Raw genomic sequence first — 72,089 nt, forward strand, 5'->3', positions numbered from 1 at the left:
GATTTCGAAACAGTCTCTACTTGTACGGCTTGTTACTTTCCAGCAGTGAGCTTTCTACTGCACTAAAACAAGATAAGCTACCATTATAACATTACTGAACAATTACTGGGGTAATTGAGCATCTACAAACAGCTGATCAACACCTGAGCTCTGTGAGCACCAACTACACACCCAATCATAAAACACAGCGGTGCATTTAAATGCCCATCTCATTCTGTAAATCTTGCTGCTACTGCAATTTGCTGAACTGCGATCTTTACATCCACCATCTACCAGCCCTGCCTGTCTCCATAAATCCCATAAGTGTTGGCGTCTAAGGAGTGTAGTACATGTTTGCCATGTTGCAATAATGAGAAACAGGCTTCACTCTGTTCACCCTAATTCCTCTGTGGTTGTTTGACATCATCTTACTCATCCAGGAATCAGTCTTACACTGAGCCATTACTTCAGAGTCATCTGTATTTTTAAATGATACTCAACACATATGAGAGCGATTTTGAATCAGAATGAAAAAGAATCAATAACTGAGTTAAGAATGTAGGTCTTCATCAAAAGTGTCAAGAGTTTGTTTTTGTTGCCATAAACAGAAGATACCATCTCCATGGCAGTGGGCAAACTGAGGGCATGAGCAACTGTTGCGAAATTCAACATGTTTTCTACAATAACCAAATTCTGACATTTATAAAACGCATGATCTTCAGTATAGTTCTTATACATGACACAAAGAAGTCAATGTCATTTCAATTCAATTTTCTGCTCTTTTCTGCTACTATTGGTTTATCAGCATAGTACAAACAAAACTTTTCTAGAAAATGTATATTCCAAAAAGAGAGGGAGGTACTGCTCACTGACATGTAACACTAAACATGTTTGCTAAAAGACATGTCTCTTCTGGAAAATTCCAGTTTTTCATCTCCTTGAGATTTTTTAGCTGTGTTTTACTGTTCTGTAAGTTAAGACTGACATGAAATTTTTATAAAGCACAACACCACTGTAAGTTGCCAGTTCTGAGTGTTTAAGCAGAGAATGTATCAATGTCAATGTGAAATTTTTTGCAATATACAAACCAAATGAAGCTTATACATACCTTGTCGGTTGAAGAGTCATTTTTCCTGAGTATGTCCAGATGTGAAATGTCCAGATGCCTGGTTACGTTGCTCCAGTGCCCTCCCTTACTCTACTCAGTCTGCGTCTGACTCGCTCTCTTCAAGACAACTATAATTAAACTGATGTCAGCCAAAACGTCATACTTCAGTCTACATACTGTCTGTCTCTCTCTCTCCTGTTTGTCCCCTATCCACCTCTTAGTAAGATTACGCACAGCATGTTTATGTGTTTGTGACCTGGCATAGTTAATGTTTACTTGCTGCATGTTTTATGGCTGAACAAAGATCTCCAGGATTGGAAATGTGTTCAGATATGCATAATCATCCCGCCCATGTTGGAGGTGTTAAAGATTTTGCTGCTGAATGCTCAGTGTTGAAAATTATATTGTAACTTAAATTTTTAAAATTTTTCTTATTTTCTTGTCAGTATGCAGCTACTTGAGCTGGCAGTTGATGTTAAAAACACAAATGCATAAAGACAAGTTTCTTTTTGAACACACAGTAGTTCAAGTGTCAAAAACAAACAAAATCGTCTTGCTGAGGACTGAGGTAGCATTTTGCCCAATGGCAATGTTGGTACACTATTTGCATTATAAAAATAAGGAATATTTCAAAGATTTCTCTGTTACACTGTCACACTTGCATGTGGGGCTGCAGGGAAACAAAGGGTCAACCACACAGGCAGACTGGCAGAAGAATAAAAAGCCAACTCTAATAACTAAAGTTTAATCCAGCAACAAAACAGGGAGGCGGCAAACTGCAGGAGCAGGCAGGGGCAAAAAGAAGAAGCAATCCTAATTACCAAACATTCCAAAAATAGCAAATTAATAAAGCTCGGGCTGGAGACAAATGCAAGACAACTGAAAGAGGTAAAACACAGTGACTAAATACACAAGAGAGGGAGGACTAATGAGAAACAGGTGAAACTAATTAGCAATCACAAGGGGGAAGAGACAAAGACAGGAAATAAAACAAAACACAACACATGGAGAGAAACGCTTTCAACACAAAACAGTGAATAACAAAACCTGAAACCATGACAGTACACCCCTTCAAGGGAGAGCTCCTAGACATCCATTTAAAAACAAGTCCAAAAAAGTCAGGCAACATGAGTGGAAGGGAGTGTGGAAGGAAGGACACAGTGGGCAGAGCCAAAGAGCAGAGCAGGTGTGGAGGTCAGGCTGGAGGACAACCAGATGGATGGAACTACTCTGGAAAACAGACAGGAGGATGACCAGGAGATTCAGATCGCTTTTGAGGACTGGCCTCCAGAGGTTGGGCTGGAGACTGGTGACATAGGCGGGACCCCTCTGGAGGCCGTCAACATGGCTGGAGTGCTGGACCAGAGATGACCTGAACTGGAGGCCAGCAACAGGCCAGCAGGAATGGAGGCTGGCAACAGGGCAGCAGGACTGAAGGCCAATGACAGAAAGACTGTCAGGGAAACCTGTGGAGCCAGAGAAACAGGAAGTTGATGGAACACCACCACAGCAGACTGCTGCAGCTCAACAGGATCAGGAGATAGCTGCAACACTAGCACTGAAGACTGCTGCAGCCCAGGATTGTGGTAACAGCTGCAGTTCTGGCTCAGTGGATCACTGCAGCACATGAGCAGGAGACTGGTGCAGCTCTGGAGCAGATGTTGGCCTGACCGCTGACTGGGAACCAGAAGCAGATGTCAGATGCAGCTCAGACCCAGGAATTGGAGAATCATCAGCCCTCAGCCCAGGAACTCCAAGGCACTGGGCAGCAGTGGAGATGAGCAACTGGGCAGCTGACGTCAGTGGGAGCAACCCTTCCTTCTGGAGGGCTTTTCAAAGATGTCTCCAGGACAGAATCAGACACAGGACTGGCTGCTTTCATGTTAGCTAACTGGTTAACTCACCCAAGGCTAGCAGTCTGGTGGCTGTCTACCTCTATAGCAAGGTCCAGGAGAAAAGAACCTGGAGCTGGATGTCAGGAGCTGAACAACAGACTGGAGACTTCAGGAGCTTTGCTCTCTTGTGGGACAGTTCTGATAGCTGTCTGGGTCCTCCAGAAAGGAGACTCCTGCTAGTTGTTGTGGATTCCGGTAGGAAGCTAACCAACTCAGAAACAGGAACTGGCTGAAGGCTGGCAGGCCAAGCTGACAAGCTGACTCTGCAGCTAGAGCTGGGAGAAGGCTAGCAGGTTGGTGGCTAGCCAACTCAGGAGATAGGGCTGGCAGGAGGTTAGCTGGCCTGAGAGAATCTGGTTGGCTGTTTGCAGTTCCAGTTCCAAAGATTCATTTGTGATCACTGTAGTGGCACTGACTCACACTAATCAGCTTGCTGTGCTTGTCACTACCTGATCTGCAGAGGAATCCCTGTTTGTCCTGCTCATGTGTGAAAATGTGGTTAGGTGTTAGGACCTGACCTACACCCCTGTGTAGTACTGATCAGGCAGGAAGTACGGTGGTGACAGTGCTAACCTCAGCACGTGTTGCTAACAAGAACTTGTGCTTGTGAACTTTATTTCTGCATTTCCTGCATCAGTCTATATATTGTGTAGTCTGAGCCCAGCTGCACAATCGTACCATGACAGTTCTGCGCGAATACACAAACCATTACAGCCCCTGTGTTAAGTGAAGTAGAGAAAAAACAAACATTTGAATAATTCTTGGATACTTTGTGAGAAATAATAATCACAATAACTTCAAATAAATTCCCCATTACGCAAACATCTGACATATGAGCATACAATAGTAATGCTATTCCCTCTGCATTAGAGAACAGTAGATAAGTGCTTGGTCTACGATGAAAGCTATAGGATGCTATAGGAGAGGGATGTTCATGCACTGCTTGCTGTGAATTAGAGTCAAATGTATCAGTTTACTACCCTGCACTGTATTTGTTCGAAGGTTATTATTAACCTGGATAACTGTGCCAGAGTCAGGTCTAAAAGTATGACATTTTAATGGCTTCAAGTGCATTATGATAGGGTAACTGTCACACAGTGAAAGGTTACTGTGGGAAAACCGTGGCTTACCTTCTATCTAATGTGCCTGCAAACATGTTCAGGCAGACAGAAGCACCGCATGAAACACACAACCTAAACTCATTTGGCCATGCACTGCATCAGACAATTAAATTTCTGCAAGCATATGTTCCCTAACAGATCTTTGTAATGTGATTTGTGTGTTTCTACTGTGATCACTACAATGGCCAGTAAAATGACTGTCACTGCATCACAACAGCAATTTGCATGCACTGCTTCCTGGATCATATTTAATTGTGTCAGACACAGTTTTTAAAATTGTTTTTGTGCCTGAGCACGTGGTAAGAGTGGGATCACAGTAAAGAGAAACATTCATGCAAATTTCACCTTTCACATTACTGCTGCTTGTGTGTCCAGTCTGTGATCAACTCTCCTCTCCAAGGCGAAACATTCGGTTACTGCAAGTTACTTGAAAACATGGCCTTCAGGCATGTCCACAGCCTAAGGCCCTTGCCCCACATGTTACAAGTTTGACATAACAATGTTCCTGTTTGTCCTTCATGAGTGTGTTTTTGCTTCCACAGGTTTGACTCACCCTAAATCTCACGACTGGACTGAGCAACACACCCTCTCCCCCTGGTAGGCCTCTTGCGCCTGCTCTTCTCTTGCTCTAGGCAAGGTGTTCATGGATAGCAAGAGTGAAAGTTCTTAACTGTTGCTTGGTCCAAAACAGCAAATCATGCAATCCAACCTTTTGGCGTTGTCATTATCCATTGTTTTTCTCCTGCTGTCATGTATTGTGTGACTTAGACCCTTCCCTCCTGTGCGATGTCAATCTCTACTCTCCAATCTCTTCCTAATCTACCAAACAAAGATTTATGACAGACAAATTATAGATCAGATTTTCTATACTGTGCTCAAACAGACATGTGAGTCTGTGTCTGGAGGCTCAATCATCAGGCCGATGATGATCACCTCTTATGAGGACTGAGAGTTTCATTTATCTGAGAAATGCATTTAGGATGAACAACATGGCAATTTGAAAGACATTAAGATCTCACAGAGCTGTCCTAAATAGGGAGAATGTACTTAAAGCCAAAGGCCATTTTCAAGTTAGCATCGACTGGAACAGACAAAAGGCTTAAAAGCAGTCAATAATGTGTGAAAACAGATCTGGTTTGTCATGTTAATATGATGACTGTGCAGTAAATGCATGAGCATGAATGTGAGCTTCCTCGAAATGAATTCCTGTTTTTGACTTTTCTTTTGGTGCTAAACATGCACAGACATTGAAGGACCCTCTGCAGTGTATGCCTTAGAAGTGTTACTGATGTCACACATGAACCCTATTGGAGGGAAAGGTTGATAATGTGAGTGCAGACCTTGAAGTGACCTCCAGAAGGTTGCTGCTCTGAAGCCAGGCTGAAGCAGACAGCATTCAGTTGTGGACTTCCAGTTGGTGCCGGCTCCATTATCTCACCCACCATTTGTTCCTCGTGACGGGTTGCATGTTGTCTGTCATACAATCTAATAACAGCGAACTAATGAGACTTCCTGGTGCTGAGATATTTCCTCCTTTTCTCATCCACCCTTTCCTTGTTTCTTGAAATGATAACAATCAAATCACGTCTTATTTGATGGATGTTTTTGATTCAATGCTTGATTGTTTAGTCTATTTAACAATGAGAGCTTTGTACAGTACTGACCTCCCACTCATGACACTTTCCCAACACATTTCCTTGGCACCTAATGCATAACAAAGGAAGCTTCATGTCCAAACAATAAGACAAAAGTAGTTATGTAATACGTTAGTTATAAAGAATGGAACTTCTTGGGTTGCCAAGCCAGGGCTGATATCAAAATAAAAGTATTGAGATTCACATCAAGTTATTTTTGTTTTGCATCAGTATTGATTCGGTGACATTCTGTCTTGTTCTGCTGACACAGTCAACTTCACTAGACACTTTGACTTGCAGTACATGTGCTCTCCCTGGTTTCTTCATACTACTTCATACTATTTGAAAGAATGTTTAATCGTCTGCCAACATCCTTCTGGACCTGCATGCCTCTCAGGTCATCTGGTTTGCCAATGTGCTCTGGTTTTCTCACAATTATCTCTCTGAACTTTGTTCTGTTTCTATGTTGTCTTTGTGTGGTGAGGTAAAACATTAAATATATTGTCTTTATACTGGTTTCAATTGAATATGTGTCAAAAAGGAGTAGCAAGTTATCACATTGTGTTTTACACAGCATCCCAACTTTTTGAAATTGGGCCTCGCATTGACTTAAAGACAGCAACACCAAAATGAATTACTTATTTGTGTTTACATATAGGTATACCACCTGAGGTCCACTGTAGTATGTTGTTTTAGGGACATAGATAAATGTTTGATCTGGGCCCCTCATTTCCTATATAAAGAACAATTTATTGACAGTCTATTTCCACATGGAAAGCTGTCTTTGGAAAAAATAAAACAGGTTGAAAATGTTGAAAATATTCCCACAAATAATGGTGACAAATCGGGCATTTTCCTGTTAATTGCTGGTCTTTAAACCAGTTCAAGATATGTCATCTCTCTTCCTAAGAAATCCCTTACAGAATCTGCAGTGTTGGTTCCAAAAACAGTAATAAAACGAAGAAACAACAGTAGCACTGACATTTCACTAGCAATGCTAAAACACCGTCAATGAAAACATTGATTTAAGGAGTTTCACAGTGGTTTATCATCTGAAGTCGTGCATGTTCCTGTTTCCTGCTGCAGTATATTATGGGCTGTTGGAGAACTAAACTTAAATGGTGTAAGTATCTGTAGTCTCTGTATTGTATCACAGACTTTTTTCATTAGAAACTATTTTCTGCTGAACATAAAAAAATACAGCTAAGCGTTTACAGTAAGGTCTGTGGTTTATCCTGGCAAGCGAATACATTGTTTCGGGAACAAGTTGCTGTTAAGTTTATAAAACTGAATTTCCCAATGGCATGGGCACCACAAACACAATTCTATGGTATTGGTTGGCTACAGAAGTCTTCAAGAGGTGGTTATCTCAAAACCTCTCAAAATCTGCAAGGCTAGATGTGGTGAGTACATAAAACATGCTTGTTTTTGTCATTTAAAACACTGTGTCTATGTCCAAACATAATATTTATTAGATTTAAACGCCTTGTCACTTTAACCTTATGTGTGTGATTTAAACCTGTCCCCTGGCCCAGTCCTTCATAAGGTTATACAGACACACTCTATGAATCCTTTACTCTGGGGTGATTTATCATAGCAAACCAAGAGGTCTTTGAGTAATCATAAGAAGAGACTACAGCTCTGTCTGCTGCTGTTAGTTATGTCTCAGTGGTGTGTAATGAGGTATATAAAAAATGTCTGGATGAGGAGGCGGTAAGGGCCCTGCTCCTGTTCCAAAATACTCAGCTCATTTCCTGTCTCCTTCTGCTTGTCTCTTAAGGTTTTTTCCAGGCTGTGAGCTCCATTACTCGGCACTGATCCCGCCCCTGTTGCCTGTTTCGTAACTCCTCATAGATTTGAGACAACAGGGCGCAGCTCCAGTCGTGTAGTTTATATATTGCTTTCACAGCTGTCCAGTAGAATCAGGGCCTTTGAAAGGAGAGTGAGTGAGAGCTCGTAGGAAATGGAATCAAACCAGCCCCGGGCTTTGATGCTGCGAGCGTCCCCAGGTCTCAGCCCTTGTCTGAAACAGCTAATGCAACTTAGACGAGCAGCTGTGGAAGCCTTTTCTTTATAAATCAAAATCAAATTCAACGTCTGCTTTTAATACTGTGTGCTCAAATGTTCCTGCCAGACAACACACAGACCACCTAACATTGCTGTGTTTACTGTTAAAGAGACAGAGACTGCTACACAAGGGTGAGACAGGTTTTGCAAAGTGATCTGCCTCTTCCCTCATATTTTCATCATTTCTATAAAACACAGGCAACAGAAATTGAGCAAATCCAACGCAAGGTAATAAAAATAGGATTCAATTTCACATCCCCTTTTTTTATTAACAAACCAGCCGTCACAAGACATTATGCATTACAGTGAGTCACCTACCAGTGGGTGGCCGCAATCCAAACGTCTGTTGTCTGAAACTTAGTTTTGTTTTCATTCTGTAATTTCAACGTCAGAACAAATTAAAAAAGCATATTTTAGCTACCACAGGAAGCCTGCCATTTATGGTGAACTAAATCTGTTTACGTGCAAGCTGAAAGCTTACGTCTCTGGCTGCGGTTGTTAATAGTGTAGAGAAGAACTGCGCGAGAGGTAAACTATGTGGGAGAAAGCCACTTGATGAATGAATATTTGATTATTCTGCTGCTCAGAGTGGGTAAAGGTGGTTACGACTTCAAATTATTGAACTACGAAACTTCTAAGTGAGCATCCAGAGCAGCTCCAGCGAGTTTCTATATGCTGTAAAACTGTCTCAGCGACCGTCTTGTAAACATGTTCTTAAAAAGCAACTCAGCTTTTTTTTTTTGAGATTTTCAACCATCAAGGAAACGTCTGATGCAAACTAAAATGCAATGTCAGACAAACAGCAGGCATATCTTGTCTTATATGCTTGAATATTGTGTCTCTTTTACTCTGATTCCGACTGACAGACTACATGGCCAATGTCAGCCTCAGAGGGACAAAGGAGATGACTGCAAGGATCACCATACTGTCAAAGCCATTCAGTGAAACAAGCAGGGGATTGCTACTACATATCACTTGCTTGTCTGCTCTCTATCCCTGAAACATCTTCTCTATCTTCTCTATAACCTGATGCAATGAAAAAATCATGCAAAGACATATTTTGTTTAAACTTTCACTCTTTCAGCCTCCACTTAAGCGATTGAGTTATTTCTTATTCATATAAATATTACTTAAAATTGCATGTTGTTTCAAAATATTCCTAAAGGTTGCTGTTTTATATGAACTAACAGAAGCAGGGCCCTTGCATATAATCTATCTCATCCTGTTTCTCCTAGAAGGAGCTACACATCACTGTATGTCAAAGCAGACACAGAGCAGACTCTTTGCACATCACGCTCATGAGAGCAATGTCTCTGCAACAATCCTGCAATATACATAGATCTACTGTACTTACATACACATACAGCAGTTCTTTGTATATAACTTGAGTCACAGCATACTTATGCACTGCACACAGTGGTGGAAAAATTAGATATTTTACTTAAAGTAAAAGCACCGATGCTATGCTATATAAATACTTGTTAATGAATAAAGATCCTGCATCCTAAATCTTTCTTAAGTAAGTCACAAGTATTCTTAGTAAAATGTACTTAAAGTATCAAAAGTAAAAATACTGTTTTAAATTCTGCATTGACTGACATATTATTACACATTATTATACTGTTAATACCGATGCTGATCAGTGTGTAAGCATTTACTGTTGGAGCTGCTTGAGGTGGAGTTACTTTTAACCACTTCATGTACAGGTAGGTAGGTTAGACCAGTGGTTCCGAGCATGAGGGGTCGGGTCCCTCCTCAAATAATTTGACCTCTTTCAGCCTTAAGCAGCCATTTAAATCAAGACATGTGAGAAGTAATAAACTTTTCACATGTTTTTTCCTGTAAAACCTTCCCCTGAAAAGTAACTAGTGAAAGTAAGTAGTGACTTTTGCTGTCACTAGTGTATGTATTACTTATTACACATCTATACAGTATTGAATTCCAGCATTCAGTACATTTTTAATGCTAACTTGGCACGAGTATGAGTATATTTAGAACTGCTGAAAACAGAAGTCACATTCCTTGTATGTATTTTTGTACTTTGCCAGTGAAGTCTATCTTGATTCTGCAGTACAATGTATGTAATGCATGTACTGTATAAGCTCATCGTCTTGGAATACCCTCTGAAATAATTTGATATGGAGCCCCCTACTGGATGAAATACAAAGTGTTCTAAGCCTCAGACATGAAATGGACAAAACAACACAGCTGTGACTTTAGAAGCTGTTTGCTTTTGAAAACACACATGCACATTAGAAAATGTATGAAAGTAATTCATTAATTCACACATTGTGTTCTTGTGTCATCAGGCATAATAATCATCTGAGGGTACTGAAATATTTGGTTTGCAGATTTGATGATTCTGTCAAAAATCTGATCTGCCTGTAAGCGGTGGCGGAATGTAACTAAGTGCTTGTGCTAACTGTACTTGAGTGCAATTTTGATGCACATGTACTTTACTTAGTATTTCCATTATCTACTACATTATACTTAAAGTGCAATATTTCCCTGTGAATAGTGTAGAGTAGAAGTACGCAGTAGCAGGGAATGAAAAAGTACAAATACCTCAAAAATATACTTATGTACAGTACTTGTGTACATTTTATTAGTGACTTTCCATAAATGACAACATAAAATGATTGTAACTTTGACATGACAGCCATTATAAATACTTTAAATTATTTAAGTCTAACTCTATAGCATTATAAATACTAAATACAAATTTTGATGCTTTAAGTACATTTTGATTATAATTTTTTTTTTTTAAGTAACATGTTGAATGCAGGACAATACATATTAGTATTTTTACACTGCAGTAGTACTACTTTAAGTTAAGAAAAGCCCTGAATGCACCACTGAGTGGAAACTCATTAAAGCATGTAAACACTGTCGCAGATCTCTAAAATAAAAGTATGAACCTAAAAAAAAAAATGAGCATAATACGTCACTTTTAAGTCACACAGAGATGGCCTTTAAGGTGTCATGACTCCAAAATAACACTGTAGATATAAGACTTATCAGAAACAGAAAGCCATCTCCCCTGCACACCTGCCAGTGTGTGAACTGGAGATGACAAAGATCAGCATCCATCAATCTCTGTTGTGCTCTGAGAGAACACCTGTCAGACATTCATCACCACACAGAGAAACGAACTGAGGCTTCCACTGTTAATCCTGATCCTTTCCCTGCACATTCTCTCGCATTTTGGCCCTTTTCAATCATCCTGTCATTTTCTGTCAGCCTGTGCATCTGTCTCTCTGTCTCTTTACTGGCCTCGCACCAGCCCCCGGAGTGGTCTCCGCTTTAATTTTGGCCAGCAACCATGTAAGTGAGACTCAACTGTGTCTGCCAGTGGGTGCATCAGACAATCAGACTGATACATGTCAGACTCCATGGTGATAGGCTGTATGTTCTGCATGCATAACCAATCACATGCACTTTAGGGACAGCACTGGTCTGCCAAGGGGATGCGAGTCTTGTTCTCAGGATTGCAGTGCTTTCCGATAAATTTCTGGAAAATGCATTCATGGTCCCTAAAGGATGAATCCTAGTGATCCACTGAGGTGCTGAACAGCCTCACAGAGCTGCTGGCATGTAGACTTATCTTCTTTCTGTATGTGATCAGTGCTCTGAATACTACCAGATGGATACTGCATAGTAAACAGTGCAAATATCTGTGTTAAGTCAGCCTGCCTCATAAAAATTAAGCCTATATTAAAAAGCTTCATATTTTAGAGATTTGGTTCAGGGAATCGGTGGGCAGGGCTGTTTCCATCTTCTTCAAAGGCCAACTTCCTCATCAATTCCCCTCTCTTTCTAAGGATGTTTCCTACATGAGATGACAGGCAGAGACAGATATGTCGTCTGAGAGAGACCCAGCCATCCACTCAACAGCGATACTAAATCAAAAGAACAGGGTTCCTGCCTTCTGGATGACGGGTGATGCTGAGCTCTCATCATGGAGTAACAGCGATGAAGCATTTTCACTGAGGCTGCTGCAGCATCAGGGGGTGGTGGAGCCCCACGGGATTGCATTAAAGACTCTCTGTTCCCTGTCACAATTGGCACACTATTTACTAATGCGATTGGAGGTAGAAAGGAAAGCCTGATGCAGAAACGGATTACATGCAACTTCTACCTGCATCTTGTGTCCTCACACATGATAACTGGCTGAATTAATCGGTGGGAAAGTTTTCAATTCTGACTTTTTATGTTGACGACACACATCAGCAGTTAAGAGCTCTGTGTCAGTTTTTGCAGGATTGTTCATACTGTCACAAGTGATTCGGCTTACAGGGCTTATCATCTTGTTTCATCATACTGATTAGTCAGAGCTGTAGGTGCAGCTCTGTGAGCGCCTCATCAGGGGATATTAGCTGGATGGACAAGCGTCTGTAATGAGCAGCCTCATTAGAGGGTGCGTTTGCATGTGAGAAATAACGGTGGAAACAAGAAAAGCCAAGAAAAGCATAAACTGAGGTCCAGAAATGGCTGCCACAAGCCAAAGGGATGTCCAAATCCATTACAGCCTGCTGTTGCCATGGCAGCAGTCCACCTGAAATCCTTTTCTCACCAGGCTATCTTCCCTGTTATATGTTGTCAATTGATGGCAAATTAGACCCCTTGCAGTTTGCTTACCAAGCTTGTAAAGTTGTGGAGGATTCAAAACTCATCATTCTTGATAGTGTGTATAAGAACGTCAAGAAAACCCAAATCTCATGAGACCTTTATTCGCTGATTTCTCGCAGACTTCAAACACGATGCAGCTGAGCGACTTGCTTCTTATTTTAAATTATCTGATCAGCTCTTGATGTTGCTTTGAAGTCCAGCACTAAGATCTCAAATACAGGCTCACCTCAGGGTTGCATCCTGCGCTACACATGCTGAGGACGTTCAAATTGTCGATGCATATATGTATCTTGTGTCAGTGTTTGAGTCTAAACTCAAGTTCCCAACATAGAATTAATTTAATGAGAAAGCTAAACTCTGTTTGTTTCTGTGATACTATTTATTGTGCGTCATTTTGATCAATCATCCATTGAAAGGCCTCTAACTTTGTCATTTATTTGCTGGTTTAATGGGCTATCTATGAAGGAATAGCCTAAGAATAGTCTGAAAGGTATGAAAGTGAAAGTCTGCTCCAAGATAATTGGAGCCCTGCAAAGAGATTGTGCTCCCATTGGGAGAAACAGGTGGCTAAGAAAGCAAAGAGAATTATCAGCCAATCTGACCGTGTTCTGTCCACTGAGTTCATGGTACTGCCCGCAGGCCAACATCATGATGTGCTGCTGAAGAGAACAAACCACTACTCTAGGGCCTTCAGTCCACTATCAGACCACTACAGTACTCGTTTAAAATGAGCGTTTCATCCGTTTAAACTTAGTTATTTAGGTCATCAAATACTGATCATCACGTACCTCAGCACACCACGAGGTTGGCTTACCTTCAGTGACTGCAATGGACACTGGTCAGAAAGTTAACACTGACTTTTGGTTTGAAACAAGACATGAACCCCAGCCTCCTGGGTGAAGGTCTGCCCAACCGCCGACCACCAACTGCCTCCACATATAGGCTTTTCCCACCCTTTATCCTACATCACCTTGCTCTGAGCAAGTAAAATAACTGCAGATGGAGTAAACCCATCTGAATCTGGTATTTTACGCCCTGGGAATCAGAACGGCCTGTTGTTGCTGCTCATTTCCTGTTGACTCATGTGTGTTGATCTGCTGCCTTTGACATATAACTACCTTGGACTGGGATAGCAGCAAATGAGCTGTCCTTCTTGGGATAAGGAAAGTTGTCTCAATCTGAATTTGATGAGGCATTAACATAATGCCAGTTGTTAAAAATGTCTCTCAGTGTGATGACAGCTGTCAGTTACGATGTCATTGGACCAGAGAATAAAACTCCATCCTGCGCTCAAGCAGTTGCCATCAAAAACAGTGTCAGAGTCAATTACAGATGATGCAAACACAGCGTAATTCATGTCATGCTCTGAAGCCTTGTGCCATATCAGCACCTCTTTTAATCAGACAAATATGTGGTGGAGTGGAGGGAGGCTGATCTGATGAGACCAAGCACACTTTCTTCCTCTAGGAAAGTGACCTCAAGCAGGAAACATTGTGATCAAAAGCCCATTATTAATTCTGATAACAACCTAATCCTATGAGTCAGGAAAACAAATTAACATTATCTGCAGCAGACTCCATTATCCTCCCTCTATTGTGGTCTGCTGCCATGAGCTCATTCACCTGGGGACAGCCATTAAACTTTTGACTTCATCTCCCGGCTTCATAACCAGGCTGATGTCTTGATACCCTGATTGCTGGTAATATCACCACAATGAGTGAGAAAAATAGGGTCTGGTTTCCAGAGAGAGTAAACTTGGTGTCTAATGCATCAGGTGAGGCGGCAAAGTTACAAAGCTAAAATCAACAAATCAACTGAACGGACCAAGCTCACTTTTTGACAGTTTGTGGACAATAAGTAGCTCTGCAGGTGCCCATGCTAATGATCTGGCACACTTTCAAGGTGTATGGAGAAGGGACATAATTTGAACATGTCAAAACTCCAACAACCATGTAGTATAAAGAACAACTAAACTGTGAGACCAACCTGTTTTGATGAATTACCAAGAATACCCCAATGACACTGGCTGTATTGTGCATTTGTGTTTTTAATTTCCGCATGCTTCTGTCTTGGCTGATGCATAAGTGCTGTGTGAGGCTACATGCAGGCTCCTGATGATACTGAGGAGCTCCAGCATTACTCACCTCCTCACACACCCACATGCTGTAAGCACAGACTCTTGCGTGCTGTAACAGGCAGCCTCTCCTCTCCTCTTGCTGTTGCAATGCTTTGTCACAAATATCAATTTGCTGTTGCAGGGATATTTCTATGACACATTATATAGCTGGTAATGTATAGGCTTTGTTAAGGCTTTGGATAAGTAGAAACCCACACTGTATGTTCCCATGTGTCTCTGAAGTGACACATTGACAAGATGTGTCTAAGCAGCTTGGCATATATTAGCATACCCAGCACCTCATCTCCAAGCTGTCTTTCTCAACTGGACAGGAGAGCTGAAGATTCAGGGGCAACAGAGGGGAAAGACAACCTTTGCTTATATCTTCCTGTGTCCCACTTCCTTTCCTTTCCTTTCCTTTCCTTTCCTTTCCTTTCCTTTCCTTTCCTTTCCTTTCCTTTCCGACTGATTAATCTCACCCTGGCTTTAAATTAACAACATTATCTATTATGCACAGGCAAAGCCAGCCTCATCTTGCACAGACCGTATAAATGAAGCCTAACCCACTGTAGACTTCTTTCAAACCATCACCTGAAAGTCTAATAATTACCATACATTAGCATAGATTAGCCCAGGCAAGGTCAATGGTTATCCATTTCATCTTGCTCACTCTGAGGGAATTTTGGAGACTCCCTTGCCTCTCAGAGTCAGCGGCTGTAGTGAGGCCCCTGGGAGTTTTTTTCTATATTTATTTATTTATTTCCACAATTGAGTCGCTTGATGGGATAAAGAGGAAAGGCACAACAAGCAACAGAGGCAGTGTGAAGGTTGTTGGAAGATCATGTGCAGCCGACTTCACTTCCAGCTCTATCGCCTCTGCTCAGGGGGGATCAGAAAAGCCCAAGGCGAATTTGTAGGGAGCTGATCCACATTTTATCAAGCCAAGCTGCCTTTTCAGTACTGAAAGTCTGTCAGGTGGCACAAAGGTTGAACAGTACGTCTTCATGGAATTATAAATGTGATCACTACATGTTTTTGCAACCACAAACGTCTGGGAGTACGACATTCTGGATATGTTTTCACATAGTGAAGTTGGCGGCGATGGTGATGTCGGTTAGACTGCCTGTTAGCTGTTTGGTTGACCACTTTGGTCCAGACTGAGGAACCTCAAGGATCAATGAGTGGCTGCCACAAAACATCCGTAGAGGATAAATCCTGATGATCCCCTGACTCTTCTGCTATGCCCCCAGCCAGCATATTGACATTTTCAGTTTTTAGTGAAATGTCTCGGCGGATATTGAGTGGATTGCCATGAAATTTGGCACAATTATCCATGGTGCCCAGTGGGTAAAGCCTAATGACTTTTGTGATCCCTTGACTTTTTCTCTAGTGCCACTAATAGGTCAAAAAATTAATTTATTCTGTAATATAGCTATTTGAGCATTTACTGCATTCTTAGAAATGTCTGCCTGTCATGTCTAACTTTGTGATAACACCGGTGATCTCTTCACGTTTTATCAAGCGCCACCATCACGTCAAAATTTAATTTCATCCACTGCTTTGGTTTTATGACCACATACTGGCCAAAATGACATTTCCATCGCGAGGATATTAGCATGCTGATGTTGGCATTTAGCTCAAAGCACCGCGTTTCATTGTACAGACTCACTGAGCAGCTAGGATCTCTCTTTAAGTGGACAAGACTGTCTTACATTGTTTTGATAGTGTCTTAACTTTCTGTCTGTTGGTTCAGCAAAATGAAGACAGAGAGATGCAGGGGTCCACAGAGGAGCAAGTCCAGGTGGTTTCTAAACAACTTGTGCCTGTGTCAAAATGACAGATGGCGCCATCTAAGCTGTGCATCAATCTCACCTGATGGCTCAGCAGCAACTGGTGATGTCTGTCAGTGGGTTGGCTTCACTAGGAGCAATGCCAGGTGATTCAAGCGTAGAAAAGATGGAGCTAAAACACCTTCTCACATGATGGAGCACTGTGCCCAAAGCCAAAAGTTTGCATTAGCCAACAGTGTTTCCAGTGAATCACTCTTCACTTGAGACTTACAGTCCGGATGAACTGCTTCTGTGGACACATGAGCTTCTTTTGTCAACAGAAAAAAAATAAAGTGCATTCATACAGAAATTTTAATAGCATATGTCTTTACAAAAGGAGCATTGTGTATGTGGTTTACAACATGTCTAAATACAGTATTTCTACATGAACCATTATTAAAAATAACAGGCTTGAAAAGTCCTTCTTTGAACATTGTACAAGTATACTAATAATAACAGAGATTAGACTATTGTGTATCTGAATTTCTCCTTACATGGATATAGTTGATATAATAAGCTAGTATTGTAGGCTAATCAGCAGTGTATGAACATTTGAGTGTTCACAAGACAGGTTTGCGTCTTTTAACCTAAAGCACATTGATATTATCTCCTAAATCCCAGAAGAGATGTAAGTTTTACAGAAAAAAGAGCTCTCTCTTTCTGTTTCTCTCTCTGTCTAAATCTGACAAATTAAAGCTCCTCGCTGACTTTGAATTTACATTTGGAGAAACTAAATTAACAGCTTGTGTAAGCAAAGCACATGTAATTAGCAAAGTTCAGACATTCAACGGTTAGCAGATGTGACGTTTGTGTAAATGCAGTGCGGTGATTTCCTTTGTGTAGGAGCGCTCACTAAATGCTCGAAATTGTATAAAAGCCGAAATGGCGTCTGTGGCTGCAGGTTAATGCCTGAGTCTCACACATTGTTCCCAATTAGGATGAGGATTAGTTGCCATGGAGACAGCTGCCTCCAGATTCCATGGTAACACAAAACTAATTTACTGAACAGTGAGAGGAACAGCTCATTTCAAAATAAGGCATCCTTTCCACACTCACATTATCACAAGGTTCACCAGAGATCTGATCAGTGCTTAACTGCTTTTGAACACATACATTTACCAATCTGCCACATCTGCCCTTACACATCTGTAATATCAGTAAACTGCACCTTCTATTGCTGACACTATTAATTCTGAGTGATATAAAGTACTGTTACAAGCTGTATTTTACAAAAAGAAAACTACAAAATCAGGTGCAATGAGTTAAGTAGGCTACGTCATCTCACGATTCAGTTTGTGCGTTCTTAATTGTATTTTGTTAACATCTGTAGATAATATCCAAACATACTGAACAGACCATGACAATACAATTAGATTTTCTAATATTTCTAAATCCCTGGTGAATATTACTGCAGGTATTTGACAAGAAGACCGTTCATTTCAAAGGGGTTGACTTAGTTTTACACCACACATCTAATTATAAAGTTATCATTCATCGTGTATAACTGAGTTCACATCGCAGAGAGCATTTTTTATTACATTTTAAATGTGTAGCAACATGAGTTTAATGTTAGTCAGTGTCTTATTTATTTCTTAATTAGAAACATACTATATACACTGATGATCAGTGTCCATACGATGTTTCACCCACAAATTAGTCCTTAAATGAGCTAACATCCTGGGTCTCTGGGCTGCCTGACATGGAAATAATGCCAGTACTGTTGTGAATGTTTTAGCATTCGCCGTCTCTGTTCAGCCGCATGATGAAACAGCACTGCCCTAAATTGCTTAGCAGCTATCTGGTGGATGCTTAAGATGGCCCGGATCAACCTGAATCTTAAGCCCCATTTAATCTCCATTCTCATCTCTGAATTACAAGTGACGGTGTTGTCTGAGGAGAAACATGGAAACAAACTTAAGCTAAAAAAAAAAAACAAAAAACATTTCCTGTAACAGTTCCTTTGACTCTCGCTCGCAAGCACAGGTCTGATGTGTCTGTTTTCAACTAAAGAGCTGTTGTGCACAAAAGCTTCTTTTCAAACTTCCATTTGTAGCATCCGAAAATGCAAATGCAGCCAAGTCCCAGTGTTTCCCCTGCATGAAGAAATATGGTAGTCTATATGTCATTGTCTAGTATCACGACTTCCACATCCTTAGGGACCAAACTGATGCAAGAGCCAAGTGTGAGGGAAAGAGAGACAGAGAGAGAGACATAGAGAGAGAGTATGTGTGTCTGTCTACAAAGTGTGGCCTCACTCAGGGGTCCAGACATCCGGAAAAAGCATGTGTGTCTATGTGTGTGTGTGTGTGTGTGTGTTTGTCTCTGTAAGCATGTGTTCATCAGAAAGTGCAGGCGTAGACAACGCCCACCACCACAATGTTTCCGATGGTGGCGATGATGGCGATCCAGAGCCATATGGCATCGCTGGACATGGACTGCGACTCGTCCTGCTGGCCGTGTACTGAGGCGGCCGAGGCAGCGGCGTGGACGCTCGCCGAGGAGTTGAAGAGCGAGTGCTCGCCGCTGTAGTCGTCATTGGGCGAGGAGTCCATGAAGGCTCCAGTCATTACTGGGATCTAGGAGGGAAAGTGAGGAGAAAAGTTAAAGAATATTTCAGTTTTGGCACTTTGAGTCAATCTGCATTTGAAGAACAGTATGAGGGGAAGCGAGACATTTCATATCACACCACTCCTGAGGACACTGAGGTCATGGACTCTATACATATGCCTCTGTCAACAGGACAAATCTTGCATTTTTTCCAGTTCTTTAAATACCTGGACAAATAAAGACCTCCACACTAAACTAAGATGGTGAACATGGTTAATATTAGACCTGCAAAACACCAGTATGTTAGCATTATGAGCATGTGAGCATGCTGAAGTTAACAATCAGCTCCAAGCGCTGCCTTGCAGCCTCACAGAGCTGCTAGCATAGCTCTGTCATGCTTCATTCAACAGTAAGACTGATGATGCGTTCAGTGACTTTACATTTTTTTGACAGCGTTGGTCTGCGAAAATAGAAAACCTGATAAAAACAAGCCACTTTACACTCATAGTTCAGCGAGTCGAACCTCAAAGAGAAATCTTGCCTTTCCTGACAATCATCGCATGATTTCTTCCCGCTGGTTGTGCGTTAGCGAGTCTGAAAGCTATATTAAAAGAAACGAGAGGTAGCTGCATCACGACATCATTAGCAAATGGTTGCAAGGTTTCCCACAGTGACATGCAGGGTCTCACTCTGTCTCACACACTGCTGAGTGTGTGTATTTAGAAAGTAGTGCCTGATTAACGTGGAATAAATATTTCAGGTGTGGCAAGTGGAAATGATTTATTGCTTGGGACAATCGGAGCCCTGTGAAGATTGGCCGTTAGAGCAGAAGCAACTGAATGCTCTCATGTGTGTTTGTGTGTGAGCGTGTGTGTGTGTCTCCGTATCAGGGTATATGATTGGGAAATGCATGAGAGACCCGTCCCTCGCTCAGACTGGAAAACAGACTCCGCTGAAGATATTGAAAAACAATGCTAAAAATACCTCGAAGGGACGTTGAGCACTCGCGTACACTCAAATTCTCTCTCGCTTGCTCATTTGCTCACCTTCACTCTCTCTCCCACTCCCACTCACTCGCCCTCTGTTGCACAAAGACATTAAGACACACACACACACTTCAGGTCTTCCCTCGCACTGGGGAAAACACTGTTTAGAAAGCGTTGTGCTGCTCCCTGCTCATTGGCCCCTGGTGGTGAATAATGACATGACACATCCTGTGGAGCGCCTGCTGTTCACATGAGCATGATGGAGGCAGACAGGCATGCATGAAGTTCACCAACCTGAGTCTCCCTGCCCCCCACTCAGTAACTGTAACTGCTGATTCCCCCTGCTACAAAACTCACATGCACCTATTATCCGTTTTAACATAGCTTTATTCTAGTATGAGCAGATTCATATCTGATAGTGCTGCACACATCACATGTTGGAAATTAGCATCAATGAGGAACCAGTAATTTACTTAAATGGACAATCCTCAGTGGATCATGTTAAAACATGGTCACCACACACATAGCAATACTGTCCCAGTGGTCTGATTGGTTACCCATCCAACCTACCCAGAGTGATAAACATCTAAAAACGATCATTAATTAAAATATTTCAAGACACACATTGGAAACTCAACCACCAGTGCATTAATATCAAAGTGTGGGAGTACAGAGAACCATGAAGTTTAAAAAATAAAAAACTAAAATCCTCTTTAAAGCTATAAAATGTCTCAAGCTGTCCTGCAGGCGTGTCCCTGCATATGTTTAGCCTGTTTGGTTTGCTGTGTAACAGCGGTGAGGTGGGCATTGATGTGGACTGGTGTTTCATTTTTCTGGCTGCATGATTAATTGAATTGTGATTGAAGAAGGGCTGTGCTAGATTTTGCACCTGTATGTGCACGGTACAATAAATTATCTAACCAACATAACCAACTGTGAACAAAATGAAGTGTTGACAGTGATAATATTTCATTTTTCTGTCTTTTCTTATTTTATTCTGGTACACATTGATCTGCATGAGGAGCTCGAGCTGCCAGAATCTGTTTTGTCTCTCTCATCAACATGCTGCTCATTAGATTTCTCATTTTTTAAAGCCACACCACACTGTGATCTCCAGACGCCGCAATGTTAAAAACCTTATCCCGCATTCAAGGCCGCATCTATCTTAATCCAACGTTCAGTCGGATGATAACTGAAGCTCTCAACCCTGTCTGCATTCTTTATATTTATGTTTTATTTATAAGTAACTCATTGTCCACAGGAGTGAGCTGTTTGCATAAATGGGGAAGTGTACCGAATCAAATGCAGTGGGTACTGGGAGTGTGTGCAAAAATATTCGAGTAGTGAGCCTGAATCTAAATATTTGATTGCCTAGATTCGCTATTTTTGGGAGATGGTATGTCTATGTATATATAGTACATTTAGATAAGTGTTGTGATTACATGTCAGTAGTATATCATAATTCTTCAAGAGGCTCGTCTATCCATTCATCCGAGCCCACAACTCCCACGTGGATCATACACATGGGGTTAGTGCAGAAAGCAGTTAAGCGCTAATGGAAAAGAGGGAAACAGAGACCTGGAGAAGGAGCATCTGAGCACTTACTCGGGCAAAGGAGGTCATCCCCTTCACATTACTGCCAGGAAACCCACGCTTGTTGACTTACAGGACATGGGTGAATGATTTCAGCAATGAAGTTATACGACTGACCAAAGTTTCCTGGAAACCACACACACTCACATCTCCAGCCTTACGGTAAACACCTTCAACAAGCACCGCCTCACAGAAAGCCTCCTGAACACACAGCTTAAAGACTCAGAAAGTGTGAAAGTGGCCTCATTTCCCAGGTTGTCTGGAGTAGTTCTTTAGATCTTAAATTAAAACTGAATGCAAACAGGTTCACGCTCAGGCTGGGAAAGTCTCTTGAAGTGTGTCAGCTCTGGAGGGCATCAGCCCAAGTGTTTTTTTACTCTTCTGCATTACAAAAGAATAAAAATAGAGCTAACGTGGACTTCAAGAGGCTATTTTTTGAAAGCACTTTTGTGTTTGTGTTTGTAGATTTCACTGGTTTAAACGCATCAGGTAAACAAAGGCAAAAGCAATAATCCTATATCTAAGGGTAAAAAAAACAGTCATACATCCTATTTTTTATGCCACTCTCTGAAAACAGACATTAATCCACCTTGAAAGCATCTTGGAAGAATTCACACTTAACTTTTTAGATATCCAGCAGCTATCTGACACATCCAAGATGCACACGGTGACTACGTGTTAATGGATTCATGTCCAGTGAGATAAACACCAGAAGCACGGCCAAACATTGCAGGTGAGATATTAGCAATTTCTGTAATCAAACGTGTTTCAAACGTACATCCCTCGTGTGTAAAGGAAGACGGTAACATTAGCACAAATGCTGAGTTCAGAGAGCTATGAAAGGGACTTTTTCTGCGGCAGGAGGTAGAAAACGAGAGGTGTTCAGAGAGGCCCGTGGATTATTCAAAGTAACCAGGACATTGTTTCTTGAAAGGCATGTAGCCACTGAATATTTCAAGTGGATTTCTTTCAGTCCTTTGAACAGTACAAAATTACATTCAACCCCATTGTACTGGGGTGGTGGCAGAAGTCTAAGCATCTATCTGCATGGCTTGACACTGTTAAAGGTGAGCGAAAAAATACTTTTTTTTTTTGTCCCTTTCAAACCACCATTAACATCTCCAACCCATGAAAATCCTTCACATTTTGGAAGTTTGGATTTAATGTTGTCGATGTTGAGGGAAATTAACTGGATTAAAGGTAAACAACTGTTTCATTCAGTTGTGTGAAATCATCTGTAAAGTAACTTCCCTCCATTAACCAACGCCAGAGAAATCTCCTGACTTGCCTATTTCACACTGTCTTGGCTCTGAGTGATGCCTACACCTGTGCAAATACTCCACACAGCAAAAAACCACAATCTGTGGTCGACGATACAGTGAAGTTCCTCTCACTGTACGATTTCCACCTGCTCCGCTCTCACAGCTTTGATTTATTCGTCCCAGCTGTTCCTAGAGCTGTGCCATCCTACACGGATGATCACAGTAATTGTGAAATAGAAAGCACTGTAATTGCCTCCTCTGGGATGTCGCCACCAGTAAGTGCTCAGTGAAATGGCTTTGGAACAAACAAGCAAAAACCCAAATAAACGTCTTTGAATAGCGGTGAAACCAAAACATATACCCAACCAAGGAAGCACTCAAGCACAGCTGTTAAGACAAAAATCTGAGGAAACAAGTCGGTTTTCTGCACTCAGGGATAATTTGAGGTCAGTCTCACACCTAAATCGATACTTGTGTCCTTGTGGGGAACAAACTTCAACGTGCAGCTCAGAGAATGAACTGTATGAGGGGAAACAGGGACAGAGGCGGCACCCTGCTGTGTAAAGACTGGACTTGTGTTGGACATGACGCCACAATCGATGAAAACACACAGCTGTCGATTCTCTGGACTGTCACAACCATCTCTGCTCTATAACTGACTACAGGACTGTGTGACCAGGCACTACCATGGGCTTCACATTCCTCTCCACATGATGTCCTCTTTTCTGGATTTGTTTGTTTGCTCTGAAGTCTCACTTCTGCCATGACGTTAGAGCAGATCGATGTAGGACACAAGGACACACGAGATTGCACTGTGAGATTTCAGAGACGTTTTGCTTCTTGATTTGTTGGGTTTTGATATGAACAAAAGTCGCCCTTTTTCAGCAGATTTGAAGGAAAGGCTTTTTAAAGACAGAACTCGACGGGAGTTCTCTCTCTGTGCAGGTCAGAAAGTTTTGTACTCAATCCACACATGCGCTGGCATTTTTCTATGGGTTTTGGACTTTTGTCCACACACAAACGCAGTTTTAGGTCACTGAAAACAGCTTTTGGAAACTTCCAGGGTGAGCACATTCAGAAACTGAGTTTGCAGTGTTGATGTGTAAACAGGAAAAAATTAGTTGATGTCGTGATGTCAGAGTGGGTCTCTCCTTTGTTTACATGAGGCGGACGTGACCAAAATAGTGCCGGTGCTAACTTTGCTAACAGGACTTTTTGCATGTTTAGACATAGATGTACAGCTCCTCTTCCACTTTAATTGAGGAACAAAAACATCAGAGCTGCTACATAATCCAACACTCCCACGACACAGACACCACCTACTGTGTCGCTGGGTTTGGACGAGACCCTGTTGGACCTCTGGTTGCTGGTAGCTTCCCAGTAATAGCTTTCTTACAGGCTTCTGATTCATTAGAGTTATATGCATTTCCTTAATGGATGGAGAGTGTTTTTAAAACAGTACTTGTGTCAAAGGCAATTATTTTTGAGAACAAAGCCCTGTTAAAAACTACCTGTGTACATGTGGACCAGCCATTAGTCCTCGCAGCACCACGCAGTGTTAATGTCTTACAGTTTAGCTGTATCTGTTTCATCATCAGTGCTGTACAGACTCCTCTGTCAAGGGATCTGAGACGGGGAAATTAACTGTGCATGCTGCAGTGCTTTGAAAAAGATGCATACCCCTCGAGTTTGAACTACAACATGATTTTAAAATGTTTCACAATCGTTGAACTTACTCATATTTTATGCACGCACATCTTTGTTTGCATGTGTGTTTGAGTGTGTCATGTATTGTGGTGGCGTCACTTTCCTTGCATCATGCTTTGTTTTCTTAACATTTTTGATGGCATGTCACCACAGTCTGAGCTATTTCACAGAACTGCGAATATATGAATATGACACTCATCTGTGAGTTTAAACGCAATGGCTGAAATCACTTAGGAAGCGTGCGAACATTCTTTTACACACATCACCCTCAAAGTTTAATAGGCCTGTTTCACAGCAGACATTTTGACTTGTCACAGCGGGAAACGTGCAGGTGTTACTGATATCCCTAACAGTTGCTCTGCTCTGTTCAGGCGCCTCAGAAAGCCACTACAGAGTGACAATGAGCCAGCATGCACAGCACCAGCACCCTGAAACTGAAGCACTTAAATGGAATTCAGCCATTAATCTCATTATTCACACCTGCACTTTTCCTACAGTGCCATGTCAAAATGTTAAAAAAAAAAGCCTCATCCTGTCCAAACGAGGCTTTTTTCAGCCGGCTGACAGCAGTGCACGGTGGCTCGCCCAGCAGCAGCTACGGAGACGCACACAGATGTAATTGCACACAGATGCTACTGACGAGCTCACTGGTCTCTGCTGCCTCAACACTCAATCAGCATCCTGCCGCCACAGGTGTAGATTAAAACATCAAATTAAACACGCGGCGCTTCGTTAATACAAAGCGGAAAATGCTCACTGCCTGACAATCACAACAAGCTCATTTAGTCACAAACAAACACAAACACTTTGCAACCTCACAGGCTAAATCATGCGAATCTCACTGAGATAATAACATCCAAACCAATAATAACTTCTAAAAGAAATCAAAGCGTCTGAGCGTTTACTCGGCACATGGGTCAGGTTGGTACGTTTACTTCAGAAACTCCTCCTGTGGTATCACAGTGGCGTTGTAAGAGAATCGCTGAACAAAATATCTTATATTTAATTCATGTGTGGATTTGGGACTTGGGGAAAATAACGCTGTTTAAAAAATGGATGCATGCTGCATGAGGCTGGTGGATGCTTGTTGTCTGCCGTCTCCCCGCCAGTCTGGTGTACACGGACACAGGCCTCCAAAATCAGTCCCTCGTATATAATAGATGACTCTATTGTGAGCGGTAAATTGATATTTTGGACAGTTATGAATCATTGTTATTTGGCGTCATCTGTGACAGGGGCAGTGTCACATATGAGACGCAGCGTGCCATAGGATAGTTAGCAGAAAGTACTGTTTGCACTATGGATAATTAGAATTTTAGAAGGCACTATATAAGGCATATGTCTCACACTATATTACTCACCCCCTATATAGTAAATAGGGGTGATTTCAGACACAGGCAAAGACAGTTTCTCTCAGCTAAAATGGTGCACACAGTGATTCTCCTAAGAACTTATAGAAGCACTGGAGTCATCTATAATCAACTTCACATACAATTCAGGACACCACACATCAGGGAAATAAATAAAATGGGATCACAGTATTGAGGATTAATCTCCTAAATGTAACAGAAAAAAGTAGCCGCTCCGTCTGTACAATAGCAGCCACTTAGTGAAAACAATAGATTTGGTCTGTACTGTACGATATAGCTCGTCTTGTCATAAATCTGGGGGGAGATTTAAGGAGGTTTTAAGGAGGCTTGTTCACCCACACAGAAATGGTGAGACCTTTAGTTCCAGGCCTGGTTCCTGCTGGTCAGATTTACAGCTGTGCGTTCATTGATTTTCCTCGTCTCAGCAGCCCAGCAGCATTTTTTAATAAATCTTATAACTCAGTAGAACAAGTGTAGCCCAAGTGATCCTCACTTGACACCCTGGCCGATCTGTCAGCTCAGTGGAAATTGTGCAGCACGGGAGAAAGTTTCTTTTATATAATCAATGATAAATGTATCGCCTCCGCGTTTCGTTTCTCAGTGGTGTGCCTGATCTCAGTGTGATGAGATTTCACTACATTATCTGCACTCATAGCAGCACAAAAAGTAGGAATAAAGGCTTGAAAAACAACATCTCTATAAATCATGAGAAGCGGAGGAAATAATGCATGTTCACATCTGGAATCGTTGCCCACTGATACGTGTCGCTAATTAGCAGGAGCGTGATGACTTGAAATTTGAGATGTAACTAAACTCATCAGCTATGAAACATTAAAATCCAGCAAAAACAAAGAGTGATCTCTTATTCCTGCCAGATGAGAAGTGAGAATATTTTAGTGACGAGGCTGTGTGTGTGTTTCTATTGTCCCGCTGTCTGACTCTCTACATGTGTAAATCTGAACCTGTAGTCTCTGTAGTCATTGCTACATGACAACTGGCAGCAGCGTCTAAAACACAACACAGACAGATAGAAGATGGGGAATAAGTGGGACCGCAAAGTTAAAAAAACCTTTAAATTTTGACTCCGAGGGAAGATTTCATCTTTAATCTTCTGGAAGATGTGCTGACTGCACCCCCATTTCCTCTCTAAAACAAGGAATTAAGAAGCTCAAATCACAGACGATGAAACTTTGGTATTAAACTGTCAACCTTGAAAGTCTTTTCCACAACTATTCTATTTTACTTTCTGGCTGATTATGGCGGTGAACACCTCTCTCGGCTTTGAGATTATACTGCTGAAATTCTATGCATGCTTTATTGCTTTATTATTGAGACGCTTAGACCTTTGAATTCAATTACTTCATTGAACTGTAACCAACGTCTAAACCTGCCGCTTAAATTTATTCAGCGTGTCCTTACTCCTGCATATTTTGACCTGGATCATAAGTTTTGTTTTAAATGTCACGTCACCAACAAGCCTTAAAAAAACTTGTTATCCTCTGTAATCTTTTGAAATGTGGGTTTGGATGATTAGACTTCTTCTCTGTTGAGACAGAAGTTAGTCTTGTTTAAAGACAGCTGTTTTTTGTGTAGGGAGCAATCATTCAGGCTTTGTAACATAAGGTTACTGACTTAATACATGTCTGTGAATTCCAAGAGTTACGATATATAACAAATTTCCTCTGGTGGCTTCATTTTTAAAAGAAACTCCGGTGTGTAGCTCAAGTTACAGCTCGATTAATCATGAAAATGCTGCTCTCACACTGCCAAATCCATGCACTTAAATAGATCACTGGCATATTCAACCCTGAGTCATGAACAATTCACATCTTCATTTTTGAGATACTTTTAAAAATCTACAGAAAAATGCTTTTTCACCAAAGCTAAGGGCCATTTATTATTCACAAGAGCAGATATTTTAAAAATGCATAAACCGGATCATGTGCAGCATGTGTTTTATGGTACAGTTTACACCAAAGAACACGTCATGCTATAGCAACAGAGATTTCTCACTGTGCGATGTCGCACACCACCTCAAAATCTCCACCCATCCCAGCGTAAAACACGCCCAGTGGAGTTGCATGTTACCTCTCCCATGCTCAGTGGCAGCTGCTGGTTATGATGGGCCCCAGTGGAGAACTTTCTGAATGGGCCAAGAAATACACAAGCAGTCATGTGAGCAAACAGCAAACAGGCTTTATTCATGGGAGCATGACGTCTGTTTGCTGACCTGATACTGATCTGATACTCCACCACAACATCGGTGCAGTTTTATAACAAAGTGGAGAGAGAAATAGCAAAACCAGCTCAAATATAAAACTGCTGGGTTTTGGATTTAAGTTGAAAAATAATGGATCTCTGTTTGTTTGCTTTGTTTGTTCGGTCTGACAAACAAATGACCTGTAGCTGACTTCATTCATGACAAACACTTTTCTCCTCAGGATCTGTTATTTTCCACTTTAATCTGTATCTGTACCCTCTCTCTATTGTTCCTGTTGCTTCCATCCAGTCATATGTGAGGCTGGGAAACCCCAGTTCATCAGGTTGGTCAGATATTTACATAATTATATAGAATGAAAACACATAATTTCCACTTTCCATAAAACATGGAGGCTAATAAATTGTGCATTCAGAGTCCACTGTAGTAGACTGATCTGTCAGAGAGACTAAAAATGCTGCTGCAGAGGCTACTGTGCACCCCTGTTATCATTTGGACAGCGCATGTACATACAAATACAAACTCCAGACCATCAAAAGTCACAGAGCAGTAAAATGTGACTGAGAGCTGATCCAGCTGTGCCACCATCATCACAAACTGAAGAAAGAAGAAAAGACATCTCCCCTCTCTAAACACTCACTCCTTCAGTGGAAGGGCTGCAAAGAAAAGACACAAGTGGGGGAAACATGGATGCATTTGGGAATTGGTATGCACCCCCTGTCTTTTAGAGAGTCTCCTCTTGCAGGAGCATGAGGGAGGAGCTGAAACCCATCAGGAAGATTCAGCTCACCTGTGCTGATCACAGATTACACTATATAAGCTTATGGCCGGCAGCTGTCTCACCTGATGTCCATCCTTTTGTTTCGGTTGCATTTGGGTTGTTTGCTTTATTTTGTTTGCCGTTTTCTGTTAAAGTAAAATGTAGCCACGTTAAATGACAACTCATTTGTGGCCTCTGCTCTTTGTTTGACTTTGAGCACATGTTGGATTTAAAAAACTAAATGAAAGCCATATGAACCAACGGCAACAGACCCCGAATGTCACACAATCCAACCAGTAACTTAGCAATTCAAGTAAGGAGCCCTTTTGTTGGGATGCTCATGTTTGGTGTCACCTTAACTCATTCCCCCAGTGCACTCAGACATGCCAAAAATAAACGAAAACCTGCACTTGCTCTTGTGAGGTGCAGACAACAAAGAAAAGACTCGAGGACGCATCAAAGAAAAAAGTGGAGCTGCTCATAACTCATAAAATCTTATTTAAAATTCTGTAGCTTCTTTAGAGAAATGTTGCATCAGAGATAAGTGTGCAAAGATCAAATAAAAATAAAAGCTTCATAGCAAAACCTGGAAACAAGCCAGTGAAGATAGAAGTTTTAGTGATCTTGCCATGATCAAATGTAACACTTGTTTCTGGAGTAATTTCACTGCTTTGCATTGGAAATAATGAGGTTGATGGAAACAAGTAAAAACATGACTTTGCTAAAATAAGAGTACACTCTCTGATCGTGTACCTTTTTAGAGCCGATTCACTGTGTAATCAAATCATCCTGATTAAACCTGATAAGGAGGTGCAGTATCTGGGCAGCTTTTCACAGATTGTGTAAGAAGCTGCCTGATGACAGAGGAAAGATAACCACGCTCTTTGCGGATCCGGTGCTGGCGTCAGCCGCCCCTACGGCTCCATCCACGCCTGCTCATTCACTGTGCAACACGGAGAAATCTCAGGCGGAGAGATGGAGGCCCTTAATTGAATCTCCAGTCATGTAAGACTTGCTTCGGAGTGAGGTGCAGCAGGGTCTGGCTCTGCTTCGCACCCTCTCTTAATATACAAAGCCAGCAGAAACATCCCCCCCCGATCCACTTTCATCTCTGGAGTGCAAAGCAGATGGCAATAAAATGATGAAGAAATGTCTCTGGCCACTATCTATCAGATGATGAGTATCTTTTCCTCAGGGCCACTCCAGCTCTGTGATTCATGGCACTGCTCTGTCCTGCTCATGTGTATACATTCTTTAGACTACTTGTAAGTAATCATTAGTAGAGAAAATGAGCCTGACAGATTCTGATAGTTGTGTAAACACAGTCAGTCACTCCAGAGATGAAAAGCTCTCATTGTAGTTCAGCCATCAACTAAATCTCATTTTTACTATCAGATCGTCCATGTGTTCACGTTCAGGGTTCACGTTGGCCAACATTTGTGGATAAAAGATCATTTTTAAAAACAATCGCACAGCCTGGTCTGGTTAGGTTAAGGCACAAAAAGCACTTGGTTAGGATTAGGAAAAGATCATATTTTGGCTTAAAATATCTAATTCAGTTGCCACAAACATGGCTGGAAAATGTGCTGATGTCTGAATAAAAATACTTGGTTTGAAGGTTTCAATACATTTAGCTCCATTAGTGCGAACACAATGTTGGCAGAGAGCTGAAAGTAAAATTAAAGTGTGTTAAGCTCACTGTTGAAATGTGAATTACAATACACAGGGGACACTATTGTATTAACAAAATGGCAGTAAGAACAACCTCCTCAAATTCACATCCCTTTTCTCACTTCAAAGCCCTACAAGGCGGAGAGGAGATCTGCGCTCCCCCCAAGCCCGACCAAGCCTCCAGCTCACGGTTCAGTCCTGGACGCCAGACCTCACTCTCCCGTCGTCTACCGTCTCTTTTAGCTCTGTCTGCTCTGACCTTGTCATCTCTGGTCTCAAATCTTTTCGCTCCTGGCTCCTCGAGGCTGCAGTGACTTCAGAACAGCAGAGTCACTCTCATTTCATGCAGGCTGAAAAGTCATCTCCTCATGAAGTAAAACACCTCATGTCACCCTCTCCTTTCTGAATCTGGTATTATATCAACTCGCTGCATTTGTTCTCAGATCCCTTTTTAACTCCTAATTTAATTTTCCTCTCGTCTTGCTGCAAATGATCAGACAAACCTTGCACCCTCTTATGACATGCATGGAATATGTATAGTTCCTGTGTCACAGTTATCATAAATGACTCCGTGAAGCAGCATTTGCTCCTCAGCTCCTTTTGTCTTTTTCTCTTAAACTGGACAATTTGTATTCACATACTTCTGCAGTTTTTCCTTTGATATCCTGTCTGTTTCATTCTGTATTCTACAGCTAAAGTGATTTGCATGACCCCACACACTGAGATGGCCCGAACTGAAAAAGACTCAAATACAATCACACAAACACTGAATAAAAGCAGAAGTTTGCTCTGTAGCTTGAGGTCAAAAACGAAACAGGCAGTCAATGGGGCGAACAAAGCAGACAAATATCAGACAAAAAAGTGCAAAAACAGTCAACAAGTCGAAAGAAAAGCCTGTGATGCATGAGAAAGGGGTATGTCTCTACCAAGGAGTCAAGCTGCAGTTTACATCCATGTTTGTCCAAACTATATATATATCAATTAATATATGCAGTGAACACTGAAGAAATTCAAGAAAAGGCATTAAGTGTCTTTTTTGGCAAATGGGAAACCATCATTACATTGATATGTGTGATTCCAGTGAATAATTTCCAGTGAGAAACATGCTGTCTTCACGTAAGAGACTATTTTCCAGAGGAGCACAGAGGACTGATAGAGAGCTTCATCACACGGTGCAACAACAATCACCTGAAGCTCAGTATCAGCTGATTCAATGAGCCTGTGGTGGACTACAGTGCTTCAGATGTTGCTGCAAAGAAGCTACAAACTGTAAAACGTGGATGCTTCACACACGTCTTCAAGCCCAGAAGATCTACACAACCACCACAGTTTCAAGGTGAACAACCCGGATTTGTGTCACCAATTCAGTGTGCTCAGCTGGTCTGTGAGGTGCACTAAGACAGCCAGGTAAAGAGGTGATGAACAGCTTGGAGGACTGATTGACTAATAGAGAGCAGGTGATGAGTAAAACTGGCGGGAAACTGAACAATGGCAGGATGTTAAACAAACTGGAGGCCATGAAGGTAAGCAACTACAAACTAAAACAAATAATGAACTGAGGTCCATACAAGAGTCCATGCGAGTCATCACACATACCATGATATATTTATATTTACATGTGTTCATTTATTCATTTGGCAGATGCTTTTATCCGCAGCGACTTACACTGTAGTGCTGTGTCTTCCTGTGAGATAACTCTACTGGGAAATGAAAGGTAGCAGGAGTTATTCAGAGACAATAGACAGATGGAAGGAATTTCTCTCACTTGCACAAACAGTATGCATTGAAGTGAACGTGCACACAAGACACACACTTTTGCAGGCACACATACTGCATGTAGACATAATTACGTGTTTACTGTTCTGCTCAGTTTTATTGGAGACAACTTTTAAGTTCAAAAAAGACTAAATTTGATTGAAACAAGACCTTTCAGTAGACCCACACTCTTATCAAGCACTGTCAGCAAATTTTCTCTTTGTACCGTGCGTGTGGAATGTATCACAAGAATAGGCTGTAGGGGTTATTAATAAAAATCACTCTCCTGATCAGCCAGTCAAGCACTGCAGGGTTTCTTGTTGTGCACAGTGTTGTCAACCTTCAGCTAGTGCTGCAGACCCCTCTGAACCACCACTCTTCCTGTCAAATATAAATTAATCATAACACGTTTCAAGTCCTCAGAGCCTCCGTTCCTATATTGTTTGGGGTCTTTTTTGCTCTATTTTTACATTAAAAGCACCCTAACAATTATTTTCCCTTGTTCTGTTGCCTCTCTTGTGTAATAGCCTTCTGGCTGCTGTCACAAACTGTCAATCTGGTGGAGAAACGTGATTAATTATCCCCTTTGTTAAAGCTAAGAAGCTGTGGAAAAGCTGTATCCCACTTCCATACTAATTCTAAGCATGTTTTGAATATGTAATCTGTTAGCACTGTCAAAGAGACACTAATGAGTATATTATGCATACTAAAAACTGCTTGACTTTACCACAATACAATGCACAGGGAGGAGGTTGTGGTGGTGCAACAGTTTAAGGAAGAGCTGTGGAAATTTTTTTGTCCTTCTGTATATAATTGTCTCATTTTCACTGGATGGTACAGCTCACCCCAACTTACTTGGAGCTGTTCCTTTTAGGTTTAGTGTTGGCAAAACTTGTGGGCAACCAGTCAAGTTGCATTTACATCCACTTCATCTCATTTCATCATTTTACCCTGTGAGACATTTGTGTGAAATTTTGTCATGATTAGCGCATAAATTCTTGAGTTCTGGCCAAAAAGTGGTGTGTGTGTGGTCACAGTGACCTTTGCCCACCAAAATCTAATCAGTTCATCCTCAAGCCCAGAAAATATACTGCCTCCAGCCAAAGCTGTCGCTGGCATGAAGGCACGGAAACACTCATTTGACCTGAAACCATAATGCCATAATCTGAATGAATTTGGGGTTCAAACGTGCTACCGAAAAATCTTTTTGGTATATTTCAGCACACAAACTTAAAACATATCAGCAGCTGTTGGAGAATTCTCACTCTGACAGCGGCCTCAGGGTCTTCAAGTCTCTGCCCACCATCATCCTCTGTTGCACCAACAGTGTAACCACCTACTTCTGACTATAATATTCTCTCTTCTCATATCTCTGACCGTCACATGACCGCCACTCACATTAGTAATGGATTGCTTTGCTTTAGAACTGTTTATTAGCATCTAAATTTAGCATCAACCTCATGTTAAATTATTCCCTCTTTACTTCCGCTGCAGCACAGTGCTGCTCTGATGACTGTTAAGATTTTCTAGTTGTTTCAGGTCCTCTAACCGACACTTTGCTGACATTGCTAAACTTGTTTGCTGATTTGCAACAGCAGGACTTGAAGCTTTGCGTTGTGAAATTCGTCTTTTTATCCTTTGGTAACATTTACGTGAATGCAACTTGCCCCCTAATGGAGCAGAAAAGGCAGAATTGTGCATGTGGCATTTTTTTTTTTCATGTTGATTACACTAATGATGTATGTTGCCTTGGATAAAAGGGTCTGCCTAATGAAAATTGTAATTGCATTTGTAAATGTAATGATGAACTCTCACCAACACACACCTGAATCGTGTATAGGTGGCATTCATCAGGCTGAAGTGGGTGATTTACAGCAAGATATTCCAGTTAAGACTCTGCTGAAGCACAGGATCGGGCTAAGAAGAAGAAAATGTTCTTGCATTGTTGAAGCCATGATTGACTCTAATGTTTGTATAGCTTGTAAATTGCCACCAGCATAACAACACAACTGCTGTAAAATGAAATTAGCGTGTTTATACTGGTGTCGCTGCTACAGTGTTGAACATACTGCTGCAGGTTGGCATCAGCATTTCTAAATGGTTACTGTATGTATTTTCCCTATGGGAGGAAGTGGTGGGTGGGGGTGCTATGAATTTGTCACGCAAGTGCCATGTTGGCCTAGTTACAGTGTTTTCAGATACTATAACAGTGTAACTGTAATAGTTGAGCAGGGCTCCCTCACTATACATGCCCTCAGTCTAGAATTAATATGATTTTTACAGGATGTGTCTGTCTATGTGTGCATGCACAGTGTGAGGCATCAAGGCACGTTTATGTCTATGGATAATGTGACAAACACATGTCCACAACAGCCAAATCACATGTGAATCATTCCTTCGTAAAGAAAAATTCCTAATTCATCTGATTACATGCTTTTACACTCACAAGCTTGCACTTTAAGGCCCTGTATTTATTGTTTTGGGCCTTCTGCCCATAAATCACAGCTGTAAATAAACAGATTTCCATGTCTTTCACACTGTGAGAGGAATATATATCACAGGGAGCAATGAGGTGGGCGTTGGAACACGGAGCCTCGTCTGTTCATCTGCGTGTTTGTTTGTAAGCTGAGAGCAACACAGAGAAGCAAACAAGACTTTCAGGTGTGAAATTAATCAATTACAGCGTGTTCACAGTCTTGGATTAGTAATTGCCGCAATAAACAATACTGTTGCTTCTAAAAGTTTGTTTGTTTTTTGGATGCTGGTTTGTAAAGAGTAATCCTACACAGCATCAACCCTGCAGAGGCCATGTACTGATTACAGAGCAGCTCTAAGCCCAAATGGATATGTGACGTCCACACTGCACACCACACTGCTGTGTTGCACTACAGGTTGCAACACGGAGAAGCTCATCAGAATACTAAGTTCGGGAGCAAAATGCCTGAAATCATGATAGAAAGCTCAAAAAAGTATCATGTTGTTCGTTGCCCCTCTGTGGATAACTCCGGGTTATAGCAGTGAAACACAGCAGGAACAGAGAGACCATAGATGCACACGCACTCTTGAGATTAGAGCATGTTTGGGACTGAAAGTGTGGTGAATACAACAGTATGGCATTTAGCTCAAACACATCACAGCATCTGCGAAGAAGAGCTTGAAGCTCGAGCTGTGAATTGATTCACAACTCCTTGTAAGCATCATTAAAAATTCAGCATTTTAAGAAAAATCTAACTTGGTGTACTTGTCCACCAGTCATGCATACCAGTGGGCATTCCAAATGATTTCCATAAGTAATACAACTGACTGTACTGTAAGTGCCTGATTCATCATCCGGCCATTAAAGTTGCATGCACCCGAAACGAGAAGGTCACAGTCAGATTTGCTTTATATACAACATCATAAGAGCTGCGAAGCATTAAGCGAGGCTTGGCTGGTGCCGTAAGACAAAAATAGCTGCTATAAATCTGGTGGTGTAAAATATCAGCAGCTGGTTGCAGACAATAGCAGCAGCACACATTAGTTTAGCACAGAGGAAGGGTGTAATTTACGTTTTGAGGAGTTCATCAGCAGGGAAATTGAAACTAGTCCATTTGTAGCCTAAATTATCAGATGCATACGACACAAATGAGCTATGAGACTGAAATACAGTGATTGAGTTCTGATGGGAGGGGAGTCGCATAATCCCGGATAATGTCATGCTGCATAGATACAGTCAGATTGTTCTTAAGCTCTGGCAACACACCGAGACTGTCAGTGAAACCTTAAACTCCAAGCTAAAGATTATTCTCCTGGGGCGACAGTATTTTTTTGAGAAGTGAAGGTACATTATGTGCAATATAACCTCAGCTGGTTTATAGATTGAACAAGGTGAGAGGGAAAGAGAGTGAGTAAGGCCTGCCTGTGTGCTGTCATTAGTTTCAGGGCAGGTTTCTATGAACAAACCCAAGGTCAAGCTCAAAGAGTAAGGCCCAGCAAAACAGATCATATCAAAAGCAGGTTTTGCTGTTATTATCATAGCGGCATTGTTTGAAGTCTCTCTGCTTTTAAAAGCTCAAAAGAGAGGTGACATAAATTGCGGAAAAGCTGCATCAGAAACTCTTCAAAAAAACAACCTGAAAATCACCTTAAAAGCACGTGTGAGAAATCTGCTTTCAGACCAAGACGAAATCATTTCTTTCCTCACTTTCCGCACACTCTTTGGCAATTTATTGAAACTGCACCCAGGGATGAAAACATTTTAACTGACATCTCCTGGCAAACCAGAGAAGGCGCGCCGTAGACTTACTGCATAACATGCTAGTTTTATTACTTTATGTTTAGCATGCTAATGATTCAAAAAATGCATGCTGATCCCAATAAATTAGAGCAGCCATGGTGATGTTTAACTACAATCATAATTCATCTCTGCTTCCTCCCTTAATAGTGTATAATCAGCTGCTGCCATTCAACAATTTGCCTGCTTTCACCAAAGCAGAGCAGCCACCCACTGTTTAATTCTCATAATTTCCACCCGTGTTTCCTTCTCATCAAAAGAGCTGCTCATGAGCTGAATTCAGATTTTAATTTTATGCATGGTTTAATGGCAAAAACGTTATCATGGAGCTTTTTTTTTTTTTTTTTTTCTTTTTCATAAGATGAATAGGCTGAGGCAATATTCAAAGTTTCACCCCAAATCATAGCTCAGTGTTATCCAGAAACATATCAATACAACAGATAAAGTTGCTTTGAAATTATCTCAGGATGGGTGGAGAATAGATTATTTATGTAGGAATACATAATTCATACCTGCTGAATATCAGAGAGGCAGTTACATAGGAAGCATCATGCAGTTAGGGGGTTAGCTCTATCAGGGAAAGATGTTATTACTTCATACTTGGCTGTCACAGTCCATTAAGTCTCCTTTTATTCTCCCCTGGACTTCTTTCAATATGCAATCACTCATTCCAGGTGCAAACAGCTGGGAGGTGTTTGTGTCTACAGCGCAAACATGTTCAGATAAGATAGCACGGAGACACGGGAAATTATGTACAGTAAACATTATTTTCATCAATCACTGTATTCTGTCCCCCAGTTTAGTAATTGATCGATTCGCTGCCCTTGTTGCTGCTGCTGTCAAGCTGTTCTTGCACAACACATTTCAGTTTACAATGATAATTTTAAGATGCACCACTCAAAGTTCTTATTTTTAAAATTACATGTCCTTGATTTCAGCCAGCTTCAAATTTTTATCATTAATATTTTGTACTTGCTGTGATATTGTGTACAAAAAGTCAACATCATCACCAGCTGATGATGATAAAGAAGCAATATTGACAGCACAGACCTAGTTAGTCCTCATGTGATAAGAAAAACATAAGCTCAGACTGCTCCATTCTGGCAGGACCCTCCTTGGCCAATTAACTCAAACTTCATGTTTGTTTCTGTGCAGTGAAAAGTTTTCACTTTTGCTGTTTGGCTGTTTGGAGAGTGAACTTCCCCAAATCCAATAAAAACAAGACAGAACTGCTAACATTAGCTATGATATAGTAGCATCCAGGCAATGAGGAAATACAACACGGTGGAGTTGCTGGTCCTGAATGAGGCTTCTTGAGACGTAATTTACAACCCCACAAAATAATACAGTATGATAATCCCCTGAGAGCTGGAAGTAGGTGCTGTAGGTACTAAGCTAGTTAGCTGGACTTACATTAGAGAAAGCAAACAGTGCTTAATCCTTTGTTTACTTTTTTGCTGTTTTTTGGCTTTGGAGAAAGCAAAAAAAAAGTGTAAATAAACCACCATCCAAACATCATATCGGCTACTGAGGCCTTGATCATACAGGTATAAATATTTTTTAAACAGATATTATATACACACAAACGAGCATGCCAGGCCAGTAGGTGGCGATAAAGTCTGCATCAACAATACTTCAAATACCAGAGGAAAGCATTCTAAGCACATGTAGTGAACTTATTTTTCCACAACGCAAACAATAGGTAGGTAATTATTTATTTTTGGTTGGTAATGCTTTTCTGGCACATGGCCTCGCAGTGCTAGTGCCTTTTGCTCTGACAACACTGCTTCAGCTTTGAAGATTTTATGCTAAGTTTGGACAATCGCTGCTCAGGGGAGGGGGTTAGCGAACGTTCAGTTAGGTTACAAGGATGTTTGGTGACTGCTTCAACAGTTATTTGAGCAATTCCCCAGTGGTTGGCCAATTATTTCAAGAGCACAAAGATTTCTTAGTTGAACAGGAAGAATCTCTCCACCATCAGCAACATCTAGAGAACATAAACTGTCATTTTTAAGGAGATGTATGACCTAAAAATCAGTCCACCGAAGCAAACCTCTCCCACCAAAATGCAGCACATTGTGTTTTTTTTTTTATGTCCCTGCCTCCAGTGTATTATATGTTATATGGTAAACTATGAAGTGGCCCTGCTGCGAGGAGCCTGACCTGTCCTTGAACCCAGCTGTGAAAATCAAATCTATTAATAATCAAGCATCTTCATCACTTTAAGGCTTTCTGAATGCTCCTGCCGGCTGTGTGAAGTCACACATTTGTGTTGTACGCACAGACACACAAAAAACTAATTTACATCCACTGTGGATTGACTTTCAACAACATTCTGCCAATTTTAGTTTGATTTATCTGAACGATGATAGAATACAGACACGGAGGGAGAAAATGTGCTGGTAAAAAAAAAAAAACAAAGTATGAACGACACTGAAATGAAAAGGCTTCAAATCCTGAAAGAGTTCTTCCTGGAAAGCAGCTGAAAATAGACCAAACAAAGACAGATTCACCTGCTTTTAAGGCATTGATTTTTCTAGTGCATTCAGCTCCTTCTAATTGGCTTAAGGTGATTGTTATTTTCTCAACCTGTTTACAACACTGCAGGGTCACAAAAGTGGAAGGAGGCTGAAAATTGGGGCCGTTGCGAGCTTTCTCTATCTGAACACTACAGCTTTCATATAAAGCCAATTGTGGAAAAAACAGACAAAAGACCAAAGGGGGAATGAAGTCCTAGAGATGAAAAGGCTCGGTGTGCCATTATTACACTCTTCAAATAATCCTTCACTATGGAGACCAGGAGATTTATTTTTTAAAGGGGACCGTCCGGGTGTGAAGAATGCACACTGAGATAACATGATTATGTAATTGAATTTTTTATGCAATTGAGAATAAAGATGGTCTTGAGATAGGCCTTGTGGCGTTTGCTGCTTTGAAAAGTCTGGTTAATAGGAAAATAATCTCATCTGTGAACTATTCAACCTGCATTTCCATATCTGGCTTCATATCAGGGGGAAGTGGCGCACAAACAAGTCTTTTGGCTATGTCTTTCCAAGTCTTTCTGCCACTTTGTGTCACTTATATCAGAGGTAATTTGCTCCAACCGTTTTATTTTGATCTTAAAATCAAAGAAGCTTTTGCGAATTACGAAGAAACCTGCTGTTACGCTCATGAGCGTGTGTGCAGCTGACTGCATTAGCAACAATTCAGTGAACCGCAGCTACTAAATTTAAAATCATCTCTGATTGTATTGACTTTCTGGCACTGAAATTAAACCAAAGTGTATTTGCCAGTCCTGTCTGAGCCTGCTCCTGGTGTGGTGGGTAAATACAGATGGCTCTGTTTGTGTTGAGGCTGTCAACCACTCCCTCCATCCTCATCCTCTCACTCTCATCCGTCCTTGCTAACACAGAGATGGACAGCCTTGTCAGGTAGAATGACTCAGAGCCACAGCTTCACTGAATAAGTAATTGAGTAATGAGAAACGCTGATGGCCTGTCATGAGAAGACAAAACTGAAGTGAGAATGTGGCGCCGATATATATGGACCTATCACGTCTGATTGTCTAGACATATAATTAACGGAAAGGAAAGCAAATACACATAGAAAATGACTGCCTGTAATACATTTCTAAAAAGGTCTTTCCATGCATGCCCGTGTGTACATGCAAAAATTATTAAAAGGCCAAGGCCAGTGGGTCACTGTGTACTGGACAGACAGAGCCTTAAGGGTTTTGCTGCCCTGTGTTGCTGATCTGTCGGCTGAAGCAAGTGCGAGACTGGCAAAATGCCCAGGATGGCTCTGGAGCCTGTCTACAACACGTCAAACTTGACCTGAGCATCAGTTAGTAAGCGGGGAACACACTGGCTCATTTCTTACACCTTAACATTTGCCATTTTCATCATTTCAACGGTGACATCCTGCACGAGCTGCAAAGACGTACACGATGTGACAAACGATCCCAGTAGTCGGTTTTTTAAAAGAAATGTATAAGTGAGCGAAAGTTCCAAATAAATCTTAATATCTAAGCCGCTAATGGAAGTTAACAGAAACATTTCTCAATTCAGCCTATTTGAAAAGATAAAGAACAAATCGCCTCATTGCCCACAGATTAGTATTCAAAAGCTTCACTGTGATTGTCACCTATTAATCCATGTTTTGTAATGCTTGAGGATGCCACCACTTTCAACCTAATGAAGTATGGCCTTTTTCATTTCAAGCCAGCGAGGCATGGCTGCCAAATGCAAATCGTTCACCAAACACAAAAGCGCACATATTGTTCTGCAGAGAGCTATTTAGCATGTTTATCATATAAACCCGTTTTAACAAAGAAGAGTGACAAATGCAGCTAAAAAAAAAAAAAGCCCAATTATCTCTGAACAGACATCTATCTTATCTAGGAGGATGTGTTTTTCCTGCATGCCAAGCTTAGTTTCTTACAGATATATCAATGTATTCTGATGTACACAGCAGCAGTAACGACCAGTACATCCTCCCAAACTACTCATTCTTCACCCTTGGTGACAGGTAGAAAAATCAGTAACTAGCTCCTCTAAGTTGGAGTTCTTTAAAAACTTTCACTGTCTTTAGGAGAGAACGGTTATGGTGGCATCCGTCATCTTTTAGAGACAAAGTGATGGCGAAGGTCCAATGATTTGCAGGAGGCAGAGCTACACGGAGATGAATGGGCAAAAAAAATCATCCATTGTGAAGTCAATCTTCAAAACTCCAGGGACATTTGCCTGACTTCATTCACAGTCACCATTACGGAGTGACTCAGGGCACTGGAATGAATTGCACATCAGTAAAATTAGCCATTAGCTGTCTGAGAGAGCCGTATTGTTGAGGAGAAGGTGCATGAATGCTGGGAAAGAAGGTGAACTGGAAGAGCAGTAAGAAGTAGGTATGAGGTCATGAGGTCATGGGGAGCAGCTGGAAGCAAGCCAGAGCCTTATTTAAGCCAGGTTATGACCCCTTGTACTAAATAGTTGTCACCTTCCCCAAAAACTGTCAACTTTATTCTGCCACCTACAGTTGGCTTCTTGTTGCGAGTACCAACCACCGCTGGCTGAGTTCCATAGCAGTGACTTTGTTAGATCCACCAAACCATTGTGGCGAAGGGGGAGCCGAGCCTTTCGATTAACCAGTTCATCTACGTTCCAACCCTCGCCCACGGTCATGAGGTGTGGGTAAAACAATGAGCACAGCTGCTGAAATGATTCAAGAACATTCGAGATTCAATGTGTGCATGTGTGCACTGGGGAATGAGCTGTTTTTCAGTCTGGTGGTGCGTGCATGCATTGTCCTCCATCACCTGCCAGCGGGGAGTAGTATGAAGTGGGGGTGGGCAGGCGGGTTGACTCGGAAATGAGTTTCCTCCGTACGGTGGCTCAGCCTGAAGAGACAGGTGAGGAGGAGCTCTGATCTTCATGGGGAGCTCGGACATCCACAGGGAGTTCGTAGATCCAGAGGGAGTTTGGAGTAGATCCGCTGCTCCTTAGTGGCAAAGGGAGCCAGCTGAGGTGGTGTGATTAGGATGCCTTCTGGGTCCGTTCCTTTGAAGGTTTTCCGGGCATGTCCTAAAGGGACGAGACCCCAGGGGGGACACAGAACTCTCTGGAGGAATGATATATCTCATCTGGACTGGGAAAGCCTCCAGAAGGACCTGGAAAATGTTTCTGGGGACAGGAACATCCGAACTACCATGCTTATGCTGTGTTCATACCAAATACGAAGTGATATCTCACTTTGCATTTGTGTTTGTTCACTCTTGTGAGTAACGTGAGTAGCAAAAACAACCCCCACGAACAACAAAGATGTGATCACAACAGCAGCTATTTTTGATCGATCATCGCTGAGGTCAGTCTGAACAGGTCCTTATTCTCCATTACAGTCTATGCTTTGGTGATTTTTTTCTGATTTGTAATGCTCATCAGACTTAAATTTGATGTCCAATACCGTCTGTTTTGCTTGCAGCTTCAGAGACCTCATTGTCTCACCTTTTACTGAGAGTGTGTTTAGCTCGCTGTATAGCTGCGCATCTACACACACAGTCAGGGCAAAGGAGACATTCGAACTCATGTTGGTGCCAAACTCCCCAGCTGCAGCTGAGTGGTTCCAAACACTCTCATATTCAACCATTCCCAGTTGTGAATATGAGTAACTGGCTGCCCACAAAGATTCCTTAAGGTTGACAGTAGTCTGCCTCCTTCGCTGTGCTGCTGTAAGCCTGCTTCACTGCAAACCAAAGTTTCTAGAAACATAAGAGCACATTAAGTCCTTGGAGGACATTGTGCCTCCTATGTAATGTTAATTTTTACTGTGGCTTTGATTATTTTGCTCACTAAAAGTCTGCACGACGATAGAGCGAACAATGCTGACTTTGATGTTATTGTTACCCCACCTCTCCCTCAATCAGGTCATATTGAACAAAAATGTATCCTCAGATTGCTCCATGCTCTGATGCATTTCTATTTAGGGGTCCTTGATCTGAAAAGATCGGGGAGCATTTGGCATAGTCTGGCTCGCAGAACAGCTACTGGCATCAAAGATAATGCTCCAAACCATTTAGGAGCAGTTGCACAGAAAATGGCAAAGTAGATGGCACCAGACAAACCATAAGCAGCCAGACAGTGAGAGAGGAGAGGGGAGGAACAGCTCACTAAATCAGCTAATGAAAAGCAACCACATGTCCAAAACAGATGCACAATAACACATTCTCTCCAAAGCCAAAATCAATGGAAGGATTCATATGTTTCACTATGCAAAAACACGTCTTGGTCAAATCAAGCTGGTGTTATTTATTTAGTAAGTATAATAAGTATCAGTATGAAATGCTCATTCTATAGTTAAATTTCATGTTATTATGCTTTTTATTTTTTATTTATTTATCTATTTTTTATTTTATTTTATTTTATTTTTTGGTCAGTCATGGCCATTGCTCTAGATTCTGATACAAAATCACGCAAAAGTACAGTATGTCCAAGTCAGACCTGGTCTCTTATAAGCTGCAACAAAACCTAAAGCCTAATGAACTTTGAAAGGATCACAATATCAAAACTGATCTTTTCACACAGTAAGGGGAGGAAATAAGTACCATAAAGTCCAACAACAAACATTTTATGTCAATATTATGGGCATAAACATAGATTCTCCAGTTAGGGAAAGTCAATGCATCAATCTATACATATTGATCAGATAGAAAATGTACGACTGTCAAAGCGCTTCATGAACTTGTTGACCGGCCACGCCCATGAAATCAACCAAATGAAACAAAAAGTTCGGACGAGCCGAACATCTTCATCCGGATCGGAGGAGAAATGTCTCACCTGCGCAGCCATGAATGACAGATCCATACTGTTGCTCCGTTCAAGCCAACGCACTCAGATGAAGGATGCAAACGTGCGTCGTTATTCCCCGATAGAGCATTTGCCTCCTGAACCCGGCGTCCACAGGCTCCGCAAGTTTCACGTGAGGAGCATGTCGAGGATGAAGAGTGAAGATGAGAAGGAGGAGTAGGAGGAGGAGGAGATGCAGGGAGGTAACATGAAGCGGGAGCAGCCGCTGAGCAGATTAAGAAATGTGGATACGAGAGACGGCATGAGAGTGAGAAAGAGGCGGAGGAGGAGGAGGAGGAGGAGGCGGTGGAGCTGGACTGTCACATATAACGAAGGAGGTGCAAGTCTCTCTCTCTCACTCACTCTATCTCCCTCTGTCTCTTTGTCTCTCTTTGCTCTCCCTCCTGTCATTGCATTTTTCTCAGTGCCTCTTTTTCTCTGCTTATTATTAATTTCTTTCTTCTCCCTCCTCCTCTCTGAGATGGACACTACATGTTTGAGGAGCTGCGTGCACCAGCAGCACACCTCCGTGCTCCTGTGTGCCTTTGATCCGGGGTTGTTTTCCATAGTGTGAGATAGTCCCAGTGTGCCTCTCATGTATTGCCATTACATTCAAGTCACAGAGCGTCTGTTTTTCTCAGAAAAATAAGAACCAGTGTTGTTTCCTATGTAGGGAGCTGGAAAGGGCATATATTAGAAATATACAGTATTGTATGAACATATAAAATAGTAATAATATAAAAATAACAGCACTGTATTCAAAATTCCTGCTTCCAAAAATGTAAACAAAAACAGAATTCAATCACTTGCAAACAAATTGTGTTTACCGAGCAGTTTTACAAAGTGTTCCTGAGCCCATGTAGTAATCTCCTTTATACAATCATGTGTTCACAAAGTGGTGAGCCTCTCTCCATCCTCGCTTTTGAACGACTGAGCCTTTCCAGGACGCCCCTTTCATACTCAATCATGATCTATCACCTGTTACCAATCAACCTGTTTACCTGTGGAATGATCCAAACAGGCGTTTTTGGAGTCTTTAGTTGCATGCATGCGGAAATAAGCCGAACTGTGCCTCTAAAGTCACGCAGGAACACAACAGGTGTGCGATTATCACGTTCGCAGGTGAGTTGAACCTGTAGATGTCACGTCTGCGAGCATGTGCAGAGCTTTGGCTTTCCAGAGCCCTCCAAAGGCTTCATTGAAAACTTGTGACCTAAAACTAATGACACATTCTTGAATTAACTAGGCTGCAGAATGAAGGATGCTGCTATTATTCATTGGAGAGTCTCTTCAAAAAGCCAATTAACAAGCTCTACTTACAGTGTGAGGAGCGATTCATTTAATGGCGACCTGGCCTTCACTGTGAATACTAAAATTCATTCCTCAGTTCAGCAACACCGGTCTACATACAAAGCAGTTTCAAAGAGCTCAACAGTGGGCTGGTGGTCAGCCGCTTACTGTAAATTGTCTTTGGGTCAAGTATCAAACGCATATTTCAGACTGTTTGTTCTCTTTTTATTTCCTGTTTCTCAAATATGAACTTTGTCCTTTCTGAAAGAAGCAGACTTTGTAGGAAAACCAATTTATGTGAGTTACAGGCAGAATTTTCATGTATTCTTGCTCATATTAACACTGTCACTGTAGCTTGTTCCCACGTTGATGTGTTTTTGATGCTTTAACGCGACCTTTTGCCATGGATGGGATGAAGCAGATCTCCCACATCAGCAGTTAAGACTTCATCCTCCTGTCTGCTTTTTCGCTGAACCCGCACATCCAGTCCCGTCCTCCAGTGTGGAGGAGTTCACTTCACTCCAGCTCACAGCGTCACTTCTCAGTCATGTTCACTATTTATTTCCTCTGTTAGCTTTGCACACTTTGTACTACTGCTCTTCACAGTCATAACCCGATCATTTCTCAGGTGCAACACAACACATCTCATTAGTTAGTTTTCTCGTAAGAATGCTGAATTTACTATTTTCTAATAATCTGTACAAATGTAAGAATTCATGGTTGTTTTTCTATTCTGTGCCCTGTATGCCCTCTTTATGCCACTGTGCTTGTTCTTTGTAATACTTGCTGGCTGTAACGACTAAATGTGGGATCAATAAAGTCTTATCTCTTATCTTATTACTCTTGCATACTGATGCTGAAGAGGCAGCATATACACACAATCCTTGCATTAAATTGGCATGTATCAGTATATTTATATTCATCTTACACTAAGTAACTAAGTGAGTGTGATATTTTAAATTTCAAGGCTGTTTTTTAAAGGACCAGTATGTAGTCATAACCAACTCAATATGACCCTACTCAAGCCTAAAGGCCCTCTTTAAAATTAAACCACACACATGAATATATTTATATTTCATTTCTGCCAATAGATCACCCTAAATCCTCCACACTGAACCCTCAAATGAAAAAAACTGGATGTAAATCCTTAAATTACTGGGAAGTTAGTGAATTTAGTGCCTGGGAGTTAAGCTTCCACAGTTAACATGCTTAGTTCAAGCACTTAGTTATCATAAAGGTTCATTGATTTTCAACCAAGGTCTCATTAAAATGTTGTTTCCCACCATTTAAAAGAGCACAACCCCATAAACGCCCTTTTGCAGCTTCTCACAGACATTACACACAGTCCAATTCTAAAGCAAGGACAAATCTTCTTTTCACAAACAGACATGTGAGTGTGTCCCACCAGGGAAAGCAGCTCGGCTTGCTTTATATCAGGTTTTATTGACTGAATCCAGATCTACGCCAAAAGCAGCAAGTTGTGCAAAAATGAAATTCAAATGGAAACCAAAGTTTGTGATCCTTTTTATTGGAAGAACACATGGGTCTCTGTGACGGATGTGTGCATTTCCCATGTTTGAGAACAAGATTTATTTTACAGCTGTTGAAGGTCTAAACGATTTCCCCGCTGGGTTGTGTTCAGGAAGCTGCAGCTGAGCGGTACATTGCTCAAAACTTAATTTATCATTGCGCCGTACACAGTGAAAACGATGGGAAAACATTTTGGTAAGCCCTCGTCTGAGAAACGGGCCTTTAATGTGACGTTTAGGTTCTAGCACACGGAGAATTTAATGTTGAATTCTTCAGTAATATTGTGTCACTTCGAGGGCTGTCATATTTCTTAAAACCAGACGCTGGAACACTTTGCCTCGAGTGGCTCAGTGATCCAGTAATGAAAGCAGCACATATCCATTTCCCCAATGATGCTGTGATTTATTAGTGGCAGCATGTTGGGATTGAGTTTCCTGACAAAATTAGCTATAGAAGTTAGACTGATTAATGAGCCAATACTGGTGTAATTCATGGTGGAGTTACACTAATTTTTTAAAATTATTCCCTGAACACTGATCATTGAGCCAGTGTTGTACTTTTCCAGGAGTACTTATAAGCAAAAACAGGAGGCCCAAATAAAATTTACCAGTTAAACTTTATTCCTTTTCTGCAGAAGCGGTATATTTTACATTTTTCTTATTTATTGATTTTTTTCTGACTGATCCTTTGATCCATTTGAATACAGGTGATAACAGTGTCAGCTCTTACGCATCAAATGAGGCACTTGACCGGGACATGTTTTGAGGCAGCAGCTGACATTTTTCATTACAGATTTAAAATGAACACTGAAATTAAAATTTAAAAATATCATCTTTTTTATCAAAATCACTGGACTTTTGTCTCACAATCTTACACCTATATTCTTAAAATAAATATATATATATATATATTTTTTTTTTTTACCTGAAATCTGATCAAAAAAACTTTTCTGTTGAATTTCTGATGATTATATTGAATATCCATCAGCAGAGAAAGAACATGCAGTAAAACACACACTTGTAAGAGTGGAGAAGAAGAACTGTTGATCAGGTTTATCTCACCTGGTCACACTTAATCACATCAGCAAACATTACATTCGTATTCAAGCTGACATTTTTGCTGCAAAGCCACCAACAAAAACAAGACTTCACCAACAGCTCCACAGCTTTAAATGCAGGAACACTGCAGCTTAAGTATCAACTAGAGTAACGTTTAGTTAAGTCTGATGTGCATCTCTGTGGTTCTCCTGCTCTGTAACAAACCTCCTCTGTTCTGCAGCCCCTTTCATTTTGCTGTGGACATGCCACTGGGCATTCCCTGGCCCCGATTCCCAGCGGTATAATCTCAGCAAAAATAGATTATTAACAAGCATCAAACTGTGTCTTGTCAAGTTACAGTATTCCAGGTTGACGGTAATGAGTTGGAATAATGTCATGCCACCTACTGGGCTGGCCTGCTCAACATTTATGAATGCCTGTGGTGTGACTGATGTGGTCTGTCACCCAGGCCTGCATTATCTCCAGTGTGCGTGTTTGTATTTGTGTGATTTTATGTATTTATGTATACTCTATCTGTGCGTGCACGGGTAGACTCCTGGGAGATCAACCATGCTCTTTGATTAATCCTAAATATCCTAAATCTTGGGGGGGGTCCTTTGTTGTAATTTTGGCTCTGACAGCTGCGCATCAGAACCTATGAATAAAATTACTGCTGTGGAAAATCTATGCGTAATCAATCACAAAGCATTGCATCAAGCATCAAATAGCGAGATTTTGAGCCAAAACCACGAGGGAAACCTTATATAATGAAAATGACCCCACATCCCCCCCCCCCCCACACACACACACACACACACACAAGTTTATTATTTGTCAGAGACGATATGAGCACCTTCATGCTCCTTCTCCCACACTTCTGCACACAAACACATCATGCCACACACACTTTTAACGTGCTGTATAAGCTCTTTTCTGTGCTTCGTGCACTCACTGTACAGTATGTCTTAGTTTGCCCCTTCTCAACTGATGCATAGCCAACAAGGCAGGTGATTCATAATTAATGCGCAGCTGAATATATTGAAATTCATCATGTGTGTGTTTGACCATGGGTAACCCACAGAGATGCAGTCTTGACATTGCTTTACACACATGATTCTCCGCACATTTCTCAAATGAGCCACCTGCGAGTCCACGTTTCAGACGTACAGTCAAGTTTCAGTCTCCCTTTTGAAACTGATAGCTAGAGTCAACAAGGTGCCTTTATTTTCTTTTTCTTTTTTTTACTTTCCACTCACTTAGTCAGTTTTGTTTTCATCAACCAACAATACGGTTGAAGAAGCCGTCGTGATAAGCCTCTCCGTGCATCTGCACACCACATCTGCTCTGGCTAAATTAATGCATTTCAACCATATCGCAGTCCAAAATTGCCTCTCTGGCTGTGTTTCTCTGACAGTGGCAGTTATTGACCAGTCAGATGCGATAAAGCACAGTGGCAGCAGATGTACAGTGTGCTATTATTGTGTGTGTGTGTGTGTGCGTGTTTGCATCATACACTCATGCATATATGCTGTATGTTACTGAAAGCCAGAGCATATTTCTCCTGTATTTATGTGTATCGTGTTTATTATGGTTACCTAAAACTGCTATGTGTGGAATCTGATATGGGATTACAGCCTGTTTTAAAATATCCAGATCACGTAATTTATGAATCATAAATGAAAGTAAAAAATCTTAAAATATGCTCTTCTTGCTTTAACCCTGTGTGCTTTATTAGGCGTTTCTCCAAAGATTAAAGCCAGACCTGTACCTTACCTTTCTGCATTTGAAGCAGCAAAGAAATGCACAAGTGACTAAGAGAAGATAAGGTAACACTTTATTTATCCCACAGCAGCTGAAAAAAAAAAAAAAAACTTGTGGTCTGTTTTAACACAGTAGAAGTCAGCAGGGACTTACACCGTAAGATTTCTTATGAACATGTGAACCCTGGATTCTGGTGTCACAGTCCTGCACTTCAGTCCTGTACAAATACGAGTAAACTTTCAAGTTGGAGACCCAGTTTGCGACTTGTACCCGGCACACCATGACACTGCACTGTGAACGTGGTCCGCCGGGTGACGAACATCACCGCATGTGCTTTGAACTAGCCCCTGTAACAAGGACAGTGTGTAATTTAATCCAGCATAAGGAAAACAGAGTCAGGAGTGAGCGTTCCCTGAGAAAAGAAAAATCTGAGGCATAAATGATCTGTTTTCAAAGCATCAGGGCTGGGGTTATTTTATGTTTTTATCATCAAAAAAATCCCATTAAAAGACCAAAAGCAACGAAACTTCAACTTCCCCAAGCCTTCTGTGGCAAACCCTTTGGTTCCTACTGAAAATGTAAATCTCTAAAACTGGGTCACGAATATAAAAGGGAGAAATAATTTCCTAAAACAGCGGAGCTCTGTGTTTTTTAGGAAATGTTACTCAAACAGGAGTAAATTATGTATTTGCTGAATAAACTACAGCGACTGTGTTTGTGGTAGGATGAAGGAATGAATGTGATCTTTGGTCTACGGTTCAGACGAATAAGCTACACAAAGGAAATACTTGTTCATAGACTCTATTGATTGTTGCTTTTGGTATTTTCACAGTGTTTACTGACAATAAGATACTGGGGAATATTGTCGGACTTATATGTTAATACTATGCAACAAACAGTCAGTTCAACAGGGAGTGCTTGCCTGAATATTGTTACTGCACTTATCCTGACTAAATGTGCCTGCAAGTCCTTTCAAGTCGTATGTTGAATCCTAAGAAAGCAGATACTGTGTGCCCTTTAACACTTTGGAAGAAAATGAATCTGCTTAACACTGTGAGGCAAGCGCCCTGTGTGCCACGGCTGCTTTGTTGTGCTTTAATGCCACCAGGCAACTTCTCAGGCATGGGGAAGATTACCAGTCACATCAAAAGACCCAACTGCCAATCTCAACCTGATGAGAACAGAAGAGTTTCTCCCTTTCACTTAAAGGATTCCCAGAGGTAATCCTACAACTTTCCACATGCATGTGTGACTGGAATACTTGTACGTATTTATGTAACCGAGCACAGTTTTTAACTTGTGCATTTTTACATTTGAAGTATTTCATTTGCTGCAGCTTCTCATGTGCATCGATGGCCCAAAGCAATGCATTTGTGACCCCAGAGCCACCAAATGACCCCCACCATTAATAATTTCATTATGTGGAACTTCTTAGCAGTTGTGGTGCTTCACAAGGCAATCGAATGTTTATGCCAAAGGCCAGTACACATCCATGCACATCCTGCTGTCTATATATACCACTTAAGGTCGTGGTGGTGGAGTAAAGTGTGTGTGTCCACTGTAGATGGAGGAGAAATCAGCGCAGCGGTTTGACCTCTGACCGTTCATCCTTCAGCTCTTATTGCATCAATCCTGCCAGAAACTGTCCTTTTGCTGCAGCAACAACATCAAGGTCCCACATGTATAACCATGGCCTTTGACAGCTGGAATGGGTCCACACACACGCAACCGCGTGCACACACATGGTTAAAAATACCCATAAATATACCTGACCTGCTTGAAAATGTGGTTTAAAACCCCTTTTAGCTTCTAATCTGCAGGAAATATGTGTTGTGTTTATCAAATCACGTTAACTAAGATGAAACTTGTCAGCTACACAAAGGGGAAAGAGTAGGATATTCAGCATCGTGTTACTAAAATGGATTTGCATTCATTCCACCAGTAGCTGATGTGGTTTTGGGGCATCCATGGAAATTAAACCATTTTTTCTAACTAACTTCCAGAAAAGGTTCAGCTGAGTAGAGTGTCGAGTTTAGCCGTTTGGCTGAGTAAACTAAAAGCTTTCATTATCACATTCTGGCTGCTAATCTGTTCTGATTCTGTCGCATTCTTATCAGTGTTACTAATATTTACTTGAATGCGGCGATCATATCTCTTCATCTTCAGATTCAGCCTTTATCCGCCCCACAGTTGGTGAGCGGAGAGATAACAGTAGGCAGAGAAGGATTTGACAGTCCCATACTGTAGGTCTGACGAGTCGTAAAGCCCTGGGGTGACGTAGCGGACCAATCAGCGCACATCAAAGTGCCGCCACGTGCTTAACTGTCACCGTTACATCATTGTGAAGGACCTGAAGCTGCCAGTAATGGTTGGCTAATGATTTTGTAGCAATGGAATTTAGCCATTCTTTGTTGTTGAGATCTCCATGAGTGTACAGAACAACCTCTGGCAAATCATATATGTTGGATTCATAGCTCAGGTATGGGGGTATAACTGCCTGGGGCAACTCTGGCTAAATGGATAGAGTTAAATCTGTCTCCATCTGGGTGGGTTTCCACGGGGGGGATGATGGAATAAGCTATAACTCCCTGGGTTCCTCGCTCCTACGACTCCCGGCATATCATTGATCCCTGTTCAACCCTCCGGTCGTCCACTCCTATTTCATTCATATTTGTCTGCTCCTAATAAGCTGTTAAGAGTTGTTTAAATGGGTCAAACCTTAAAATTTCCACAAGGGGATCAGTAAAGTGTAGCTTAACATAAATGCTGGGTAATTATCAATATTTATCAATGGGATATGACAAAACAAACACAACCTTGAGCCAATGTCTTCCTTTTCATCCACACATTTTAGTGCCATGCAGGTAAAATCTGCTTCTTTTCCTCTTAAGTAATATTTAATACAGCCTCAAATATATCTGCTTCCATTAAATGCAAGGCTCACGACATCTCCACCCTGGGGAAACCATGTGACACAGCTCTCACCCATCCTGGATGAATGGAAATGAACAGCTCCTCCAAAAACCTACTTTCATGATCACCTGATTAATTTTGGATATGTCTGTCTGGGATATTCATCTTAGCTCAAGGCTCTCCCTTACAAATATAATTGACTTTCAGATGTCCTCTTGTCATTCGTGAGCTCTTCCTGGTTTTGATTGCTTTGTCCTTTTCCGGTAATATATTCAAACTGAAGTGGACCAAAACAAATTATGAAAACAGGCGTCTGCAACAGGTTTGGTTTCATGCACAGACACACAAACACACTCATGCCTGAATGCCACGGCACACGGCCGCTGTGCTGGGCTACTTGCCCGTGTATGGAAATGTCCCCACATTTGACTTTTAGCATCAAATGCAGGCCAAGCTGTCCTGACCTTTGTGGTATTCCCTCCCTGTGTGGATGTAGTGCGTGTGTGTGGAACGTGTTTTATTATGAGAGCATCAACACTGGACAACTGAGACACCATGGAGGCTCAGTCAGTTGGCTCAGGTGCATGTCACGTAGCGGGGATGTCTTGCGTGTGAATGGCCTTGAATTACTGTTGCATGGCATCCTCTCTCCACCATCACTCTCTCACAGTTTTATTTCTATTACATGAAATATCCAATAAAGGTGCTGAAAAAGGGTTGGACAGTCAAGGTCCTTACACTTTAAGGTCATGAAAAAACATAAGTACACAAAACAAATTACACCCTCAAAAATGATTGGAGTCAGCTGTCATGTGCTTTTCACGAGGTCAAACTGACCCACGACATATTGACATTTTAAGACATAACAGATAACATTATTGATTACAACCCCAATTCCAAAAAAATTGGGATGCTGTGTGAAACATGCTTTTTGACATACATACAATCAAACAATACAAAGATATAGATTTATATTTGTTTGACCTCCTCCACATCATTGATTTTTGTAAACATATGCTTATTCTGAAGAAAACGCTGATCCTAAACTTCTCCGTTAAACTGACCTGGTCGCCACCTGGTGAAGGACATTCCTTTCTGGCTGCATTTTGGTTCATTTTTCTTGTACTAAAAAGTTTGAAACAGGTCATTTGGCTCGAGCACGACACAGTGGTTAAACCAAAACTTTTCCGACACAGAATATTATGTGGAGTAGGTGATTCGATGACGGTGTAAACTTGTGTTATGTAACTGTAGCAGCTGAGCACAGTGCGGTCACTGCAGGTTCATTTCCTCAGTCGCATCATCTGCTCCATTCCCAGGTTCCACCAAGCATCCATGGCAAAATACTATATCTGCAGTCATGTCTCCCACAAAATATTTTGTTACACAGGAGGTTTGGTCAGGGGGTTTATTTTCAGCAGCACATGAATGATCATAGAAATATTAGAGGAATACTATAGACAACAGTGTGTCTCTATGATCCTCTCGCTTTTTCACGACTACACGACGCTACTTCTTGCTTTGATCATGAAGGTGACATCACTCTATATGGTATATAGGCACCAACACAGTATAGAGAATTACAGAGAGAGAGAATTACATCCTTCATCACCACGCACAGTGCCATGGATTTATCAATACACAGCACTGTTACACTACTGATTCTTCAGAGCCATGCTCCGGGCCATAGATTCAAACTTGCACGAATCTCATTCAGTTAAAGGATCAATGAGTCATGCAGAGTAGACCAACATTCAACTACACAACCCCTCTGCCCCCTGCACTCTCTCTGCTACCAGGGGAGGGAAAAGCTGGGTGGCAGGTTAACAAGGGGGGTGAATTTTGATCATTTTGCTGACACAAAATCCCATACTGCTTATGACCTACACGAAGACAGAAGGTGCTGCAGGACTGTTGCATTACATGTGTACAAAAACACAAAACCACAGAAGGGTTGATTGGGATGTTGGGAGTGAGTCACTCGGGTGTCATCTGCCAGCTTTCAGAATTTCACTGTGGCATCTGTGGGATTTTGTTTCAGAGCATACAGTGTTGTGTTGCTGCCTGTGAATCAAAGCCGACACTCCTGCTCTAAATATATAAACTGACTGACAGGCAGCAGCTCCTCCTCTGCCTGCTGCCGCTGTGTTATTCCGATTTTACACTCAGCTGAGTTTGTTGTCGTGTGTCTTGTGTATGTTTGCCGTCATAGCCAACTATGCGGTTATAGGCCTCCCCTGTGACCTATAGAAATGTGCTCTCACAGCACACCTAGGTCAAAGGTCACACTGAACCACAAATTGTATCCAAGGACAATGGGTGATTCATCTCTCTGATCAAATCTGCAACAGTAAACTTCTGTTTTTTGGATTAGAAGTCCATTTTGGTATCAATGTCTTTTATTACTCTGCGTGCAGTGGGAAATAAACCGGCTGTAACCTGCTCAAGGTCGTTTTTATAAGAGCCAGATTTTATTTAGAAGCTACAGATAAATGTTGAAACACAGCGCTCAGTATTTAATGATTTCATTCAATATAGACTCCCGTAAAAAGATCACACAGGTTATCGTCATTTGTAAAAGTTATTAAATTGCTCATTTAGCCATGAAACCCTTTTTGCAGCAATACAGTTAAGATATTCAGCTAATGGAGTGAAACAATTTGCTGATAGCAAGACAGAGAAAGGGCTTATAGTGATAGAACTGTGAGATTCTTTTGTATCTTGTAGCAATTATAGGCTTTCCCAAAGTAAAGTTACACGAATGAAAACGACTGAAAGGAAAGCAGTTAAGAGCACACGGCTGCACGGCATTGCAATTTTTGCCCCGCTAGAGAAGAATAGCTTATTTCATTTTGGACTCTAGAGTGAGACTGCAGTGCAACATCTATTTACCAAGTTGAACTAAACGCCTTCCTTAACCTGCTGGCAAATCAGTATTATCATAACTGAAGTGAATTTGGTGCAAACTATCAATGTCATGCCAGTGTGATCAGGTCCTGAGGAGGAAACCACAGAAGAAAATCTGTCACATGAAATAATGCAAAATATCTTCCCTCAACAGCCGAACCTTTACACATTAAAGGTGCAGAAAACTATGCATGTTTCCTGTATAATCACAGAATAACAGCTTAGCATGAATCACACTCTCTCTGTGAGAAAGACACTAGAGTAGGCTAATGTCTAATGAGAGTCGGCTTTTGTTTCATCACAAAATCATTTGGTATTGAATTAACAGACGACTGTAATCAGTGATACATTGCAGATGAGGCAACAATAAAACCCCACCGCAGTTTCAACAGCAACAAGTAATTACCTGACACATGTTCCCCTGTAGACTGTCATTAATTAAACAACTCACATTATCTAAACTTCACACCTTGTCACTTTTGCCTCTGGAGAAGTCACAACTCTTGTGCTATAAAGTTTGGTCCCTTTTATTCCAAGGATTCAGCGTCACTCTCTAAATCATTGTGACAGCCGGATTAAAGCTGCTACAAACCATAAAGTAAATAAGAAGAAATAAGCATGAAGCACAGCTGACTTTTTCTGCATTTAAAAATGGGATGATGTGAGCTCATGCTGTCTCACATGCAGCCTTTTGGGTGGAATATTTAATGGAAACTCAAAACAGTATCACAGCACTTGACATCAAATGATAAAGCAAGTCGCTGTGTGCATCGTTAGTTATTCCACATTTAGTTTAAAATGAAACAACCTTGAATACCTGTTTGATTGATTAAATTTGATTGTTCAGACTTGAAGACATCCGGAAAGCTACTGGGAAGTTACAGAATGATATAAAATCCTCTAAATAAATAAATGGATCTGCCTTTTAAAGGCATATTAAACCAGTTCTAACAAAATACTTACTCTGATGGAGAATTTGGCAGTGAAACTTCATAATCTGTCAGCTTATATTGATGGAGTGAACGTGAATGAACTTTCTCCACCTTCTGTCAACAAAAATACTGATGCCATAAAAGCAGAGAGAGCTCGTTTTTACAGAAAACCCTCATGTGGGGGTCTCTCTTAACATATGACACAGAGAGTGCTCATCACAGCACTTTCTGTGTTTTTCTTGCTACAAGGCAGCTCTCACCGGTGAGACAGTCAGTTTATCCCGCAGAGTCACACTTACCCTCTATGATTTAATACAAATAACATGGCCTGTCCATCAGATGGCACCCATGAGGTCCTTGACAGCGCTGCCTCATCCTTATTGCCTGCTGTAAACCATAAACAGCAGCCATTTCTCGGAGCTATAACGTGTACCTGCCAACACGCATCCACAATCCCCTGCTGTGCCGTCACTGGCAGTCCACGACTTAACCTTTCACTTCTCATTCTCCGCAGCCGCTCTTCTTCCCCCCCCCCCTCCTGCATCTCATATTCAGACTGCTGCCTGAATATGTCATGGCGCATGGGGAAGCAGAAGGTTATGGCTTTGTGCTGAGTGATAGATGGGCTGTGCAGAGTGTCACAAGGCATCTATTGAACATCTGGAGGCAAGAAGTGACAGGTGCTGATGTGGCCAGTCTCGAGGCAGTGCCCTTCAAATGGTATATAACTTCTGTTCGCTTCCTGGAAAGTCTTGTTTTATGTGTAAATCCTCCAAAAAGAAAAACGTTTTACATCACATCATGTTTTTAAAATAGGAGTATAAAAGTAAAAAAAGGTAACAGCTGCTCATGAGAAATCTTACTATATTACTGAGAAACTGTGGTTGCTTAGTGCTTCTTCAGCTCAGATGGTATGAGGCTTTTGCTCATGCTGCAGCCTCAATGTGTTTGTGTGCTCATGTGTATGACTGTGTGAGCGCTCGGATCACTGATGACAGGGGTCTTATCCTCCCCTTGAGCCTCCCCTTCAGCAGATTTCCCTGTAGAGCCACCTTTACCTTTCCACACTCGTGTTGTTTTCTTCCTCCATTTGTGTCCAGGCTTTTCACTCTCACTTCATGCTGCAGGCCATTTCAGCTCTGTCACTTTGATCCTGTGCAAGCCTGCTGTGTTTGTCCCGCAGGACTGTGGCAAATATGAATGAGTTGAATGTAGTAATTCATTTGGGTCTTTTTAATATACACGTATGCACTTTGACTTTTACACATCCAGCAGCTATGGAGCAACATTAGCATGTATTTGGAGTTGTGTTTCTGACTACCTGATGAATATAAGTTGGATTTTCACTTTACTTTTAGCTTTGTTTTGGTCTCCACCAACTACTGCAGGAAACATCTGGCTCTGTAGCTGCTAAGTGCCTCATTATGTTCACCATGTACCTGCTAACTACATCTATCTGCTGTTGTTTTGGTTAAAATGAGACACTGAGAGCAGCAAGAATGAAATCTTAAAGTTGTTGTTTGGACAGCTAAGAAATGAGCTGAAAACTCTAGAATTCTCTTTAGTTTCATCACTACAAGTGACTCCTACACTTTGTCGCGTCGATTTCACATTGTCATTTCATCCATTTGTATTATAAAAACACTGATTATGGACCCTTTAAGTAAAAAGATAAAAGTGTATATCATAGCATTGTTTTTATGGATGCTAAACATGATAGAAACTATTAATATTGTAGGTAGTAGAGCTAATTTAATAACTTTATACACTGTTGGGTACTTTAATCTGTAACAATGCATCATATTTCATGAACTTGTCAAGTTTTAATGTAAAATCTGAGTCTGCAAAGTAACTATGGATGACAGATGAATAATGTGGTGCAAAAAGTACTAATAATTTCAGAGTGCGTCAGAATGGAAGCATAGTAGTTGGAGAAATGCAAATACTTCAGTAAATTACAAACACCTCAAAAGTGTACTTGAATAAATGTACTTGTACCAGTGCTTTAACCTTTAAACACTTCATCTTCAGTATTTTGAGTTATGGGTGGCTGAAAAATGAACTGAAATACAGATACATGTGCCCAACTAGATGCATGTTCCGGTTATGGTGGGTGTTAAACAGCCTTTTAGGTTGATGCTTCCTGCAACACAGTCTCCGTATGCCCCCTCACAGAGCCACATAAAACCAGAATTCCTCTTTCATATTTCTTTATGATAGCATATAAACAGTACGTTTTATTTGTGGGCATAAATGGTTCTCCGAGGAGCACTGCCTCACACTCCAAGGCAAGGAAAGAGTTTAGGGGTCAGTGTGTGAATTGCAGGAGGATTTTCTTCTGATGATGTTTGTGGGATGAAGATGTGCTATTTAGCCTTTAATTAAGAATCCTTCAGCCTGAAATGCAGAGACATTTATCTGCACCTCGGGGTCTCCTTGGTGCAGTAACTAAAACTCAGCTCTCATGATGTGTAGCTGGTGGTTCCTCAGTGTTCCCTCCCTGTGATTTATCACATCAATCAGCCAGTTACTGTACGTATTGTTCTCACAGTCATAGCAGCGGCCCGGCTGAATGAGTTAGGATGCAATCGGGTGATGACATCTGGAGGAAGCAGCAGAGGCCAGTAATGAGCTTGTATGTCAGGACTGTAATCTCATCTAGATGTAAATGTATTCTGGTACAAGTTGGCCCACTAATTTATTCATTCAAGTGTTACTTCATCAATTTATCCCTCATCTCACAATCAATGCACTGCAAAAGTCGGTGCGAGGGAAACTGGGCAGAGGAGATTTCAGACTCCACTGTGAGATGTTGAAGCTTTTCCTCTCGGCAGGCGAAGACATGGGAGAGGCGAGAGGTTTTTTTTTTTTTCACTTCAAATGCGAGATTGAGAAGCAGCGTGGCTTGTGTAAGGCTATGTAATTGCTTCATATTTAATAGGACAAACATGCAGCCGGGTGGGTGAGAGTCGGCCTCAGACGAAAGCAGCGGTTGCGTGCCCCGTGCTTGTGCTCTTGCTTCTATCCTTGTCGGCCTGTTTCCGGTATGCACTTCTCGTGTTTGCTGCAGCGGTGCATGAAACGTTTCACCAGATGACTGTGGCCAAGCACTCACAGCAAACCTGTCTCACTGGCGTGTATGTGCGGACGTGTGTGTTGAGTGGTAGTGGGTTAGTCATGTAAAACCTGTCTTGTCTTGTTGCACTCGTGAAATGTACTTCGGCTATTTTTGGAAGATGAAATGAAAACATAACCTGAAACTATTTCTTTCTTTTTTTTTTTTTTTTTTTAATCTCAGTTTCTTGTTCTTTTTCCATACACCAGAAATCTGTTGGAGGACCATTGTCATTCATTTGTTAGCAGCACTGTTGCTTGCCGGTTGGTTGGACCATTCAGTGGAAAGTTTGCATGTTAATTCTGTGTCCGTCCTGCTGAAAGTTACATACCAGAGTCCCAGAAACTTTGGACTCTACGTAAATAAAACCAGAATACAGTCATTTGCAAACAAACTGTGTTCACCGACAACGGTTTTATGAAGTTTTCCTGAGCCCATGTAGTAATATTCTTCATACTATCATGTGTTCACAAAGGAGCGAATCCATCACCTCTTACCAATGAACCTGTTTACCTGTAGAATGTTCCAAACAGGTGTTTTTGGAGCATTCCACAACAACTCAGGCTCTGAAACGGACCCCAGCTCGTGTGTGTTCGCCCTCTTACAGTCTGACCTCCTCTTGTCAGATGCAGTACAGAGTCCTGTCCCCTCTGACCCCGCGCAGTTAGCCAGCTAAAGAAAATGGATGGATGCACTGTTGTGAGTCACTGCCAGAATTCCTAAAATATGAATCCTCACCTGCGAAACATTGATTTTGTGTTTTCCTGCTGTCACGATGCCGTCTGGGGACGATGATTCGATCACTGTGTCGTTTCACTGGGGGGGCCTAATCTTGTAGAGCAGATGAATGGTAAGTGGTCTCTAAAAGGCTGTCAGTGTTTATTAAATGATAGCTCTCTGAAAAGGTCATCAACCCTGTCTGTTCTCTCTCTCACACACACACACACACACACACACACAAACATAATAATCATTCCTCCCCTGCCATTCCCTCAAGCAAGGCAGACGTGCAGTGTGAGTCGTAACATTGAGGGATAAACATGGAGACCAGTGTCACTCGGTCAAATACTTGAGCTCAGAAATAGTTTCAAATATATTCTTATGGAGGCGGTTCGATGGACGGTGATAGTTTGTTTGTGCTGCTTGATAGCAAATAACGAGATCTTGTGTTTGTGGTTTGCTCAGATTTTTAAGTGCAGCCACATTTTCAGAAATGTTGAATGCTCTGATCAATGGACCACAGCAAATAAAAGTACATTTTCCTTTCAATCATCAGTAATTTATTCACTATCATTTAGTTTTAGGGCTCCTTATTTTTGTTCATTGGATAAAAAATAGCCCACAATTTTTATTTTTACTCATTTATTTATTTATTTTGGCATTTATGTTAAAAACAGTGTGAACTGAAATGTGCAAAATTCCATTTGCAGTGCAAGTGTTTATCGGCTTTTTAATTACTTTGAAGGACTCAGAAGGACTCGGCTTATCTCTCAATTTCATTTTAGTGAAAACATAATCTGAGCAGTCCTCAACATAACAAGACCCACTATCAAGACCATTAAGCACCATTTACTGGTAAATGGTGCTTAATGGTATCCTCTTGCAACAGGAAACAGCAAAATGTTGATGCTTGGGAAGATAAAATCATCATAACATCAGTGAAACCAGTGAAAAGCCTTCAGAGAAACAGAGTTTGTCATGGATTAAACAGGAGAACTGCATTGTTAGTTTGACCGGTAGTGACCTCGGTGGCTGAACAAATACCGCCTGGATCAACTTAAAAATGCCACTCAGACATGGCACCAAACTGATTAATAGACAAGAAATTTAAGGTGACTCCAAATGCAAAAAAGTTTCCAAATACACACGAGACTACAAGATGAAATGCATAGTAATATCTCCTTTTCGACGGTTGGATAACATCATGCAATGGGTGTAATTAATGATACTGAATTATTCATGTATACAAGAAGATGCAGTACATTAGCCGTTCATCTCCAGAAAGTGACACTTTCTCAGCCCGGGCTAATGGAATAATTGTCTCCTCTAATTCTGTCAGTAGAGTCAAATGAACAGACACTCAAATTAGTGACTCCAGAGGTCGTATTTCATGTTGGACCCATATTTTACCAGACGTTTAAGGAGAAACTGGGACGACCACAAGGTCATGTCCGTCGGTAGACTCATTAAGAAATTGGTCAGGTGTCGCACACTCAGTATTTATGGCATATTTACAGTCTGTATAAATCTCTGTAATGCTGGAGCTCATAAATGTTTGATGCCTTTGTTTTCATTTGTACCATTAAGTGGTGTTAACTTGGAAACTGGCTGTTAAATGATGTTGTTACATGTGTGTTTGTGTTTAACAGCCTTACTTAGCTTTACATGAATGCTCATACGGCTTCATTTTGAAGACGGCTTTTAAATAAAACATGTTTACTTCACAACACTGTGATTGGTTCCTCACTAAAGTACCTCACTAAATCAATGAAACAATAATCAGCTCTTGCAGCGGAGGCTCCATTCACACTCTTTTCGCACTCATCGCACTGGCTCCCTGGTTTCTGTGTGAGTTGTTGTGGATAAAAAAAAAACCCCTGATTACCTGTAGGATGAGTTCAGCAGGGGGGCGGCTGAGTAAGCTGGTGTCTTGACACAATCGCCTGCAAAGATGGACAACTACACTCTCCTCAGGATTTTGGTTTCGTAGTAAACAATGCTGCGTGGAGACTTAACCTTAACAAAATCACAATTTAATGTTGTTTCCCCGCCCCCCCACATCCTGGTGGATGGAAACACTCAGCTGTCACTGCAGTGTGTTTGTGTCATTTTTCAAATCCCTGCCTGAACTTTAACGTTACTGAGAGTCAGGGATGAGATTTTGTTCTGAGGAGAGCACTACCTGTTTAAATCAAACGCTCACCCTGTTGAATATCAATGGACCCTGTCAATGGCGAGTGGAGTGGACACCGTTTGCAGCAGACTGAATACAGATCAGGAGCAGAGCCACCCTTTCAAGTCTCTGAACAGAATATAATCAGTGAAGTAAGCCACCAAATCACATGCAAAAAAAAAAAAAAAAAAACTCTTTCCTTCACAATATTGGTGTTTTGTCATGTTGAATTTTCTGGCTGATTGTGTCCTGGACACACTTTGTTGTTACCTTCTGTGTCAGCTAGATGTCAGCAGCTGACAAATTTTGGTGGGGTCGCATATTTGAGCAGCCCACACTGAAATGTTGGCATGACCTCTTCCTTTACACTGAGTATTATATACCTGGGGTGGACCAAATATCAGAAACGCTGTCAATTTGCAGTCTAATGCAGACAAATAGAACACAGCAAATGCAGGTTTTCGACCTTTAGTCGAAAACATGTTTAATTTTAGTTAAACCTTTGTTTGTGGTGGTGTTGTGTGATTTCATATTGATTATATAGTGTTCATTATTTGTGATTAATGGCTGTTCCCTTGATTAAACTGTATATTGAGTTATCCGTAATTAATGTATTGAATACACTGAATAAAATTTGCATATTCAATTAGAACAGCTTGTAGTGTGCCTCCTGTATTGTGCACGTGCAGAATATCCTGAAATACTGATTATCCAGCAGCAGAGGGCAGTGTGCGTCCACCTCTCTCCTCTTTAAAGCAGACTTGTCTTCCGAGCTATGAAAATTACTCTGGCAGCTTAAATGAAGACATCCCCCTCTGTTCCTTGGCAGTCATCTGCATGCTTGTTTTGACTGCCTCCGTATCCTACGCCTGTCCTTACAGCGCCATTTAATGTTCAACAAAGCAGCAGTAGCTCTGCCTTTTCAGCCTGATGGAGGAAGGTGCCGAGCCCAACATGCAGGCAGCGGCTGTGATGATTGTGACCCCATTAAAATGTGACTGTGTGCCAAAGCTGAACTGGACGACTGCTGCTGCTGCTGCTGCCTGAACACCTGATGAGGGGACTCCCTCATTTCATGCACTGAAAAAGTCATCAATATAGGATCATCTTCTATGTATTTTATACTATTAGTTTGCATCCTGGAGAGGTATTCTGTCTGTTTTTCCATTGAATTTCATGCTTAATAGAGATTTATCTTCAAATGTCAGTATTTTTGCTTTGTTCAGGCTTGAATTTAGCTTTTTGAGCTTCTCAGTTAATTGCAGTTTAGCTGGCTTGAAACATACTGATCTTGAGCTGATGAAAGAACAAATTTTACTGTTTCTTAATCTAAATTTGGCTGGCGTGCGATATGAGGTGGTCTTCCCTCTCATCGCCACACATAAGAATTGGCCATCTATCGAATTCATGCTCCAAACAAGTTGGGGGCAGCATATTACCAGAAAGTTCTGGTGTGCACCCCAATGAAAGAAAGCAGGAAATGGAACCTAGCAAACATATTAGAATTGTCAGTAATGCATTAGCATTAGCATGCATTAGCATTACTGACTGAGTGTCGAACTATAGTTATATAGTCGGCTTTCTTTATTAGCTCAGTGGTAAATGTTAGCATTAATGGCTGTTTACTCACTATTCTAGAAGAAAGTTTGCAAGTTCAGCATCAAACTGCACGCCTTTACTCTCCAGTTTGCTCTTTTATTTAAGCGTTTTACTGCAAAAAAAAAAAAAACAGTGTAAGCTGAGAAAAATCACTTGATCTCTTGGGTTTATAAAACCTTCACAATCCACTGCTGAAAGCTTTGAGATTTTTAGGTTTCCACACATCAATTAATAACTAATGGCTACTGTTAATAAATTATTTAGCAATACTTTATAATTCAGTTAGAAACTATTACCAAGAGTTGTTTTTTTTTATGAAAAACTCTCCACCTACTTTATCCTCCTCAAGAATGACAAAACATCAGCAAGAGAGATTTTTCACAACCTGCAAACTGTAAAGTTGTTCCTATTAAAGACTCATAACTGATCTATAAAGCAACAGTGATTGATTTGTTTTCCTTAAATCATTACAATTTAAGAAGGGCACCTCATTAGAAAATTAGACCTAATTATAATATATCAATAATGTATTAATGTTAATGGTAACAAATGCCCTCATAATGTATTGTTTTGAAAAGCAAAATAGTTCCCAAAGTAGACTGAATACAGCACTCTTAGAGTATGTGTGCACATAATGCTGCCCTCCATTTTCATGTGACGACTTTGCACCTGTGCAAAAATCACGCAAACATAAGACGCTGCTTGGAGATGTGCTTCAAACAGCAGGAATGAGCGAACGTACATTCAGCAACTGCACGGCGTGTGTGCCACCTCAACAACTGGACTGATTGAAGTGCACTGGGGTGTTTCAGCCCTTGAATACGACTGCGTCTGGTCGGTGGCTTTTTTCTGCTTAAACCTCGCGTCTACCTGGCCTTAATCATTTGGCCAAGGAGTCATCCATTCCTCTCCTCTGGGTACAAATCAGACTCAAAGTGAGAAGTACAGTAAAAGCAAAACCCATTCTGCTGAGCTTATCCACTACAGTCTAAGTAGTTAGCGAGCATTGATTTCACACCAGATCAAGTCTATCTTGTACTTTCTGACCAGCCAGTCCTTGGAGTTTAATGCTGGAGCTCCAATGCAGAAAAAAGCAAAGGAGATTTTATTTGAATCAGTAGTTTTTCATACACGCTGCGCTCATAAACAGACATTTCACCTTAATAGTCAGTTTTCCTGAAGCCCCATGCTCTGCACTCTATCGATCAGCTCAGCAGTCTTTGTTTAGACAACAGTGACAGATCCTGGGAGCTGAGTCGTCCAGTCTCAGCTTGAGACACCACAGCCGCCCCCCCCCCCCTCCTCCACTTTTCCTTCTCCTCAGCCCATTAAAAAGCTGCTTGCTGTGATCTGTCCTCATGCAGGCATCCATTTCTTTATATTTACTCCAAAGTTCATCATGTACATCCTTTCACAATAAAACCGCTCAATGACAGGACGCGGTGAAGTCAAATTGTATTTATTTTATTAGCCGTGATTGATTATTGGCTTACAAACAAGGACATTTATTCTACATTCTGCAAGTATAAACCCTAAAACTTGCAGCACAGTAAGCTGAGACGCAGCGTGATCTCCGAGCCACAAGCGAAAATCTTCCAACTTACTGTAAGACTTTCCAGTCGGCTAACACAATACGTAGGGAGATCTGCCTGGATTTAAAAAGCAAAAGTTGGCTGACAGTTGACAAGAGAGCTACTTAATCATGCCGCTCTGTAACACCAGACCCTGAGTAAATATTAACATAATTAATCATAGTCAGTGCATCACTTGTGGTCAAAGAGCTGCTCTGAAATTAATGTAAACAGTTTTCTCAGGGTGATTTCAGCGCCGGCCTTGTTCACCTGAATGGAGCAGAATGCATTAAAGCCAAGGTCAGCTTACCCTGAACACAGATGCTAAACCTGTGTGTACGGGGAAACTTCTGACTACTGTTTGCTAATTTATAATGATCTTACTACTCTGCATTTTCATAATTTGTGGCTGAATCGTGTATTTAATTGTTTGCTAAAATCAACCTACATTTTCTAAATATTTGTAAACTTTAAAATCCAGCTTAGTGTCTTAAGCTACCAAACAGAGGCTGTTGAATTTTTATATTCCATTCACTGTGTTGATAGTGATGACCCACTTTCTAAGGTAAAGATGACTACAAAGCACGTTTGCTCTGTCAAGTGAGCATCCTTGGCTTGTGTCCTAAATGCAAGACAAACTGCTTTGAAGCATCTTCTCCTTCTAATGACTTTCTCTTCCTCATCTTGTCTACTGCTAATAAAGCAGTGAGAGAGAGAGAGAGAGAAAGAGAGAAGGAGAGTGTGTGTGTGTGTGTGTGTGTGTGTGTGCGTGCATCTGTTTTAGGGGAAAAGGAGATTGATGTGTGGGTGTGTTGTTTGCATGTGTTTTATGATCTTAATATGGGCATAATGATAGGAGAACAGTTTGGTTCTCGCGTATTGAGGGGAGAACTAATGGCTTTTTTCTCATTACTCGCTGCTGGTCAGGTTTCTAGCTTTTAAAATTGAGCAAGGATGGCAGACAGGAAAATTTTTCATATCTAAGTTTCACTGTCATTTATATTCTCCTCATGTTTTGTGTAAGGACATATAATCTATAAGGATAATTTTATTTTTCTAGAGAAAATGCGTGACTTCCTGGAGCATGTCATTGAGCAGCACTATAAAGCGTCATGGCCACACCTCTTTTTAGGGCATTGAAAAGCAAAGATTCTGTAGATCTTAATGCAATTTGGCGTGTTTTGTAGTTTGAATGCATTCCTTTGGTTTTAAACACACCTTTGTTTTGTACACATGACTTATGTTTTGCAGTATTTCCTGAATCTGACTGTTCACAGTACCTTGATAAGGTTGATTAGTCCCTTCAGTCTTCCCCATCCGAGTGGATCAATGACCCAACACAGTCACCAGATATTGCTTATTAAAAGCTATTAAAAGACTGTGAAAGCTACATAAACTCACATCACACACATCACAAATCGTTGGCTGCTAAGTTGTGTTCTGAACTGAATATTACAGCTTGCAGACTAAAGGTAGAAAGTCGGCATTTGCACTGAATGTCGCAGCATTGTGAGCAGTCATGCATTGAAGCAAATTTTTATAGTGATACTATCTGTTAGCTTAGAAAACAAGTAAAAAAGAACAACTACAAATGACTACAAATCTCTGAACTGAACTACATGAAGCGATTCATATCCACAAAGTAGTTTCCGACTCTACAGCGAGCTAGGCTAACTAGCTAACTTGTGGGTTGACATTATCAATTCGATTGACATCGAGCTAACAATGCTAGCTAGTTCATTGCTTGTGTGACAGTATCAGTCAGTATTAAAAATTCATGCCCAGTGGAGAACACAAATGCAGAGGGTGCTATCGCTGCAGTTAAACAAATTAAAATTAGATTTTGGTAGCAGTAAAAGGGGGAAAATCCAATACCACCCTGCTCAGATCCTTTGAAAGGTATCTTCCCTGCACCTCCTCTACCTTGCTAAGCCTCTTCACCTCACAGTACAATAGCATCTCCTCAACATGTCCCCAAAATTTGTGATCTTAAGCAGCCATCTTGGCCGACAGGTTGATCTCCAGCATAACAAGACCGAAAAAAATTCCCATGCAAAAAAAAAAAAAAGGATTTGTTATCTCTAACAGTCAAGCTGAACCTGACAGTTTCACACTTTCCTCTCTCAAGTTTTACATTTATATCAGGATTTGTCACGGCTTTCAAGCCTGTTCCCCAATTTTGATCACAGGATTTATTTCTCTGCATGAATAAATGTGAAGAAAGGCAGCTGGATATGTGCACCCTTTGTGACAGGAAATCTATATAGGACACATCTGTTGGGGAAATCCTCTCAGATCTCTAATTGAGGGAGGACTTTGGATCCAAGGAAGTCACGACATCGATACTCCGGAGTGAACTGTGACCTGGTTAGGTAGAAAAAAGTGCTGCTTTATTTCCTGATTTTCTTCAAGCTTTAAAGCCTTTGACTGAGAGCCCAGAGGGTTATTTGAAATCAGTATGACCCAAACTACTTGAACTACTTGTCTCGTTTCGCCGTCTGTATTTGAGAGTGTCAGAACCAAGATGTGTCCTGTCAAGATGTCTCATCCCTACCTGAGATTCACCCCCAGATGCCCTCTCATGTACACTTTTTTCTCTGCAGTGTTCAGTGTATTTTCCAGGAGGTATCTAATGATAAAGGGCTATATTTAAACTTCATGCTGTTTACTCTCTCCCCTTAACGTGCTTCAGCTCCAGTTACTGACTTCCTACATTTCCCAGGATGCCATTTGACAACCCCAGAGATTGTACAATTGTATGCATCCAGATGTTGGCCCTATATGCATCTTGGAAAGGGGAAAATTACAGTGACAGCGATATTAAGAGCAAGGCGTGTTTCCTGTTGAGAAAAGCAGACACACCCTGGTCTACTGAGGAAAAGCATTCAGAGCAAATGAGCGTAAACTTGAGTTTTTTCTGCAACTCCACTATCATGGCTGGAAATATTTCATTGTTCATGACTAGTTATCTCAGAGAATACAAACCCTTGGCCCAGAAGTTCATAGTACACTGTTTCCAGTATTAGAAAGTATCCCTTTACCAATGTCTATTTTGATAGTAACTACATATTTGTTGTATTTTAAATATCAGATGGGAACAACTTAAAGGTTCAGTGTGAAGGATTTAACGGCATCTAGTGGTGAGGATGCACATTGCAACCAACTGAATACCCCTCGCCTCAGTCCCCTCTTTCCAAGCATGTAGGAGAACCTACAGTGGCTGCGAAACTCCTGAAAAATGTGACAGATGCTCTCTAGAGCCAGTGTTTGGTTTCTTCATTCTGGGCTACGGTAGTGATCTCAGCGTGGTGACTGTAAAGCATCACAATGAACAACAATTTTTTAGTAATTTAGTGCCATGAAAGCACATTAAAATGTTTAATCTGTTATCGGACCCATGTTTGTTTTGGTGTTTTTTTAAGTGATAAATTATCTGCAGGTAGTTTTTAAAATGAATGCAAATGCTGTCAAAGTTTAGATTCTTATTCTCAACACAGTGTTCTGATTTAATTACAGCAAAACTTGTTATTGCCAAAAACAGATTACACATTTGACCCTTTTCCCAGTCGAGTTGAGTTATTTTCACACTCCGTGCAATCATGCGTGAAGGGTGGTGTTTTGTAATGAAATAATCTGTATTCTGTTGATATGATTATTGAAAATAAAAGTCAGTGAGTCTGTGTCCTACTGGAAACTATGCTTTGCAACGTGGCATTAAATTTTAATGCATGCTGCTGCCACAGGTTGAATTGCCTTTGAATAACAACAGCAGCAGCCTGACGTTTCCAGCCATGAGTGTGTCTTGTTGATTTGGTGGAGCTCGTGTGGTGGATGGATTAATCGCCCGCACAGCTTTTCTGTGAAACCATCAAAACGATGTCAGCTCAGCTAGATAGAGATGGAACGTCTGCACGGACAATCTGCTCGCTTGAATCATCCATCTGCGATGCACCACAATCTCCAGCACATTGTTCACCAAGCATCTTTCAGCTTCAAAAGAGGGAATGATTTCGAAGGCTGTGCCGGCTGGCTCCTGGATCCAGGTGAAACAATAGCTTACAGCAGGCTTCTGGGCATGTGTGAATTTCAGCAGCTGAGGTTCCTCAAACAACCCTGTTTTTGTCTTGGTTCACTGCCTCAGCCATTATATTTAAAGAAGAAGTGGAGTCAAGCTGTTTTTAGTCTCGTTTTTTTTTTTTTTTTTCTCCTCCAACAGGATTATTCCAGTATGTTACCAGTCACAGAGCACTTCTAATGGAGTGGGAAATTATTCTGACACATATATGACCTAAAAGACACAAACCCAAAGGAGATGGAATAAAAATAAATTTGTTTAGGGCGATTTGGTTTCTGCGTCTTTGTCCGGCTAGCTTTGAGCTTTGTTTCCTTTTTTCTCCATCTTTCAGATTGATTTGCGGCCAAACGGAGAAATATGTCTCGCGGGATGTAACGCTGTGGACTCCTTAAGGTTTGGTTTCTTCCTCCATCTCCTTCTTCAAGGCTCTGTTGTAATCTCACACAGCTGTCAGACTCCTGAGTGATGTGCTAAATGTGTTTTTTTAATCTCAGAATTCACGATACTGAAAGAGTCTCTCAAAACTGATGTACATTGTGTTTAATGAATGCAGCTGATGTGCACAGATGCTCGAGCTGCGTTGCATAAAACTGAATTTATTACTAATGGTCTCCCTCCCTGCACACCAACACAACACATCCCAGTAAAATCAGTTTGAGATGTATTTATTTATTAACTGCAAGCTGAAAAACTTTTAACCCGTCCATTTGTCACCCACAAGAGACTATTCAATGAGTTTAAATAGATTTAGCATTCACGTAAATAAAACAGAAGAATAAATTCAGATTACATAGCTTCAGGAAATATACAGAAACGATAAGGATAACAGGAAGAATCAACTTTTACATCAATATGAATACATTCATAAGACTCGTCCATGTGCTTACTCTGCTTTCCTTATTCTGCTAAACAGGTAGGAGCACCTCACCCAAGACAAAAAATGCCTGACTTTATTAACTGAGCCATGTAATAGAAATCCAGTCCCATTATGGATGCAGCGGAGTGGAGCGGGATACTTCTTCCACTCTCCAGGCCGTGTGACAGCTGGCCTAATAAAGATAGCCTCGCTGCTTTGTGTTTTCCTTTCCTTCACCTGTGACTGGTGAGGGTGAGACACTTTGATCTCAGGCACTTTCTGAAATCATGAGGTTGTTGACTGACAAACATAATAGATTTGACACAATGTAGCCTGCTGTCCATGGTCTTACATTCTGCACACTGTACATCAATATTTACCTTCTCTTACGGCTTCTTTTTTAATTAAGGAACAGTTTGATATATTTGGGAAATATGCTTACTTGCTTTCTTGCTGAGAGTTACGTGAGAAGATCGATATCAGTCTCATATCTGTCTGCTAAATGTGAAGCTACAGCCGGCTTAGCTTAGCATAAAGACTGGAAACTGGCTTTAGAGGAGCTGGCTCAGCACCAGCACCTCGAAGCACCAACTTCACATATTACAGTTGTTAATTAGTGAGTTTAATATACCAAAAAAAAAAGCTTGAAATGAGCAGGTGATGGTTTTAAAGTGGGTTGTATGTTGGACTATTTCTCAGCTGAGCACGACAGCATCCTGGAGTCTTGTCACTGTACGGTTGCTAGGCAACCAGCGAGACTCCCGGCGTATTTCCCACAATGCTGAACTTTTCCTTTAATGCAATTTAACGAAATGAATGTGCGGCTCAGAGGTAACTGAGCAGATTGTTACAGGGAAATCATTTTGCAGGCCTCGTGTACTGTGAGAAAAAAAGTCACATGACCTGATTCAATTCGTACCCCTCGGCCCAGATTCTGATTGACCTATAAATGCAGAGATGATTTTCGACACACTTTCTGCTGATGTTTTACCCTCAAATACAAAACGTTGCCTTACTACCTGTCCTGGGTGGAGTGAAATTCAGCCTGTGTTCGAGCCTTTTCATAGATATGAAGAGACATGAAGACATTGAGGCCTAATGACACGGCATCAGTTCAGTCAATCCAAGAGAAAAATACCAAAAGTTACTCTGAAAATTCCTGCTATCATATAAACTTCACAACATTTACAGTATAGTCCAGTGCGGCAAAACTCACACCCAGCTCACACCCCGTAAGAAGATAAAGATGAAGAAAAATGGCCCAACTCTGGAAATGACAAGTGAAGAACTCAAAAGTTATGCATGTTGTTAAGACAAAAGCAATATACTTTCATGAAATGACCCAATTTATGACCTGTCAGTCATAAAAAAAAACATGACATTGGCATTTAAGTATACATATATACAATTAGTGAAACCTTTCACGAAGTAGTAATGAACCTGATAATTTTGTACATCATGGAAATAGCCATTTCCTCATGTTTTAAGGCATACAGTCATTATGCACAAGTTTTGAATCAGTAATGTATAAACTGAGATCAGTGGCTGAAAAATGCAGACTATCCTGAGCTCTCAGGCTCAGGAAATCCTATGTACACTTATGGGTGAACAGGTTACACTGTGTCCTATGTATCTGTTTGTAAGTGTGTATGTTGGTATATTCAGTATCCACCTCACAGCTGCATCTGGCTGAAGCCTGATGAGTTAAACACACTTTCTCTCAGAGAGGATGTCCCTCAGCCTCCAGAGCTGA

At 41.2% G+C, this 72,089-nt stretch overlaps 3 protein-coding genes across 3 annotated transcripts in view; all 3 read right to left on the bottom strand.

The window, feature by feature from the left end:
* The window catches only part of LOC143331813 (B2 bradykinin receptor-like), a 3,310-nt gene extending 2,141 nt beyond the window's left edge, over positions 1–1,169 (bottom strand). The window contains exon 1 of the mRNA XM_076748990.1: positions 1,088–1,169. Within this exon, the coding sequence (XP_076605105.1) occupies positions 1,088–1,107 (20 nt within the window). The 5' untranslated portion in view covers positions 1,108–1,169. The remainder of the gene's footprint in view (positions 1–1,087) is intronic.
* A 15,499-nt stretch (positions 1,170–16,668) lies between these two features.
* LOC143331223 (uncharacterized protein C14orf132) lies at positions 16,669–44,278 on the bottom strand. Its single transcript, XM_076747900.1, has 2 exons — positions 43,849–44,278; positions 16,669–18,954 (listed from the first exon to the last, which is right to left on the bottom strand). Exons 1-2 carry the CDS (start codon positions 43,873–43,875, stop codon positions 18,718–18,720), a joined length of 264 nt encoding a protein of 87 aa, XP_076604015.1. The 5' UTR covers positions 43,876–44,278; the 3' UTR covers positions 16,669–18,717.
* A 25,858-nt stretch (positions 44,279–70,136) lies between these two features.
* tunar (TCL1 upstream neural differentiation-associated RNA) overlaps positions 70,137–72,089 on the bottom strand; it is a 9,541-nt gene continuing 7,588 nt past the window's right edge. The window contains exon 2 of the mRNA XM_076747911.1: positions 70,137–72,089. This exon is cut by the window's right edge and continues 1,060 nt beyond it. The gene's annotated coding sequence lies outside the window, so the exon portion shown is untranslated.

Source organism: Chaetodon auriga, chromosome 14, assembly GCF_051107435.1.
Source record: "Chaetodon auriga isolate fChaAug3 chromosome 14, fChaAug3.hap1, whole genome shotgun sequence".
In the NCBI taxonomy this organism is placed as follows: domain Eukaryota; kingdom Metazoa; phylum Chordata; class Actinopteri; order Chaetodontiformes; family Chaetodontidae; genus Chaetodon; species Chaetodon auriga.

Excerpts from the sequence above, each read along its gene's own strand:
- LOC143331223 (XM_076747900.1), bottom strand. The coding sequence starts at position 43,875 with ATGGATCTGTCATTCATGGCTGCGCAG. Across the intron at positions 18,955-43,848 it reads TGTCATTCATGGCTGCGCAG|ATCCCAGTAATGACTGGAGC; the intron begins GTGAGACATTTC and ends TTTCCCTCCTAG.